Source organism: Tachysurus fulvidraco, chromosome 17 (genome assembly GCF_022655615.1).
Source record: "Tachysurus fulvidraco isolate hzauxx_2018 chromosome 17, HZAU_PFXX_2.0, whole genome shotgun sequence".
Taxonomy (NCBI): Eukaryota; Metazoa; Chordata; class Actinopteri; order Siluriformes; family Bagridae; genus Tachysurus; species Tachysurus fulvidraco.
In genome coordinates, this window is record NC_062534.1 from 15,754,251 (window position 1) to 15,826,339 (window position 72,089).

The 72,089-nt window shown below is 37.6% G+C and overlaps 5 protein-coding genes across 5 annotated transcripts in view; 3 read left to right on the forward strand and 2 right to left on the reverse strand.

The window, feature by feature from the left end:
• Positions 1 to 5,235: 5,235 nt before the first annotated feature.
• On the reverse strand, positions 5,236 to 8,749 carry kazald2 (Kazal-type serine peptidase inhibitor domain 2). Its single transcript, XM_027136047.2, has 4 exons — positions 7,895 to 8,749; positions 6,976 to 7,136; positions 6,647 to 6,794; positions 5,236 to 5,478 (listed from the first exon to the last, which is right to left on the reverse strand). Exons 1-4 carry the CDS (start codon positions 8,379 to 8,381, stop codon positions 5,354 to 5,356), a joined length of 921 nt encoding a protein of 306 aa, XP_026991848.2. The 5' UTR covers positions 8,382 to 8,749; the 3' UTR covers positions 5,236 to 5,353.
• A 7,094-nt stretch (positions 8,750 to 15,843) lies between these two features.
• On the forward strand, positions 15,844 to 26,147 carry aup1 (AUP1 lipid droplet regulating VLDL assembly factor). The gene is made up of 12 exons (XM_027135245.2): positions 15,844 to 16,161; positions 17,253 to 17,390; positions 18,914 to 19,064; positions 19,928 to 20,118; positions 20,635 to 20,707; positions 22,182 to 22,255; positions 22,577 to 22,643; positions 23,493 to 23,598; positions 23,761 to 23,904; positions 24,050 to 24,201; positions 24,455 to 24,543; positions 25,663 to 26,147. The coding sequence occupies exons 1-12, from the start codon at positions 16,121 to 16,123 to the stop codon at positions 25,706 to 25,708; spliced, it is 1,272 nt and encodes a 423-aa protein (XP_026991046.1). The 5' UTR covers positions 15,844 to 16,120; the 3' UTR covers positions 25,709 to 26,147.
• A 4,894-nt stretch (positions 26,148 to 31,041) lies between these two features.
• On the forward strand, positions 31,042 to 33,923 carry tubb4b (tubulin, beta 4B class IVb). The gene is made up of 4 exons (XM_027135244.2): positions 31,042 to 31,213; positions 32,244 to 32,352; positions 32,462 to 32,572; positions 32,752 to 33,923. Exons 1-4 carry the CDS (start codon positions 31,157 to 31,159, stop codon positions 33,810 to 33,812), a joined length of 1,338 nt encoding a protein of 445 aa, XP_026991045.1. The 5' UTR covers positions 31,042 to 31,156; the 3' UTR covers positions 33,813 to 33,923.
• A 661-nt stretch (positions 33,924 to 34,584) lies between these two features.
• loxl3a (lysyl oxidase-like 3a) lies at positions 34,585 to 50,737 on the reverse strand. Its single transcript, XM_027135243.2, has 15 exons — positions 50,614 to 50,737; positions 50,048 to 50,228; positions 48,103 to 48,385; positions 47,462 to 47,622; positions 44,357 to 44,562; positions 40,902 to 41,091; positions 40,532 to 40,712; positions 40,149 to 40,303; positions 39,501 to 39,671; positions 36,989 to 37,148; positions 36,619 to 36,862; positions 36,010 to 36,125; positions 35,714 to 35,850; positions 35,211 to 35,322; positions 34,585 to 35,107 (listed from the first exon to the last, which is right to left on the reverse strand). Exons 3-15 carry the CDS (start codon positions 48,380 to 48,382, stop codon positions 35,034 to 35,036), a joined length of 2,187 nt encoding a protein of 728 aa, XP_026991044.1. The 5' UTR covers positions 48,383 to 48,385; positions 50,048 to 50,228; positions 50,614 to 50,737; the 3' UTR covers positions 34,585 to 35,033.
• A 4,456-nt stretch (positions 50,738 to 55,193) lies between these two features.
• Positions 55,194 to 72,089, forward strand: part of kctd8 (potassium channel tetramerization domain containing 8) — an 18,982-nt gene continuing 2,086 nt past the window's right edge. The window contains exon 1 of the mRNA XM_027135095.2: positions 55,194 to 56,387. Coding sequence (XP_026990896.1) covers positions 55,583 to 56,387 — 805 coding nt within the window. The 5' untranslated portion in view covers positions 55,194 to 55,582. The remainder of the gene's footprint in view (positions 56,388 to 72,089) is intronic.

Here is a 72,089-nt window from a genome sequence, read left to right on the forward strand (position 1 = left end):
GGATGAAAACAATGATTACTGTTTGAATTATGCAACTTAATTTCCCTTGCTGCATGACGAACAATCAGTAGTGCTTAACAACAGGGTCAGAGTTTTAACTGAAAGTATTATTTCACTCAAAGATAACACTTAAACACCCCATTTATCACTTTACCCTGCACAGAGTGCAGTGTCTTGAAGCCAGAGGCAGCGCAGCATGTGTATCTAAAACCTCAGCCTTATCACCTATAGTCGTTTCCAGATTCAATTCATCTTGTCAGCATGCCGTTGTCACTCCTGAGCTGAAATCAATCCAAGCATACACTAAGTGATGGTGTTCTCTGAAGAAGCATATGAAAGTGTGCTGGTGCCATCAGGCACAATCATCTCTTGAAAGTGGAAATGATGCAAGGAGAGAAAAGTGTAAAGCTGAAGGGTGAGCATGCATAGCTACTTTAATACCAAACATATGTGGAGAATAGCATAATATAAATTAAATAAATGCTAATAAAACAGTAAAACGATGAAACAAATAATGAAAAGTAAAGCCAATTTTAAAAAAATCCTTACAAAGGAAAGGAGAATAATCAAATGGTGAAACTAACAGGCCAAATGCCCGAAGGATTTCTGTCAGACTGGTCCACTGCTTCATTATGTCAGTGACAGCAGCTGCAGGTGTGATTGTCATGTCTCCTCCTCCTCCTCCTCCTCCTCCTCCTCCTCCTTTGTATCTTTCACCAGTGACAGGGATATATCAAAGGATTCAGCATCCCATTCTTATCACCATGGTCACCGTAACTCTACTACCTCTAGCATAGCTCAAGGGTCTGGCAGCACTGGCAGCATCTGCTGGCTTGGATCAGACAAACACAATAAACAACAAAACGCACGCACATTTCATCATCGCTGTGTCTCTCTCAGGAGCTCGATGTACCTGTCAGTCACCATGCTCCTTTAGCACAGAAAAGCAAAAGATTTCATAATGGTCAGTAGAATAAATGCAAAGGTGCTACATGTAAGCACAAGTAAAAAAAAAAATTTTTTTTAATATCTTATTAATTAATCTCTCTCTTACCTATTAATACTGCAAAAAAATGGGAGCAGTAATAATTTAGTTTAGTCAATGTCTAAAGCTTTTAGATTAGATGCAGGGAAGTGTTTAAGGAATCCTTCTGTATTTAGTGTTCATGCCTGGTATTAACAAAGAAGTGATTACTAGAAAATTCTGTGTTGCAGAGATGCTTGTGCTGGTATTTGAGTGAGTAGGAGACAGATTGGTGTAAATGATGTCTGAACTGCCACGAGCACTGTGCGTATGAAGCACATAAACAGGACTCAGAAATACCTGCATCAGCTTGCTAATCAAATCCTGCCCTTCACAAGAAAGGCTAAGTGAAAGACTGGCTCTCCAGGGAGAAGACTACAGTTCAGTTGAGTTCTGATTCTTAAACGATACAATACTGCAAATGAAAGTCTGATGGCCTATTTGTACACAAGACAAGAGAAAGAAAGAAAGAAAGAAAGAAAGAAAGAAAGAAAGAAAGAAAGAAAGAAAGAAAGAAAGAAAGAAAGAAAGAAAGAAGGCCAATTATGTAATCTTGTTTTTAAAAAATAAAAGGTCTAGGGTGCAGGGTTTAATTTTAATTTTTTTAAAAATTATTTGTTTGCTAATAAAAATTCCATTATTATTATTATTATTATTATTATTATTATTAGTAGTAGTAGTAGTAGTAGTAGTAGTAGTAGTAGTGGTAGTATTGTTCTTTTAGTACTATTAGTATATATTAGTATTAATACTCATTCAATCATTGTTTTTGGTAACCGCTTTATTGTGGTCAGTCTCGATGGATCTGGAGCCTATAGGTGCAAGGCGGGCATATACTTAATAAATAATAATAATAATAATAATAATAATAATAATAATAATAATAATAATAATAATAATAATGATAATAATAAAATTTATTATTATCATTATTATTATTATTATTATTATTATTATTATTATTATTATTATTATTATTGTTATTATTCAGAATTGTCCCATCCACTTGCCAAACCCATATCACCCTCATAAGAGGCGTGATTTTAAAGTGCTATGTTAATAAGTTTTAATACAATAATTAGCCTACACTGTGCGTAAATGTGAGAAATTCGCCCATGGCTACACTTTAATGTGCGACTGTCTTCCTTTTTAAAAGTTTAATTGAGCAACGAGTTGAGCTATTAAGGCGAATGTAAACAAAACACTACATCATCGTCCTCAGCGGCCTGAAATCATTTGCACCTCAGATAAGCGGACAGTAATAACCTTCCGTTCTCTCGTTTGTCAATTAGTACCGGCGGAAAAAACCGTCCAGCTGAGAGCGCGCAATAACGCGCAGCTGTGCTGAACAAGTCGGTGCCTTTATTACTCGGCGACACAGCGAGACAGAGACATATTTCAGTCACTGGCAGCTTAATGAGGGCGCCCCGAATCCACAATCTAAATGCCAGGCAATCCCGAAGGAGCGCGCGCTCACGTAGCTTGCGCGAGATCACGAAAGCAGCACGCGCCACCTGACGGCCAACGTACGCACTTCCGGCCTCTTATTAAAGATTTATCACTTTTCTTGTCTGTGACACTTTTAGACTCTAGCGTTCTTATCCAACGTGGATATAATGGTTTACGCTTTTAGTGCTTGAGAATGATCTGAGATCTGTTCTTTATTCCAATGAAAACAATACTTGCACCTTGATAAGTTCCTCCTGCTGCATTACTAGCCGGTTAGTTAACTAGCTACTAGTTAAGACACGAATTGAGTCTAACTATCTATTAGTCGATTTTTATTGACACGTCACTTAACTGCAACAAACCCTGTCAAAATATAGCCAATAAAACTACTTTGCTAACATCAGTAGCATCACTAGCATGGCCATCATCATCATCAAGCTCAGCACATGTGGAAAGTTTTATATAAAGTATTCATTAAAAATGACACTAATCTGAATAGATGTTTTTCAAGACTTTTTAAACGAGAGCGAATTTTGAACACTACAATAGAACTACAATGTTAGTGGTCTCACTGAGACTTATGTGACTTATCATCAAGTATCGATCATTTTTCACCTGTTAGCATAATAATGAACTTTTTGAAATGGTTCATGCAGTGAATAGAACCATTTTGAAATTATTTGATTATTAGTATAAAAAAATCCTAGGAAACCGAAATAGATAGACTTAAAACACCACACACACACACACACACACACACACACACACACACACACACACACACGCACGCATGCACGCACGCACACACACATTTTAAGTGAATCCATCCAGACAGATTTTGATCTCTATTTGATCTCTATAGATTTTGCTATTGTGTTATACTACTCCTGATCCTGATCTACGCAGCTTATTTGACGGTAGATAATACTAGACATGTTGTATGAGTAAAGCTAACTCAGACTGTACAAACTAAAATAATTGTTTTCCCCAATAGTTTCCTAGCTAGAGGGGTCAAGCTGGGTATTGGGTAACTTAACCCTGCACTTTACTGAGCTGTCCATTATTAGCAGCTTTCTGCCCATGACCTTTGACCCTGACTAACCGCTACACATGGTGCTACTGACCAAGGGAACTGAGTTCTGCTAGCCTTCCACCTCCCATCCCAACATCAGCTCACACTCTCATCGGAGAGGGAATCATTAAGCCAGCCTTGAGAAAGAGGGCCAGGGGAGAGCTTTACTGAGCCAAACACTATCATGAGAAAGAGTGTCCATTCTAATATTCACAGATACTGTTACACGAAAGTGAGAATGAATCATCTTTTAATTGCATTCTCTCTTTTCCCTCTCTGTTTTTTCTCCATCCACTATCCCCTTCTGCCTCTCCCTCGCTCTCTCTCTCTCTCTCTCTCTCTCTCTTTCTCTCTTTCTCTCTCTCTTACACACAAACACACACACACACATATATTTATCAGCATACAGACACACTCCTTTCTCATCTCTCTCACTCTCTCTTTCTCTCTCTCCTCTCTCCATTCATTAAACGCACGTCCATTGGAGAATAAGAGCGCTCTATTTTAGACTGGGATTCATTTTCAATTAACCTCTTCAGAAGATGAATCTGAGAACCACTTATTTTAAATTATCCATTTATTTTAAAAGTTCAAGACGGATCATTTACCTGGGCACTCTGTCAGCCAGCCATAAAAAATCCCTCACCTGCCACGTGCATCTAAAAATAAAAGCCACACTGAAACTTTAGATAAGCATTTAAGAAGGGCAGTGTTGCTTTCTCACCCTGGATGTCTCACCCTCTCAGCCAGCCGCATCAGCCAAGGAGCCAGCAGTGCTGAAAACTAACACCAGACCGCTTTGCTGGCTCCCCTTTGCTGTTGTCACCTAGCTGAACTGTAGTGAGCTATCACCTGCACAGTCAGGATCCCGACTGAAACAGATTGAATTCTGATTGATTTCTGCCCGGGAAAGAGGGGAAGAATTTAAAGGTCTTCCTTTTTAATTGGGTATTTGGTGTGTGCTGATGAGAGGACTGTGTCCATCCCTAGGGATCCTTTATGGGGCAATAATGGCGCTCAGCTACAGCTTCGTCTGCTCTCTCTCTGGAAGGCCATAACCCCACATTTGTTCTGAGTGCTTTTCTATTATGCATTGATAGTTGAGTATCAATCAATATGGTAGAAGGAAACAGAAAACCTAGCGAAACCAACTTCTTAAGTGTAAAACGGCTCTTAATACCCGAGCTTTCAAACAACTTAACCTCAGTGCTTTTTTTGTGTCTTGCTCGGCTGGTGGCTCTCTTGGAGAAGACAAATATGGAGACAGTGATAGTTTACTTAGTAAAAAATGAGGGAGTTCAGAGTAAGTACACAGCAAGATAGTGTTTTTCAGCTTTTATAGAGATGTTGATGTATAGACACATACATTTTCACACGCAAGTAAACACACACAAAATCACAAGTGACTTTTTACAGCTTGTGAACTTAATAATCCAAGCGGAAATAAATCATTGATGATGATGCAAAGGATAAGATGAAAGCTGTGTGTAAAAAAAAATGCTAGCATACAGTAAGCATTATTTTGACAAAATAAAATCATTAGCTAGGATAGAAATTTGTCTGTTTTTTATGTTTTTTCTTTTTTAAACAAAATAATAACTATGAATTCAAAACAAAACGCATTTATAAGCTAATTCCATCTGTTTTGTTTAGCTTAAATTGAATCATATAGAAACGTATAAGTGTTTATTTACAGTGCTCAGATAACAGGTACATACTCAAACAAGACATCAACTATTTTACAGAAGTAATGACGCTATGCAGACCAGGAACGCAGTTAGAAATTTGACAAATGGAATCAATATATCTTACAAATACATATATCCACTTGGTTGTCCCTCAAAATCTTCATCATCTTCACTCTCAGCTTCATTGATAGATGTGCTGTGAGCTTCATTTTTTCTTTCAGGTAGCTCTCTGCCTTTCTGAGACCCTGAAAGATTAAAGTAAGTAAGAATTACAGGTGTTGTCATAAAAGACGATAAAATTGAGCACACATTTTTCTGACAGACTAACAATCAGGTTCGAAAAAGCACTCTATGCTCAAGAGACAGCACTTTCAGGAGAAGTGAATGATATTTGAGTGGATCTCCTGTTTGACCCTTTCATTTGGACTCTAGAAACATTTTTCATAATTTCACCATTTCACAACTCTACACCTCTAGTTTGTAATAGTAAAAAAAAACAATAAATCTCTCAGGACATTATAAAGCTCAGCCAGTAGAAGGTCTGCCTTGTGTCACCTTTCTCCACTGCCAAGAGTTCCCAGAGTTCATTGCGGTGGCGACATTCCGGGAAATGGCAAATGGGGGGGCGGGTCGGTTGCATGTGGCATAGATAAGAGGCGGATAGTAGAGATGCAGACCCCCCAGAGAAAGAGATAGTAACCAGACAGTCACACCAAAAGCCTGCCACATAATACACACATCCCTCCACCCCCCCATCATCCAAATCTCACTCATCTCCGTCCTCTCCCGACCTCCTGTCATCACTAATACTGTGTTCTTTCAAGAGAGAGTCTGTGACTGGTGTAAAACTATCTGCCGTTCCGTGGGATTTCTCGGAAAACCAAGTTCACCTTTACTCAGACAGAGATGATGAGCGCAGATAGTTAAAGCTCAAAATCGATTTGGCTTCCATTGTTGATTTTCATGCACGTCTTTCTCTGCCACAGTCCAGACCGCAAAAAGTGGAAATGGCATGTCACTAACATTTGTGGAAAAGGACAAAGTGTATTGCATCTTGCATTAATATAAGCTTTCGAACTATCAGGACAGCAGCCCAACATTGTCTTTTATTAGCAGTAGAAAAAAAAGAATGTGTTTGTGGCTTTAATTTAGAGTCCAGTTTAAACTGTGGTCAAAATGCAAATTCAATATATTTTAAGAGCAGAAAGAGACAGAGTGAGAGAGAGAGAGAGAGAGAGAGAGAGAGAGAGAGAGAGAGAGAGAGAGAGAGAGAGAGAGAGAGAGAGAGAGAGAGAGAGAGAGATTTTTCTGTGTATGATTTCCAAAGACCAGACGTTAATTGTCTGTTCTCTCAGTCAGATGACCTTTTACATTGTTTGTTAATGGCTTTATGTGTTTGTGTATCAGACAAACCTCCGTGTATAACCCGTAATCTTACGGAGGCAGACGTTTCACCGAAGGTGTTCCTGGCAGCACATGTGTACACCCCGGCAGTATCAGGGCCAACCTTGTAGAGCTGAAGCCAGCCAGTAAGTTCAAAATGCCTCGGGCCTCCACTCGCCTGTAAATACACACAAATGACTCCACCATCTGTATCTTTGAAGCTGTGTGAGTAAATATTCTTCATAAAATAACTCTAATAGAAGAGTGCTGATAATATGCATATAACACATATATGTGATATATCAACACATTGTCCTACTGTAATTATAGTGTAATATAAATAAAATGTGTTTTCATACCTGTATGGCTCTGTTTGAATTCTCTGAAACAAGGAAAGTACTGTCTCCTTCTTTCTTCCACAGAATGGAGGCCACTGGATATGATGACACCTCACAGGAAAGAAGGATGTTGCTTCCTTCCAGAGCAATGATGTCACCCGGAGCATAGGTTATGACTGGCTCTGCAGCGTTATTACAGGACAAAAATTGGTCTTTAATGTTGGTTTTAAAATGAACACAGGCATGCATTAAAAATGGGCTCTGGTCCGTTTTGTGCTAAGCGAGCACTCTATCAATTCACAAAAATCAATGACACAATAGAGGAAGAATTACATACAGCATGAGAAATATGAGGGACTGAACAGCATCTTATGCAGGCTATATATAGTTTCATAGATTTAAGACAAATGAGCTTTTAGTATTTAGGATCAGCAGTCTCAGAAGTTTTCGATTGTTTAGGGTAACTGTATGGTATGTGTGTCTCCATTAATATAGACAGCACGCACACTGCAGCTTTGCTATTATTTATAAGACTGCAGTTGAGAGCGTGGAGAAAGAACAAGAAGGATGCAGGATAAAATAAAAATAGAAATTAATGTATTGGTTTTCATTGCCATGACAGTTTATGGTTAATTTAAACTATTGTTAAAGTAGTAGAAATTCAAAACTTACTTAGCGTCTATAAGACATAGGGAGGTACAACAAAGCAAGAAAACCATTTAGGTCGTGTATAGCTTTTATTGCAATCACAAATTACATTTTGTTTTTGCTATATTTTACAGAATCCTTGCAAATTAAACACAAGAATTTCGAAAGCTGCCAAGATCAAAAGTGTCAATGTCTCGATATAATGCTCCGCATATTACCCAATGCATCTGAACCAACAATAAACTCTTACTTTTAATATTTTGTGAAAGGGCTACAAAGGAGGTTTACTCACTTGCTCTGCAGGGTCCATGATGTGCCACTGTTACCTTTTTCTGCTCACCCAGCCTGTGCTGCACTGCTCGTAGCTCGCAAATATTCTCATATGTCTTCCCATCAGTACCGCACAGAATCTCCTGCTTGGTGCACACACATACAGGCTTAGGTTCTGCCTTCATTGCAGGGTCCCTGCGTGTGGCTTTACAACGGAGTCCCTTGGCACACTGACCAAAATACGTGGACCCAGTCCAGGGTTCAGGGTCACAAAGCTGGCCCTCTCCATTCCCACATTCCCAACAACACCCACACAGGTCCCGGACCTGACCCCACTGGCAGCTCTGGAGCAGCCTGGGATCCGGGCACTGCTCGCGTTGGCACTTTGCTGGACATCGCTGACCTGGCCGAATGTCCCTCTGCAAGTCTAAATGCCTGAGATGTTCTAGGGAAAGAGGCTCAGAGAGGGAAGCTAGCAGTAGTGCTATCAGCACCGTTAAATATGGCATTATCTGTTCCCTAGGTTGCGTTTGTTGACAAACAACTGAAAAGCAAGTCAGTGTTTTGGAGATCTTTGTTGTGTCTCAAACAGTCGCAAATCCTTTCATCTCGCTGCTGGCAGACAAGCTCTTAACAGAGATGAGTGATCCTTTGCAGGCTGCAGGCCTCCAAATCCCAGACTGCTGGTGTCAATAGTTGGCTGCAGATTTTCCTAAAGTAAAGCCGCTTATCTGCTTTCACTCTTCCAGCCTAAACTCTTCCTATAAACAGAGAACGGAGATGTCTGTCTTCACCCGCAGCCTGGACAAGCACACAGCTGAGAAAGTGTGTATGCACAAGGGGGGTAAGAAAGGGAAAGGAGAAACCTCAGAGGGGAGTATAGTGACCCTTCTTAAAATGCAGGGTGCTACCTCAACATGCAAGAAAGGTGTGATTAGAGACCTGCAACAGCCAATCACAATGCTCTGTGTGGGGGGAAGGGGCTACATGGGCACTGATCCAACACGAAATGTAACCATCAGCAGGAAAAGTCATAAATTCAAAAGCAACACACCTGGTCCTTACAAATACCCTTGGGGCTATACAGCTCTAAATGTTCCAGTAAAATATGATTATTTTGTACTCGTGTCATAACCTGAACCTCATTTTCTTAGATGAGAAAGTCAAATTGACTATTTAATTTGTGACGCTATGGTTAAAAACAGACACGCTAAATCATAACCTTTAGCAATAGCAAATTATGAAACGCTCTAACATTCTTTTCCACGTTTTTCCACTTTGAGCTATTCACACAAATATGTTCATTGAATTGTATTGAATGCAGATCGTAGCATACATTCCAGCCTGAGTAATTGAGAAGACATTATCCCTCCTCTCACTATTCTCTCCATTCTACCTGCAATTCTCACCTCTCCATGTTAGAGAAAAACAAACAATTAGGGGGCCATTAAGGGCCCATTGTTAATTGTAAATAATCCATCATTAATATTGATTAGCTGCAGTGAGCAGCGCTCATTCAGCTCATGCCTCCTAATGAGTTGGTCTTAGTGGGGCTAATTGCTTCAGGCCATCTCAATGGAGTGCTGGAATGAATGGACTGCTTCAATGCATTGTGTGTGAAGCTGCAGGTAGCTTTCCACTAAGCTGTGGCCTTGTTTTATAAGTAAGGATTTGAAACGATCAGAATGTATTTATTATTTATAAGACAGAGAAAGTGGTTCTTAATGCACAAATGCATTTTCACGTTCATTCCTCTACAGCAAAGTCAACACAGAAATAATGTTTATTGTTAATCATTTTAAAAAGCTAAGGTGCTTTCAGAAGTATTAGATACTGTTTAATGTTACATATTTATTTTTGTCATTCGCTTGGTTTTGCTCATCCGTGTCAACTTTTCAGTAGCGTGTCATGTTGGTTAAAAAATTCTAGGCTTGTTCTACTTACTAGCATGTTCCTACACTATAGTATGAATACAGAATGTTCAAGGAAAAGTTTCCTTAGTTGTCAGGCACTGAAATTCTGCTGTTACTAAATTTGACTCACCTTTACGTTTAATACATCACTTTCTATTCTGTAATGTTTGCACTGTTAGGCCATATAAGATAATTGCACATCCTGCTGCTACATGTAACATCTATTACCTTTTCTAATTTCTTATTATTACTATTTCGATTCTTTTTTTAACATCATTAGTGTTGAGAAAAATAAAAGCAATAGTTTTCTACTGTATGACTGATCGTGGCATTTATTTGTCATTATATCTTCAGTAGTTTCTTAAAGAAGTTACAAAAATGTATTTTGTTTTTGCCTGAAATGATGCGCAAAATGTAGGTAATGATATCTCTGGGTTTATTTGCAAAGAGATCAGACTTTTTATCCTCAATTCAATTTCAAATGCTTTCTGTTTGCCCTTGCTGCAGTATTGTTTCAGATTATTGAGCATAACTGAGAATGAAACATGATCCGAAATATAAATCCATAAACACTATCCATAATCCGATAGTGATGCATGTCATGACTAATTGTTACTATGATATGTTATGGGTTTGCTCTAGATAGCAATGTTTAAAAGGGAACGTTTAAAATGTGTGCAGGTTTTAAAGCTAGATTTCAGTTACTGTACTTCAAAACAACAAACTACAAAAAAACAGCCAGCATACACATTATTTAGGCTGAAACATTGCATTTTATTATTATTGTTGTTGTTGTTGTTTACATATATTAAAGAGTTTCAGTAATATACTTGGTTGTAAATGTCCTCTCTAATGGGTTCTTGCATCTTGTGATTCATTTTCAAATGGACAGCTGCTGCTAGAGCTATGAAGATCTATGGCATCATTCCATCTCCTCTCTCTCTCTCTCTCTCTCTCTGTCTCTCTCTGTCTCTCTCTCTCTCTCTCTCTCTCTCTCTCTCTCTCTCTCTCTCTTTCTATCTATCTATCACTCTCTCTATCTCCCCCTCTTGTCTCTTATAAAAGCAATATACAAGGAGGCAAATAGGAGGAGCAGCCTCACAGTCATCACGGAGCCGGTGCAAATTCAATTCTTTTATAAGAATGTCACAGAAGGGAGGTCACAGCTGGAACAAATGCTTGTCGAACTATAATTCTGGATGTTGTATAGCACATGAATTGCAACTGTATTGTGTTTAGCACAAACAGGGGAAGAATATGCCTAATATGAGGGACTTTTCATACTGCTTCATGATGATATAAAGGGCCATAACACACTGCACTGGAGAAAGGACTTCATCTCTATAGGGCTCTTTTCTGCCTGTAAACTGTTTCGTATAAATCAGGGGATTTACGTATTTTAATGTGATGTATATCTGATTTTATGTGGGAATGGCAGCCTTATTTCACATATAATAATGAAATTAAATAAAATTAAGCAAAGTAAAAGAAAAAAACATGAAATACAATCAAATTTCATGAATTCAATTTTAGTTGCAGAAAACAGATATATTTGGGATGGAAGTATTGAAGTTTTGATGTTTTGTAACTTGTCATACAAACCAAAACAAAACACATACACACACACACACAAAAAAAAAAAAAATTCATAATAATTTCTTCACAGATAATGAGGAAGAACATTCTTTTCCCTCTCTCTTCCTAAATATCATCTCTTTATTTGTTTGAAATAGTCTTTTGGAAACCGTCAACTATATTAGCCACTAGCCATCGCTAAACCTTCTACACACTGTTATATTCCTTTAAAATTAATTTAAACTGCAGCTTTTTCTTTTATTGTCTTCAGGCTCAAATGATCAGCCAGGGTGCAGGGATTTCACACAAGTGAGCAGTGCATCTGCATGGGGCCTTTTGCAAACTGCACAGCATGATATCGCTGCTAATTTGCAAGAAGCTGTTGACATCCGATGTTTTAAGTGCATATCTCACTGTTACATTAATCGCATCACTGTAACAGGTAGACCTGGCAGCACGCGTGGTATTTCCCAACAGTCACACCCAATGCCTAGCTAGAACTGAATAATTAAAGTGATTGTGTATACAGTAATTCATTTGAAGTGCTCTCTCATTATTTTTCCTCCCGGGAAGGTCCGAGCGGGAAAAGCAGTACTGTGAAATGCTCTTAAATAAATAAAATAAGCACTCCGCTTCATCCTAATGAGGCTCAGGAAAGATATACAGCTCTCCATAGCCATTATGCAATTTATACACAGCATTTAGCCTTCTAGATAAGCGTGAGTGTGTGTTTGTGTTTGTGTGTGTGTGTGTTTTTGTGTGTGTGTGTGTGTGTGTGTGTGTGTGTGTGTGTGTGTGTGTGTGTGTGTGTGTGTGTGTGTTCTTCTAATTCTTTTCATTAGTTTTGTTGGCAACTTTTCCTAGTAAAGGATTTTTGACAAAACAAAAGGAAACATTTACATAAGAATAATAGAATGGAAAATACCAAACTGGTAGACCAGGCCAGAAATGAATGAGCTATCCAAATTATTGATTACATGTGGTTAATATGAAGTATCAGTGACCATAAAAAAATAATAATGCCTATGTATATGATGATAAATTAATACATTTTACATGTTCCATAAAAAACTAATTTTCTTTGTCAATCTTAGAACTACAGAGCTTATATGAGGAAGAAACTTGAAGATATTAAATTAAAGAGACTAATTCATAAAACAAACCAGATGTTAGCCGCTATTACACCCTGTTGGGGTTTTGAATATCCTTAGCAGGTTTATCCATTAATACATGGTGAAGAATCTGAGAGACATTTGAATACAGTCATCAGTGTAGAGCGATATCAAATGAAATTGCTTTTTGCCGTCATATTTTTCTTTCACTCTCTAACATTAGCACAATAGTGCAAATGCAGCAACGGTCATTACTTATGTTATTTTTTTTCATCATTGTTATGGACTTGTTACTCAACCACACCCACCAGATTAATACAGGAGTGATTCCTGCATGTTGAGGAATGTGTGCATAACAAGTTCCTATTGTTACTTATGCTTTAAGAGCTAAAACGGCCGTTTCCTATAGTTCTTTTCTCTAATGAAACAACAAAAAAATATCCACAGATTGTTATGTTATCAAGAAACATCTAGCAATGTTGAGCATCCTCAACAGTGTGTTAGGATGAGCCTTAGGTCCTGCAGGAGGACCTGTCCGAGCTTCTGCTTTATTTAGCAACAAGTAACCAATCAAAATCGAGACCTCAGAGTTACTATATGAATTCCTATATTCCTGAAAAGGAAACCACACACAGTATTGCTTGTCTTCTAGAGATCAAATGAGGTGAAATTCTATCACTTGAAGTCTGCTTTCTAGATTTTACTCTACTCAATGCGTTTCACATTTTTAGTTTAAAATGACAGCTTATTGCAAATTCCACACCATATCCACGTACATAACATCTTGTTTTGCAGATGTTTACTTTCAGAATCCATCCATCAACCTTTCAGATTTTGCTATTAGGAAACATTTACTCATGCTGCTATACCCTAATTCAAAATGCTGCATTATGCAAGATGATGTAACATCTCAAAGACAGACAACACAAAAACAAACAGCGAGTGTACATGAAACCGCCTCCCAGGCATGCTGTTGTACACCAAGTTCTTAAGTTACACAAACTTTGCTTTTGCCAGCTCTAAATCAGACCCCTTTATGTGCGCCTGCCATCTGTTCTGCAAGAATCTGTTTCACTCTCCAAGCCAAGCCCAGCCTTTATTGGTCTTAATGGCGCTATCAGCTGAGCCGCCAAACCCAATTACTGCTTAAAAAGGGAGGCCACCCCAGCTAATCATGGCCGTCTAACCTGATTTGGCTGTGATGAAGAGACGGGATAAAGAGCAGTTAATGGAGGGAGAATGATCTCACAAATACAAAAAACTCAATTCATTTCTCTGGGAGGGCAATCTGTCCGATTCAGCTCTAATGGAGTGGAGTTTCATTAGACTCGAGGCCTAAGCAGGCATCCGATCTCCTCTTATCAACCCAATGACAAATACTATCAAATATGTGTGAGTCCTCATTTGGGTAGTGGCTTATAAAGAACATGTATAGAGTTTGTGCTACTGAGTAATGATTTACCAGGAGTAAAACATAACAAGGTATTTGAACGAATTCAAAGGTTTAATTCTCTGCCTTACACCCTTTGGAAATAGCAATGGAATTTTGTTGCTACAAAAGACTAAGCTGAGAATGACTAACTAAAATACCTACGAAAAAGAGATGTTTATATCCTATCAGATTTTTTTTAGATACACCAAGCCTTTGGTCCTGTTCATCTCTAGTCATTCATAGCCTGTATAAATAACTGTTAGAAAATAGCATTTACAGAGTCATTTTCAGCTGTATATTGTGAAAATAACTGCATGTTCAGCCGTAGGCATATACTCAGCGGGTTTGCTTCTCTGTCCCGCAGGCGTGCAGTGAGAAACAGAAGGCCTGAGGAGCAGTGTTGGACTGAGCAGAGCCGGGCCAGGCCTTACAGACGGACATTAGGCCAAGCTGGAGTTAAAATCCTATTAGTTTGAGTTGAGAATCGGATTATCGTCGTCGAGAATCACTCGTCTGGCAACTAGGGTCTAATTTGCGCCAATCAACAGCAATTATTGAGGGGAAGGGGAGCATCTATTAGGAAGGCTCATCCACTTAGGCTAATGAATGGGGCAGATTTAATCTCTTGCTGCAGAGACATATTGGGGCGATGCAGCTGGAGGCAAATGCACTGAGTTGAAGAAGCAAACTGTTATTTATCAGTGTGAGAGGAAATGAGATGAACTTTAGCCGGGGTTGTTATTATTCAAAAGTCAAAAGTTAATAAAGGCTTCTCTTACTTTTACATCTTTAAAAAAAAAAGGTCTACAATGGAATTTAAAAAGTATAATAAACATCTTTATCAACTACATGAAAGTTTCATGTGAATCCGTTTTTGTATTTTTCTGTTTTCTCATTGTGTCATTCTAATGGAACACTGACAATTGTGCATATTTGTCGATTTTGATTTAAAGAGACCAGAATACTTTCTGGATGAAGAATTTATAATGAACTTATAACAAAAAAATTATAATAATAATTAAAAAAAAACACTGCCATGATTTTCATTGCATACTTACCAGAAAGATAACTCTGCCCTCTGCTGTGTGAAAATTGTTAGTGTACTCCCTTTGATTATTTTAAGTACCCAAAAAGAATAAATAAATAAATAAATAAATAAATAAATAAATAAATAAATAAATGAAAAAATAAAATATTGGGCCTTTTCAATTCAATATAATTTATTTGTATACAATTGTTTTAACAATTTACAAGTATGGAAACAGGATAAAAATTTCAAAGCTTAAAGTTTATAATCTAGATACTTACATTTTGTTGCTGGTAAATGGTAGAAAAATATACTTTTGTTGTAGGAAACCCTTAGAGACAAGTGTGTGTATTGTAGAATTATGAATAGTTTACTGGTTTTACTTGATTTAAACAAATAAAATGATAGTGATCTCCAGTGAAAATTGTCCGTAGTGTGTGATTGCTTGAGTGAATGAGAGTGTGTGTGTGTGCCCTGCGATGGGTTGGCACTCCGTCCACCTGAGATAGGAACAGGCTCCCCGTGACCCGAGGTAGTTCGGATAAGCGGTAGAAAATGAATGAATGAATGAATGAATGAATGAATGAATGAATGAATGATCTCCAGTGTTTCTGGCATACCTAGAAAGTGTTCCAGGAGTACTGTGGCAGCAGCATGTGTATATTAAAACAAAGATACAAATAAATAAAATTGATCAAATTGATCAAATTATTAAAATTAATAAATTAATGAATTAATGAATTAATAAATTAAATAAAATAAAATTAAACTACATTAAAATGCTGGAAAGATAGAAGGTCGTGTCCTGTTGCAAACTCCAAACCGCTAGATGTCAGTGTTTGAAAATAAAGACGTGTGTGACAAAGCCTGAGCTGTCCTTCCGAAGACAAACGCTGTAGCAGAAATAGACGTTATAGCTGTTCTGGAATCAGATCAAGGTTTCTCCTGTATGATTGAAAATAAGAGCGGGTTACGAATAACCGATCCTGTGTCAGTGTAAAGGAGAATCTTATATCGTGAGGTTTTTTTTTCCCCCTCAAATATCAAGACTTCAATATGGCGACGGGGGGATTTCAGATAAATAATACAAGCTAGTGATCTAATGTAATAACTTTGTAACTCGTTTGAAGACTAGTATGCAGGAATCTAGCCGGTTGGTACTGACAGAAACGTACATAAATCTTTAATAATGGAAACGCGGGGTATAGAGCAGATGTTTGACTTTCAGCGGTAAGATTCACATTTAACATTAATGCTAGGTTTAGTTATTAGCTAGTTAGCTACGAAGCTAGTTAGCAAAGGTTACCGAATATACCGAAATATAGGCTAAGGTCAGCTGAGCTTTCTGTAGATGTGATATTGATCATTTAATAATTGGTTTAAAGGGTTACAAGGTAAACAAATGGCTCGTCGAGCTTGGTGTTGTTTACTTGTATATCAGATATATTTTAATGTTTAACATACCCTTGTTTGGCAATAACTAGACTGAACTGCTAGCTTTAACTTGGCTACTAATTAGCTGACCGGCATTCTAGAATGTAACTTGCCTAAATAAGAAGCCAAGCTGATACCTATCAAAGTATCTAAGCCTTATCCAGTCTAGATGTCTAATATATTTCTAAATAAGCATTATAATCTGTTTATTCAATCTATGTTATAAGAAAGATGATGCTAACTCTTAGTTATTGGTTTAAGTTAGCTGAATAGCAGAGTGTAGTCTTGAGTGTCTTAGTCTGTTAGCTGTTTCAGTTTTCCTATTGAACTGACAAAGTTATTATTAGGAAAGTTTATTAATTGTTAATGCGGCATGTACTTTTAATAACTATAGTTTCATGTTGGATAACCTGGGTTTCTTAGCTAACTGGCAGATTAGAGGCTGTTTTTTTTAAAGGAATCAAGCAGCAGAATCGATTCATTTGCTGTGAATACATTTTTGAAATTGATTCAGTGAAATGAAAATTGTGCAATGATGAAGACTGCAGCAGTGATATAAGTAGAGATGTTCCATTCCAGTACTGAATAATTTCTCACCTGTTTTTATTTAAATATTTTATTTATTTGCATACAATTTCTATTTACACACATACAATTTCCTTTAAATATTAACATTAGTTCCTACTGAAATACAGTATGACTTGCTGTACATTTGTAATCTGCCTAACAAAATTAACGCCAAAGTTGATATACAGTATACGTTTATATCCAAGTTTTAAATGGGAACTGATTATGAGCACTATCCCCTTTAATGTTTTTCATCACCTAAAGTCAATTGTGGCATTTTTTTCTTGAAATATTTTTTCTGACCAAAACTTTATTTGTAGGTTGCCAAGTGATGGACTGATCCTGCTGCTGCTGCTGCTGTACTCCCCCGTTGGTCTTTGCTTAACGATACTACGTATATTTATAGGTGTTCATATATTCTTAGTGAGTTGTGCACTTCCTGACAGTTTTGTAAGACGGTAAGTAGAAAAGCACATAACCATTTACCTTGTATCTCAATTGAAAGCTCTAGGTTATCCCATATTGATTTGTCCCTGATTGTGATAAATGACAGTACATTTTATATACAATCATTATATACAAATCATTTGTTTATGTCTGCATGCTCTGAAAGTGAAAGCAAAAAAACACAGAATACTTAATCACTTTTTTTAATTAGCAGAATCAGAAATATTCAGCCATATTACAAACAGTTCACCCATATTAATTGGCAGAAGAACACAAAACATTTAGCATATTTAGACTAAATAAACTATATACTGCAGAGCTCCTATGGACAATTGGCAGGTCTGATAATACAGTGTAATTAGATTAATCATTCATCACTGGATTTTGTGTTGGTATAATATCTTTTTGCGGTAATAAATTCTGAATACAGAATGTGGCCGATAAAAAGTCAGATGAAATGCAGGGCAATCTGGAAGCTGCCCTCCAAGATTTGCTGCCAGTTCCCAGGAACTGTACTTATTTATAAAGCAGATATTTTGAGCTCTGCTGTAATGAAGGCATTGCAGTCTGTGTTACTAAGTAATGTTTACAGCTGTAACAAATGTTTCATCACAGAAATCAAACACATTTAACTACATTTAATATATTATGTTACAAATGATCTATTATATGTTCAACTGATTGAGCATGATATGGGTTATAATAATGGTGTTAATTAATAATTATAATGTTTTCTCATCAGTCAGCCATAAAATTAAAAACACCTGACTAATATCATGTAGGTCCTCATTTTGATTCCAAAACAGCTCAGACATTAGCATTCTGGTGCCATCTCTTCCCCGACTAGGTGACACACATTCATTTAGACGTAACCATGAACATGATTCATCAAACCAGGCCAATTTTTCTTCGTACAGTTTTGACGCACACACGCCTTTTGTAGGCACTCTTGGCAGTGAACAGGGATCAGCAAGGGCATGCAGTCATGTCTGCAGCTGTGCACTCTGTTATGACACTTTTCTAGCATAGTCAGCAGTAATGTTTTGGTCATTTGTGCTATAATAGGTTGTTTGTGGGACCAGACTTAATGGTATAGCTTTCGTTCCCCTCACACCTTAGTGAACCTTGGGTGCCTTTGACCCCGTCACCAGTTCACCAGTTGTCCTTCCTTGAACCATTTTTGTTAGGTACTAACCACAGTCATCTAACTAACACAATTGGCTCTTGTAAAAGTCCATTAGTCCAGCTTCCAACACATCAACCCTTAGAACTGACTGTTTGTCTGCCTAATATATCTCACCCCCTAGCAGGTACCATTGTAATGAGATAACGTTATTAACTTCACCTCTCTGTGGTTTTGATGTTACGGAGGATTTTAATTAGTGTTTTTTTTTTCTTCTGCAGTTGTGATGGTGTTTCATTAGCATACGTATCTGTATAATGTTTATTATAGCTAAATAAATGGCTACAGATGGATTCTGAGCTTTTCTCAATGTACTTTTTTATATCTTTTTTTTTTCTGTGTGTGTTCCAGATTTATAGTCCGAGTCATGTGCTCTGTGTTGGGCCTGCATGTAAAACAGAACAACCTGCGCTTAAGGGACAAAAATGTCAAGTTGTATGTCAGCAATCACGTTACTCACTTTGACCACAACATTATTAACCTCCTTACCTCCTGCCACACTGTGAGTGTCCTTCAGTTATCTTAAGTATCTTCAGTTATGTCTGAAGTGGTGACATAATGCAGTCTAGTTTGCTGTTGTGCTCTTTTGCATTGTTTTACACCCATCATTTGATTTTCCACATTACTGTACTCTGTCAGATATTTTATTAGCTCATTTAACTTAATGTTAGCTTTGTGTTAAATTGGGTATTTCATGTTTTTTTTTTTTTTTTCTTTCATGAATTTCTTCAGTGAAGTTTTTCAGTTGACTTCCGATCAATTTAAAACATTATTTTGGCAGTTAAACTGGCACTTGTAAAAGTAAAACCTTAAGGTTTTGTAATACAGTTGTAATACATGGTGGCAAATGACAGATATGGGACCTTAACATAAACCAGTGCTATAAAACCCAGCCCCAGCATGACAATATGAAGAATAGTGACTTTAACTTTCCTACTGAATCTCTAATCGAAATCCTAGTTTAGTTTATTTACAAAATTACTTTCATGGCAGGTATTTGAGTCTGATATTCATTTACTTTCATTCTTATCTCTATACTTTTTATTCATCTTTATTACATTATTAGTGCTATTAGCATAAGCCATGTAGGATTGCACTTTTAAGAGAAAAGCCACTTTTAAGAGCGGGAGAGAAAAAAAAAAGGAGAGATTTGAAGGACAAACCAATTTTGATTTTCATTTCACGTCTACTTTGTTTATTCAGGCAGGTATACATTAGACAAATAAAAGGTACAGAATTTCATATAAGGATTCATTACCAGTCACTGATTGTCTTCAAATTCTCAGATAATACTCTAGATATAACTAAATGACAAGTAATAGCTCAGTCTGACTTCTTTTAAATTTCCTGATTATACCATTCCAGCCACTGTTAGAGGGCTCTTCAGGGTTTGTGTGCTGGGCACGAGGCTTCATGGAGCTGGGCACTGTGATTGGCAGCAGGGCTGAGCTGGCACAGACACTGCGTGGATATTGCTCTGTTCCTGAAGCTCTGCCCTTACTACTCTTCCCAGAAGAAGACACGACCAACGGACGTGCCGGCCTGCTCAAGTTCAGGTGAAGAACACTATCAGTTCTGTTTCATTTATTTACTATGCATAAACTCAGTATCATGAGGAGTATAGATGAGTTCCAGCCAGTGTGAGATTGTTTGTCACCTCAGACATAAGTGAAAACCCAGTGTGAATAATGTGAGAATAGGGCAGAAGGCTTTCTGTAAGGTGCTTGGTGTATACACTTAAGTAATTAGAAGCAGATATGTCCTGGTATGTTTGCCAGCTGCTAAATAAGCTTCCTTGAAGCTGCCTGTCTGGGAGACGATTAATCACCCAATGTGAAGCTATGATAGGGCAGTAATGTGTGTTTGCTCATTACAAACTCTGAAAGGATGTCAAATATATTTGTGTTTCCCATTCAGTATCAGATTGAATAATTCCTTCAACTTGAATAGATTAATTAGTCCCTATAGTTATTATTAGAAGTAGTAGTAATTTGTAGTTTGAGTATGTCAAATAAAAAAAAAAAATAATTGTGTTTCTCTCCTTCCTTTCTCTCTCTCCTTCCTCATCTTAGCTCCTGGCCTTTCTCTGTGGCGGATGCTGTACAGCCCGTGGCCCTGAGGGTGAAGAGGCCCTTCATTGCTGTGGTAAACATTAGCAAAATTATCATCAGTGTCATTGTCACCTTGTGTTTTTTGTTTTGTTTTGTTTTGTTTTGTTTTTTACTATTATCCAACACAATTGATTGTAAAATGTTGTGTGGGATACATTTATGGGCCTTTTTACACCTGGTCACTTCATGTGTTTTCTCTGATCCGATAGCTATCTGATTTGTTAAAACTGTTCCATTTACATTAGGCCACATAAATGCATCTTTGCGAATCGGATATCAATCTGATCTTTCTACTCCTGCCCAAAATGCAAATATATCTTGCCTAATTTCCGGGGTAATTGAAATGGAACACGCTTTGGTGTGTGCGGTTGCTACAAAAAACAGCATTTACTGTTTGCTGCATTCTTGCTGGCAGCAGCAGTGCATTTTAAGACCCAACGAGACACCTGGGTGAAAGATCGGAGCCAGCGCTGGTGGGAAAACATATTTGTTTCTGGCGCGATGCACAACTCGCGAGTCACCTACAAGTGACGTACTTCCATTTGGGAGGAGTATAGCGCTGACTTATGTGGCTTGAACAACCACATTCATTTACACCTGTCCAGTTTCATCTGAAATCTGTCCCAGACCACCTCCTGAAGTGGTTTGAGCGATCGGATTTAGACGTGGTCTTTTTACCATCGGATAGCTACCGGATCACAGAAAACGCATGAAGTGACCAGGTGTAAAAACCCCCTATGTGAATGCCCTTGCTTCTCCATGCCTAATGTATCCATCACAAAAACACTCCCAATAAGTGGTTCTTGACTGTTCTTGATCATTGCCACATTTTAACAACGTTAGCAAGTTTAAAAACAGGATGAAAGAGGAAGAGTTTTCATCTTATTCACCAAAGGCTAAATATGAGAAAAACAGGAAGTTGTAATGAGCTCATTTGCATGTTATTCTTAATACAGTTGGTTTATGGAAAGTTTATCTCTTTAATGCAGAGTCTCCATTTATAGACAGTGAGTTGAAGGTTCTTTGTTATATTTTAGGAAAATCTAAAAATGTAAATCACTTCAGCATTAGTTTGTTTCTATTATCATTCTTAAGCTCTCTAAATTTTAATTGTTCTCAGCCTTTACTATTTTTCTACATAAAAAGAAAGGACGAAAGAACTGTAAAGGAAAAACGTTTTGTGACCGACTCCACTGACTACTTTAAAAGCCTGCATCGTTTTAAGTATTTTTATAGTAGCTTGCAGGCATGATGATAATAAGTGCCAGAGTGGAATGCTGCGAGAGTTGATGGTCACTGCATCAGTTGGTATAAACCTGCCTGCCTTGTTGTTGTGTTTTCCACAACAGAAAAATGGAGGAAAAAAACAGGAATTCTATTGGGCAACATCCCCAGAGCAAGTTGAATTTAAGCTCTTTGATCACTTACACAGGAATGGTTGATGCCTCCAGCTATCAATAATTTTATAAAACCACATCTGTTGGCCCTTTTTATTTTTCTCCTTTTAGAACGTAACCGAATCTTCGTGGCTGACTGAATTGCTGTGGACGTTTTTTGTCCCGTTCACAGTGTATCAAGTAAGGTACTAAATATTACTGTCTTTCTTCTACAATTTTACTGTTGACTTTTTTTTCCACCACAATTCCCTGCATGTAGATTAGAATTCATTGCTAACCGATTCATGCATTATTCATATAATGTCTTTATTGCATTTTAATGAGCATCTTTATTAAAACTATAAAAAAATAAATTATTTAATAATCTATTAGTAAGTAATTAAATTAAGTAAATTAAATAAATATGCTTGAGTCATCTATTCTGTGGAGTCATTCTTAATATTTGTTAACAGGAATGACTATTTTAATCCCACTCGCTTATCTGTCCCTTTATAAAACACTATCAGGTGGCTTCCTTCAGTGCAAAGACAAGATGAAGAATCACATCAAGAATTTGCCAACAGAGTCCAAGAGGTACCTTCTTAACGTTGCCTTTATATTTATAAAAGTAATAAATAGATGTGTGTAAAAGCAGCAGCGTTTACAGGGTTGCAGTAAGTGAAAAATACTATAATCCAAGCACAGTGTGTAGACATTAACAAAATAAATAAGTAAATAAGATAAATAAGTTAGCAAAATCCCAGTGTGAAATTAATTTCATCTAAGGATTACTAAAGCCATTTATGTTAATTCTGTAATTAAGCTGTGGTTATAGAATGCGGTGAATGCTCTGCAGAGTCACGTCCCACAAGGTGAGTGCTGTGGGTAATCACATGTGTGCAGATATTCAGAATAAAGAGCACAATGGTGCCTTTATACAGCAGTTCTATAAACGAGAATATCGAGTAAGTGACATTTTGGATACGATACAGACAAAGGTTCTGTTTATTTTAGTTCCTTTAGCAGAAATAGATCTCGAAAGTAACCACATTCAATTTATAGTGCATTGGCTCGCAAGCTCACATTGATGTGTACATTTCTGTGAAAGGTGCTTCAGGTGAATTTAACGTGCCATCTTCTTTTTCATCTTAAGTTAAATTCCTGAAGCTAACACTTACTTGTGTTACTTACTTATGTTAACGTTACTGGGTGTGGCGTCTTTTGAATTAGGAAGCCGATATATACATGGTGAAAACAGGCAGGTGGAGTGATACACAGTAAAACCTATCAGTGTGGAAATATAGACTCTTTTGTAATGCTACCCAACCAATCAGGTTCTTTGTTTTTTTTTGCTGCAGTTATTGTATTATATTAAACTGTATACTATGTGTTGTCTTAAACACTGGTACATCACATGAGATCATCTATTGTTCCTGTCTTCAGATTCTGGCCAATGAGATTGGCGTTGTCTCCACACAGATCACCAAAGCAGACAAAGCTGAGCACATCAAAAGGAAAAGGCACACAGTTTCCCACACCACACACCTAGGTATTTACAGGTTCATCAGCAGAAATGTATAACCTGACTTATTATATGCTGAATAAAGATTTCATGTTCTCTTTACTGCTAACCTTGAAGAGTCTGGAAGACTCTTTGCACTTTGTGTCAGAAAGCTTTTATTAGTATAAAGCACACTATTTTACCTTATAGATCTGGGAGCCAGGCCCCGAACTGTGGCACAAGGTTTTCTGGGTACGAGCACTGGGGCAGAGGATCCTAGAGTGATAAGGATGGCGCACCAGGTGAAGGAAGTTCTACCAGATGTCCCTCTAAATGTCATTACCAGAGATTTGCGTAAGACGCCTTTATTAATCTCAATCAAAAGGCATAATTCATTCTGTTTCTCTTAACTTACAGTTTATACTGTGCATCATATTTCATTGTGCATTTTATTAAGTTATGTCTACTTTTGCATTGAATGTTTTGTATGTCCTTATAGTGCAAACAAACTGTGTGGATACAACTATTACCAACCTGCTGGAGAGCACTGAGCAGTATCATACGACACCAACAGAAGCTGCACCATCAGGCCCATCAAAAACTTTAAGCTCCACCTCTCCTTCTGTTCCTGCTCCACCCCCTACTGTAAAGGTGAGAAGGATTCAGTGATTTTACACAGCCACATCACTGTGTAAATATCTTGAATATAGTTGAAAACCACTCTAAATGCGTTTATCTTACCATTTCCCATAACATGATATAGCAAAGTCTTTTATGTGTTGTCCATGTGCAAGAAGAACCTGCTTTTCATATTGTCTCACAATGCTGTTGTGCAACTTCATCCATGTTTGTTCAGGCAATTTTATTATTTTATCCTGAAAACTGTTTTGTGTTTAATCTACAGCCAGCTGTCAAATCTTTTGGGAAATCACCAGCAGACAGACACATGTCTTTACAGGACAGAAAATCAGCCTTGTATGATTATGCACGAAGGTAAATATATATGTGTGTGTGTGTGTGTGTGTGTGTGTGTGTGTGTGTGTGTGTGTGTGTGTCCACAGCATTTAGTAGAAATGGTTTCTCACTTGCATCTCAGTCAAGTCACATTCCTCATATGTAATGGACTAAGAAGAAATTTATTTATAAGAGCAGACCTGCCAACCTTTACGCATTTTGTGTAGCAGATACGCATTTAGACATCAAAGTACGCTGCTACAATTTGTCACTTCAAAATACGCATTGTAAAAAACCATTGATGCCTTTGAGTTCAACTGTCTGTGCATTTGCGCACCAGGCAATGCGCCTGTGGGTGTAACCGCATTGGGCAGCAACCTGGGAAAATAATAATTCGACCAATCATAGCGCCAGTGTAAAACTCAACGCTATAAACGGAGAGCCGTCAAAACGAATGTGGTTTTCATCGGTCTCTGTCCATCTTCAATTCTTCTTACAGTGACTGTTTTTTACAAGTGAGGACTTAACGTTTCAAAGGTAAATGGCCAGAATTGTGAATTTCATCCATTTTACTAAGCCTGCCGAACCACAGGCGTCGTTAGACACTTTTACTGGGGCATGTGCCAAGTGTCCGGTGTTGTGCCTCAAGTTTAAGTTTTACGCACAGTTCAAGTTTTACATTATTTGCCAGTATTTATATAGGAAACGTAAGTCATGCCTGTAAACGCATTGCCGTCTTACTTTAACGGAAAAGACAAACTGGCACGAGCACGCAGAAATCTATATCCGTGAGCGTTAGTGTATCCCTTTTATAGCACGCAGTCATGCTATAACGACAAAACTAATGTAATTTTTTAAATATCAATCGTTTTCTGACTCGATTGTTACTGGCTCCTGTAGATCCATCAGATTTTTTTTTTTTGTGAAAAGCAGGGAAATAGAAGCAGAAAGTAGAAATGATGAGGGAGGTATTATTATATGATCAGCCAGCCAAAACCACTGACCAGCAAATGTGCCTAACCTCGTGCCGTGTCGCTGCAGTAAGTTGCTACTCAAAATTTTTTTCCAAGGTTGGCAGGTCTGTAAGAGAAATGAAGCAGTTGGTAATTTAAATTAAATCTTTAAGGTGTTTTTCTTTTTTTTCTATCTCTTTTGTAGACGTTACATTGAGAAATATGGCCTGGACCCAGAGGAAGACTCATGAGTGTGGACACTTTTCAACACACTGCTCAAGTTAATTGACGGACAGTTTATTGGAGTTCAAACAATGTTCCTAAAAAATGAAGAAGAAAGCATTACACTGACTTTACCTGCAGCATTTGTGTTCAATAAACATATGAAAAGAAGGATTGGCAATAAGAGGTTTGGAATAAGTTGACTTCAATGGATTTTTATTAATCCTCTTGCATGGCAATCATGCATGTCTTTTTAATGATTTCTCTGCTACAGAAAAAAAATTATTTTGGTAAACAGTTTGTACTACACCCCAGTACCAGTGGAACATCTCATATTATTTTTATAAAGTTCAGAATTAGAAAGCAGGAGTTTGGCATTTTGTGGTACTGAACAAAACCCAGCTGAGGTTATGTTGTAAGGATATGTGTTGAACCCGTATCAGACATTAAAGATCATTTATACATGAACAATCTTTTTGTTTTCTTCTCTATATGTCTCAGAAGTGTAGTTAATGTCTTTTTGTAATTGTTTTGAATAGTGTTGAGACTGACAAATTACAGTTTAATTTAATATATTTGTCTATACTTAACTCATTTGTTTTAGAAGACTATGTGCATCATCTGCCATACTTTTTCAAGGTATTTAAAATTCTGGTGTTTGTTAAAAACTAGCAATGCAACAAGGGCCTGTTCAGTTTACATGACTTACTTTTCAAGGCAGATCAATAATATTTGCAACCAATTTGGAATCCTAAAAATCATTAAAGATTTTTTTTTCAGACATTTTTTTCATTAATATTTTATAATACACATGCAAACCTATTAATAATACCATGCTCAAAGACATGTTGAAAGAAACTGGTAATTGCATACATAGATGAAATACTCACCAGCCTTAAATACCCATGTAAACCATGTCAACCAAGTGCTGTTCATGTCTCTAGAGAAATCATCTTTGCATCAAAGGAGAGAAGTGTGGATTCCTTGTCTCCAGAGGGTTGTTTCTTGTTTCTCTTTCCGACGACTTTAGATCATGGTGAGTGTTTGGGATGTAGTGCTTGTGTCAGACTCTCCTCAAGTTAGCAAACATAAGCTCCACCTTGCTGCTTAGTCACACAAACAGAACGAGGGCCATGGGAGACCTCCATAACAGAGAACAGTGAACAATCTTTGACAATAACCTCACTCTATGTAATGGCCATGTTGATATGTTGATGGACATAGACCTGAATGTTACTGCTCTTAAGTGGGATAAACATTACATTCAAACACAGATTTTTTTTTTGTTTGTTTTCTTTACTCACTGTTTTTTCATTCTCATTTACTCTCGCTGCCCCCCTCTTTCTTTGTTCAATGCTTCATTCCCATATTTCCTGAGACAACTTTGCAGGTTGGGATTAAAAAGTGTAAAGTAGCACAGGGAGAATGTTATCTGCTAGTACAAGCTGTGATGTGCAAGAAGCGATGCTTTCCTGTTTTGCTTTGTCCTGGCCGTCCTACTTCCCTGAACTTGAATTCCTGCAGCATGAGGCTCAGCACTTCCTGCTGAATGAACTATTGTGAGGTTGCTGTGGCTAGTGCGTGTTGCCAAGCAGATCTCGCTCTACAATAAGGGCTGCCACAGTTACATCGAGCTGCACAACAAGCAGCCTGAATGCACCCCAAGCCTGAATAAGAGGTCAGGTTCATCATTTATAGGTACCAGGCAAAGTGGTGATAATTTTTATTGTAGCAACTATCATATTTATAAAAACAGCTGTATAATGTGTTCATTTGCATAGAATTGCTAAATACAGTAATTGGAACTCATTTTACTTTACTAACTACATTAGTTTTTTGTGTGACAGAAAGAAAAAGAGTCAGAAACAATTCCTCACAGCACTCACACAGAGGACGGTGACTACCTCATTAGAAAGATATTTATAGCAGTTTGTAGAAATGGTGATAAGTGACCGAATGGAAAGAAGTCAGAGTTGATGAAGGATAAGTTGGTATACACTTGCCTACCCTGTTGTATTAAAAACAATCATGGAACATTCTTCTGTTTTGGAAAAAAAACACAACAACATGCTAGTTATCTATGACTAACTCTGTTTAAAAAGTCATTATTAAAGCAGAGACAGCTGGTAGGTAGAGATATATGGTAGGTAGAGATATATGGGGTAACATCCCTAGAGCAAGTTGAAATTAAGCACCTTAATCAGTTACCCAGCACCAACTACTAGAAAAGCTTAGGTGATGCCTCCAGCTATCCTGAATTTATTTCCTGGTAACGGAATGAATTGCTGTGGATCTGTTTTGCCCCATTCACTGTGTATCAGGTAAGGCACTAAATATTTCTATCTTTCTGTACTATAACTGCGTGTAGATTAGAATTCACTAAAACCTCATATATGCATTTTTATTGTAATTGCATTTACTATTTCACAAATAAATCATTCTTGTTACATATTTTTGGATTCAGGACATGACACATACAATACATGATACACATATAAATGACACACATATATTATTAGAGCCATTTTATTGTTCTTAATTTATAAATAAAATATAAAAATAGAATATAGAATGCTTCATCTCACTAAAATATCGACACTGATTTCTTTTTTAATCTCCAAACAGGTTTACCATGGGTTTGTTTCAGTTATTGAACTATACACTGTGTGTTGTATTTACACTGAATGAGATGATCTTTTAGGTTTGATCTTGTTTTATGTATTGTTCCTGTCTTTAGCTTGTGGCCACTGAGCTCTGTGTTGTCCCAAAACAAATGACCAAAGCAGACAAAGCTGAGCACATCAAACAGACAAGGCACGGAGTTTCCCACACCACACACCTGGGTATGAACTGATTCTGGGAGAAACTGGATTGTATATTGAAACTGTACAGAAAAAAGCATGATCCACTCCATAGCAATCCGACGTATGGTTTATACTGTTGGACTTTAGTTTATGTAAAAAAATTATTTTCTTTTGCATCATGGTTCTGTATGTATGTTTAGTGCTAACAAAACTGTGTGGATATAACTATTACCCACCTGCTGGAGAGCAATAAGCAGTATCATACAACACCTACACCTACTTTTTCATTGAACATAATTGAAAACACTATACATTTAATTTAAAAAAAAAAAAGATGAGGAGCATTACAGGGAACAAAAATGACAACTGAAAATTAATAAACCTTTTCATTAAGCATAAAGAATAAAATAACTCTAAACTGTTCCAGAGGGAAAACATTATTAATGCATATTTTTTTTAACCCGTTAATACATTTATCTTTTCTTTCCAGTGTAATTTGAAGAAAGTATAGCTTAAACCATAAAGTATTAAACCACTTACCATAATGTTAGATATCTCTATAGCAGGGTTCTCAAAGATGATAAGATATGATGACAGGAAAATCTGTGTTGAAAACATTTTTCCAATCAACAATCCCACTTTAAAGAAGAAGTAACCAAAATAAACACACAGACTATTATACATAAAGAACATTTTTAACCATTTATTTTGTTCTAACTGGTTTCTAATTAAAAGGTGGACATAACCAACATGAAAAATAGGAAGTTTCTTTGTATACTCATTGTATCAGGACTCTGGAAAAGTTACCATTCATTTTGTTCACAGACATGCTCAGTTCATAAAACATAAACTGATCAGCCATAGCACTAAATTCACTGGCAGGTGACATGAATAACGTTGATTATTTTTTTTAGATTGCAGCTCTCCTGTGGTGGGATATACATTTATTATGCAGCAAGTGAACAGTGACTTCTTAAAGTTAATGAGATGGAATTCAGTTTGTATAGTTAATAAAATAATAAAAAAAAATTACACATTGCGATATTACATTAATTAGATATTGTTATTGGTAAGGTTTAAAACTCTTAAGATTGCCATTTGTGTTGTACGATCACATATTGTGTAAAAAAAAACACATCAGAAAAGAAAAAAGTTGTGTATGCTGTTCAAGATTGAAAGCATTATTCTGAGATTCCTAACACATCAGCACATACTGTACTCAGCAATGTAGACTGGCAAGTTCCCAGTGTCAAGAGCTCATGGGAAAGAAAGATAGAATTATTTGTCACATTCCACACAAGTCACATTCATAGTTCTATGCATTCAAACATAATTGTCAAAAATCTAATGTACTTTTAAGAGGAAATAAAGTATTATCATTTAGCCATGAAATTGTGTGAGGTGTTTTATTTTCTCTCCCCATTTCTTAGATGTTACACAGAGAAACATGATATGAATCTAGACTCATGAGTGTTTGTAAACCGCTCAGTTTCACACAATGTTCCTAGCACACGGAAAAGAAAACATTATACTGAATTTACCTTCAATATAGCATTTGTGTTTAATAAATATACAAAAAGACGTTTTGGAAAGAAGAGGTTTGGTATAAGTTGACTACAGTGGATTTTTATTAATCCACTTGCATGTCATTCATGTCTTTTTAATGCTGAAAAAATATATTATTTTGGTAGAGTTTGTACTACAACTGAGTATCAGTGGAACATCTAATCACTTTTGTATAAAGTTTAGAATTTGAAAGCAGGAGCTTCGCATTGCCTCGTACATGACCTAATTTATCAGTCAGATTAGTGAGTAATATTTGCCATCATGTTTGTCAAGGACCTTATATTGACCAAAACAAACGTAAAGTTTTCATGTAGCTAATTTACAAATCTCAATATGTTATAATACACATGCTAACCAGAGGGACACTGAGTAATTGCTAAGCAGACATTAAAAGTAGTCCATTCCGACTGGTCTTGTACTTTTTTGTTCAACTTTTTGTACCCCTATAACTGTAGAAATGATTTCAATGGACCCCTTCAGTACAGATTTATTTCATGAACGTTATTTAATTGTGTACATAATATTGTGTCTGTTTGTTGGTTTGTTGTTTGTTTTGTATGTTTGCTGGATTCTTCAGTTTTATAAAGACTCATACACATTAGGTCTAATCTTACATTATTTATAGCTTACTTATTTTAGAGCTTTGGATTAATTCCATTACACCCAATATAATTGACCGGTCAAATAGGATACCTAGAACAACTCAATAATAAATAAAACTAATTTTATAAGAATTCGTTGTAATGTGAACGACAGTTAATGAATTAAAAAAAAAATCAGGAGTAACCGTTAGAACGTCACAGCTGAGGTAAAATGTGAAACATTTTTGAAAAAAATTGTTGTAAGAATATCTGCCAATCACAAGTGAGCGTACGCAGTTTCAGCGAATAGTCGTACATTTGTTAGTCGACTCGGAACACTCATTAGCCAATGAAATCATCGAGGAGGCGGGCGTATTACCTAAATCAACCAATGGAGGCTTGGGATAGTTCAACAGACTGAATAACTAGATGTAGTTCTCGAATTACCGTTTCATTGTTGCAGTGCAGAGTTAGAAGCACGTTGGCGTTTCTTTTTTGCTGATCCATTTATTCTACTGCGTACAGAATGAGGGAGATTGTTCATTTACAAGCAGGACAGTGCGGCAACCAAATTGGTGCCAAGGTATGAATTAAAATACTATCTTTTCTACATGATTTTGTTTTCCCGATACTGTGTGAAGGCCTCGGTCTGTTTTAGCGATGGTCAAATAGTGCTGTTTGTTGTCTAAGTTCGTTTTTAAAACTGATTTGATGACACATGAATGTATTTTTTGTGTCACAGGGTCAGAAATCAAAACTTTTTATATGCTAGCACTTTTTATTTATTTATTTATCTATTTATTTATTGTTTATTTAAAATATGTAGCAACTATCGGGCTGCGTAATAAATCCGCCATTTGTTCAGCGGACGATATTCAATTCAAACGTCTACGAACTGTTAATTTGGTCTCCGTTGGTTTTCTGTGAATGAACTAATGGCGAAACAATGCAGCTGCTGAAGGGTGTTGGCCAGTGCGCGCGCGCGTCCTGCCGTTAACATGACCGGTTGAATCTGGATCATGGAAAGAGCTCTGATCGGCCTGAAAATAGGAGTTGTAAACGTTCGCTGTACGAAAACTATCATTTTAAACGTTATTAGTAGTAGTGTTCGTATTCAGTGTAAAGACTTTGACCAACCAGCCTACGTCAGCGATTGAAGTGGTTTTCGAGACTAGTGAATCGCTTTGCTTGTTCGGTGTGTCAGATGAGTCTAGCGAATCAGAAGTTATAACGAATCAGAACATTTATTGCCAAGGAATTCGTTTGCGTCATACGATTCCATTACACAAAGGAAATATAAATAAGACGAGAAAAAAAATACACATAAATACAAATAGACAAATATTGGAAAATGGGTTGAAAAATAAACTGTAGAATAGAATGAGATGTACTAGGATGGAGGTGGCAACATGTATATAAAGATTAGTGCATATTGTTTAATGGGGGAAACATTTAACTGTTTGAGGTTCAAATGGTGACTTAAAGCTTCTCCTGTGCTCATGTCGGTCTAGTTCATTTTACGCTTAAGCAAAATTAGTGTTGGGGTTTTTTTTTTTTTTCTTTTTTTTTCTCTCCCCCCTTTTTCTAACAAAACCCCACATTTGTGTTCTCAGTTCTGGGAAGTGATAAGTGATGAACATGGAATTGACCCTACAGGAAGTTACCATGGGGACAGTGATCTTCAGCTGGACAGGATTAATGTATACTACAATGAAGCTACAGGTGAGCTTTATCTGCATCACAAACTTGCAGCATTTAAACTTTTATTTTTTTAAGATATTTAATAATCTGAACTTTTTTTTTTCTTCTTTTTTTTTTTTGATGCTGTCAGGTGGCAAGTATGTCCCCCGTGCAGTACTGGTCGATTTGGAGCCCGGTACCATGGACTCTGTGAGGTCCGGTCCTTTTGGGCAAATTTTCAGGCCTGACAACTTTGTTTTTGGTAACTATTTCACAGCACACTCTTGGATTTCTTCAGCAAACACATAGGCAAAGCAGTGATTCTGATGCCATCATATCTCTTGCAGACAAATTTGGGTTAATTTTGTCTCTGCCTAAATTTGATTTGTGACTTGCTGTTTCCTGCTTGCTGAGCTCTAAGTCATTTCTTCCTCTCCACAGGCCAGAGTGGTGCTGGTAATAATTGGGCCAAGGGCCACTACACAGAAGGTGCTGAGCTTGTGGACTCCGTCTTGGATGTGGTGCGTAAGGAGGCTGAGAGCTGTGATTGCCTGCAAGGTTTCCAACTTACTCACTCGCTGGGTGGTGGAACAGGGTCGGGTATGGGCACCCTGCTCATCAGCAAAATTCGTGAGGAGTACCCTGACCGCATTATGAACACTTTCAGCGTTGTCCCCTCACCCAAAGTCTCTGATACAGTGGTGGAGCCTTACAATGCTACACTGTCTGTCCACCAGCTTGTGGAGAACACAGACGAGACATACTGCATTGACAATGAAGCCCTGTATGACATCTGTTTCCGCACCCTTAAGCTCACAACACCAACATACGGTGACCTCAACCACTTGGTCTCTGCCACCATGAGTGGAGTCACAACATGCCTGAGATTCCCTGGGCAGCTCAATGCTGACCTGCGCAAACTGGCTGTCAACATGGTGCCCTTCCCTCGTCTGCACTTCTTTATGCCTGGTTTTGCACCACTGACCAGCAGGGGTAGTCAGCAATACCGTGCTCTCTCTGTACCTGAATTAACACAGCAGATGTTTGATGCCAAGAACATGATGGCTGCTTGCGACCCACGCCATGGCCGCTACCTTACGGTGGCTGCTGTTTTCCGTGGCCGAATGTCCATGAAGGAGGTGGATGAGCAGATGCTCAATGTGCAGAACAAGAACAGCAGCTACTTTGTTGAATGGATCCCCAACAACGTGAAGACCGCGGTGTGTGACATCCCACCCCGTGGTCTGAAGATGGCTGCAACCTTCATTGGGAACAGCACCGCTATCCAGGAGCTGTTCAAACGCATCTCTGAGCAGTTCACAGCCATGTTCAGGCGCAAAGCTTTCCTGCACTGGTACACCGGTGAGGGCATGGATGAGATGGAGTTCACAGAGGCTGAAAGCAACATGAATGACCTGGTGTCAGAGTACCAGCAGTATCAAGATGCAACTGCTGAAGATGAAGGAGAGTTTGAGGAGGAGGGAGAAGAGGAGCTGGCTTAAATATATATATGTATATTTTGTCAGTCATTGTTTCCATGTTTTTGATTGTTTTCCCCACTTTTTGTCCCTTAATTCTGTCTGTTTACTACCAATAAAATGTGCAATTAATAATTACTGTATCGGGTTTTTTGTTCCGTTGATAAATCCATGGCGTCTTAATACAGTTCTTGTTTAACACCAGTAGGGCTTTGGTGTGTTCTGGAATAGGGTTAGTTTATTAAAGTAGTTCAAGTTCTTTAACTCTTGTACATTTCAACCACCACATGTTAGGCATTCAATGTGACCAACTCCAGTAGTCACACACAATTTTGAATAAATTGGAAACTGGTCATTATAGAACTGTTTATCCACATGTATGAAGTGTTTTTAAAGGGCTTTCAGTTCTCTCAAAGAACTGAGGTCTGTTGTGTGCTCGTGTTTGCCTTTTTCCAGATGATGTAAAAGATTCTTATAAAAACTGGCAGCACATTCAGTGCTGGAAGGCTACCAAGAACAAGCCAGAAATGGCAGGTTTTAAGAAAACTGCCTGTGCTTGTGTATTATGGGTTGTTTGAGACTTGTCTGCTTTGTGAAATAAGGTTTGAAGATCACTTTCTCAGAAGGTCTGTTGCTTAAATACACATGGAGTTTGAGAGTTTATCCACATGCCACGTCTACCCTTAAAAGACATGACTTGTGTGGAGAAATCCCCCATTGCAATTCAATTGACACTTTCTTAAAGCTTATTCAAACTGCTTAATCACCAGGGACAAGTAAACATAGGAGAAACATCTTGTTGAAAAATATGCTCAACTTTTTATAAATGCATCCATTATGAACATTCTCTTCACAAATGTATCAGATTTTCTTAAAGCTTATTACTCTAACATAGGGACTAAAAGTTTGACCTGGACTGGTTCATAAAACAAAGGAAGCGCTAAATTAAGCTGTTCCAAACAGTAATTTCCTATTCTTTCTTTTTAGACAAAGGGGCTCTTGTTCAACAGGTCCTGGGCTGGAAAGGCTGGAAGCAACAATACTTGCTCCCACATGTCACTTTATTTGGAGAGATTTCCTTGGTATTGCACAGAGCTTCTCTGATCTTGGTAAAGAGATATCTCTGCTTAGGTTTTGGTGGACAATATAGTAAAACAATATTCTGTAAGAATAAATAGTTGAGTATATTATGAAGCTATTCTCATAGTGGCTTCAAGCAGTTCCAGGTGCTGCTGATGATTGGTGTTAAAAAATCTGATTATTCAGCTGACCAGGATAAAGTTCAAACTCCTTCTCTGCTTCTTCACTGTATGAATCACCTACAACACAGATAATGATGATAAATAATGAGCTAATCAGTGGTACAACATCAAGTGAAAATTCTGAACATCTTAGATCCATCGGAACAGGGTTAGTAATTACCTAAATGGCATTTATGCAGCCAGATTCGATGGCCGTCGTACTTGCAGTTGCAGCGCATAGCATTATTGGTGAAGTCACTTTCTGCTACCTCAAAATTGGGGTTTAGTATAACCTGTGAGACACAAAACCCCCCAAAAATTATTTACATGTTTTTGGAGGAAGAACGTGTTGAATGAATGCATGACTGACAGCTTAGGTTAATATTAAGTAATAAATCCTACAGGTTCTGCTGTACTTCCTTCTATTAGTACAGCATTGTGTGCTATATCAGTTCAAAAACAGATTACACCCCTCACCTTCCTGAAATAAAAATCACATGTATTGTTGATTTGCTGTGTTGTTGCAGTATCATATGTCTGCCACACGAGTGCGGTCTCTGAACACCATATTTAACGTTTATCAAACCTTTCTTTGCCTGTGGTTCTCCATACCAAAAAACATATTCATGTGGATTGTGTTTGGATACAAGGATATTTTAAATGGAAACAGTTCTTGGTAAATACCTGTAATATGTAGTTTCCAGGATTAAGATCAGTGATATCAATCCACTGGCAGTCTATATCATGTCTGTACGTGTCCCAGCAGCCAACCGTTATGCCCTGCTCACCAAAGTTGGCACACTCGTATTGTTTTGAAACACCTGCAGCAACAAATTTAACAAATCTCGTTTCTTATTTTCTGGAGACACGTGACCTAATAACCATCTAACCATCATGCCTGTAAAATGCAAAATCAGACCCAGATGTGCAGCCCAGGGCTCTGCATAACAATAGTGCTATAATCATAACTCCTGTCTTACCTTCATTGCAGTCAGTGTCCTCGAGGCAGAAGCTGGCTTTGTGACCATCTGCCACTTTTGTGCCATTGAGATCCAGCAGGTCGTAGTTGGTAAAGATATCCATGCTGTGATAGTGCCTGGTAGGGGTAACAAACACACAGTGAGAGCTGCAGGCAAAATTACGGCAAGATTTATTACTGCTCTCGCCACCATTTCCAGATATAAATCTAGACTAATTCACTTTAATGCCTACGCAAAACACATAAAATACCTCAAATATAACTGGTCATTATGTAGTATAAGGCTTCTATGTGTTTTCCAGAAGTGAATTTAAATATTATCAAACTCTGTAGGTGAGGACTGGACACAAGGTATAAAGACTAGTGCATTTTCCATGTTTTCAACTTGTTGACCTGCTTTTTATCAACACTTTAGTTGTGCAAGTGGATTTTAGACCTTGCTTTATATCTAACTGAATAGACTGATGCAGCAGCATTCGGATCGGGTTCCAAAGCTTAAACATTTATGCTCATACCAGCATTGACATCATTGTCCTTATAATCTTGTCATCACAAATGTGTTATTTGGTATCTCTGCTACTTTTTTCATTGTATCTGTCCACACATTTACCTGTGGCATTCGTGCCACACCCAGGAATGACGGCTCAAACGGGGACGGAAGTCGGCCTGGCCCACGTTATGGATCTCTGAGGAGAAGCGAAGTAGACGCCTCTGTCCGTATGGCCAGTTGGCATTGGCTGCTGATTTAGAGAGACAATTTTCCTCTGCTGCACAGTAGAGCAAATGCAGTGGTCGGTCTTCTATGTAGACACTGTACTCCACCAGAGGGGCATTCAAGACCAGGTCTGGTGCCGCTGAGATTTGGAGGAGATGAGTTTTTGCTTACTGTTAATTATCTAAAAGCTCTTGAAGCACAGCCATGTCATTTTTCTGCAACAATAATAAACAGATTCTTAAATGTAAATGTATATATGACTTACAGTCTGTGCAGATAACTCCAGCAGCAAATGCAGCTCCTGCCCTCTTACAGATGACAACATCATGATACTGACACTCAGTTAAAGTCATCTCATCTCCACGACACTTCACCCCACTCATCACCATCTCAGTCACGTTACTGCTGTCCCAGTACCAGGTTTCCTTAGTAACAGAAATGATGTTGCTAAGGGTGCATTACAATGAGTTCTTACGAGATCTTGTCCATTGTTATAATAAGGGTACATGAGCAGTCTGATTATAATGGCAGATTAAACCTGACAAATAGTGCTTAGGCATTTCTGTCATGTATTTCTTAAGTACAGATTCTATATAGATATATATGCACGATAAACAAACTGGGGGTGCAAAATGGCAGCAGGTGCTCTGGACTGATGAGTCAAATTTTGAAATATTTGGCTGTAGCAGAAGGCAGGATGTTTGTTGAAGGGCTGGAGATTAGTATGATAATGAGTGACTGCTGACAACAGTGAAGCATACTGGAGGTTCCTTGCATGTTTGGGGCTGCATTTCTGCAAATAGAGTTGGAGGTTTGGTCAGGATTAATGGTGTCCTCAATGCTGAGAAACACAGGCAGATACTGGAATCCTATCGGTGAGGCGTCTGATTTGCCCCAATTCTGAGGTAGCGTACATCCACAGAAGATCTGTGGTTAGTGCAACTAAGATGTCTGGGACAACCTACTGTACCTGCCGAGTTCGTTCAAAAACTGTGTGCAAGTGAACCTAGAAGCATTGATGCTGTTTTGCAGGCAAAGAGTGGGCAAACCTGCCTAAAACACTTGCACAGTGGCTGGATGTATGGATGGATAGATAGATAGTTGGTGGATAGATAGACAGACAGACTGACTGAATATATACATACTGTTTTTACAAAACAATAAAAATCTAAATTGAGGAATGAAAAGGGTTATTTATACAGCAGTCCTCTGTTACTGTGTTTGCATGCAGGTCACAGCCAAGGCCTTAGATGCAGGCAGGCCTCCATGGCCTCCCTAGTGCTCCATCTGGAGCCAACCTGTACCTCCGCTCTGCCCTAATGACCCGTCCTGCCCCTAACCATACGGTCCTGCACATGGTACACAATGTACTGAATCTAAATTAAAAAGCAATTCTATCTGAAATCATATTTTTCTCCTAATTAACTGTGTTTTTTATGTGTTTAATTGAATAAACAGCATGCGCTAAACATGTGCATGCATTCAATAAGCATTTATTTCCATTAATTTGCTATCTGTGTCACTGCTTCCTTTAGTAATTTGAGAAAGATTCCTGCCCGTTAATCTTGATTACTCTTCACCTCACTATAAACACCCCTGAATACATTAGCATAAGAAGAAGCACTTTAGTTAGATTGTCTCACTCACGCTGCCTGCAAACAGGTGAAAGTCAAATATACAGTCATCATTCAGCATGAGAAGTTTCCCTAGAATTGATTTTAATGCATTATTGTATAGAATACAGTGCAGAATACAAATCATATACAATGATCAAGCACTCTGGTCTGTCTTCATCTACAAACATTCTCAACATGCACCTAGATAAGTTAAGACTCATGGCCAGCTTAGGTTCTTACCATATTGTGCAATACAACATTGTAGCCTATATTAAGGGAATAAACCATTTTATGCCAGCATCCCCTATCTGATATTCTGTTGTTCTGTCTGTCTACTAGAGTGTCTGACAATATTTAACATATTTGCCAAATGCCTGTCATGGGTATTATAGTCTGGTTCTGCATTTTCAAAAATAATTGTAATGGTTATGAAAAGGCCATTCGATCTATTCTTCATTTGACAACCATTCACAACGTTCAACGAAAGGACCCACTCATACAGCTCACTTATTCATGAAAAAGACCACTAATTTGACTGTTTCTAGTATGATATTATACTACAGCAAGTGCTTAAGGTTTACAGTTATAGACATGGCAGCCTTATTATACAGTACTTGCTCTATTTGGAACCTGTCAGTCCACAGCTTGTATATATAAATGAAGCCTGTTTTCTATCGCACTTTAGTCTGTATGTGCTTTCTGTCTTTTCCTTGAGATAACTCATGCTACAGTCTCAGCATGTTGTCATAGACATCCACTCCTGTTTCGTACTCTGTTTATATAATGCATTGGAGCTGATCCATGTTCCTCAACGCACTTCAAATTTAACCCTACTAATTCTGCATACCAAGCTTTTGAAGTACATCAAGACTGTATGTCTCTGACAATTATTGACATATGACATACAATTAATAACATATTGCCTGTGTCATATATCTGACAATTCTATGGGTTTTAAAATACTGAGCTATAAAGTTTTTTATCATTCAATAAGGTTTGTGTAAAACTTCTCACGTTTGCCAAAAAGGTCTGAATAATAAAAGGTCTGGTAACTGAGCTGGGGACTGAATAATAAAAGCCTCTGGTCTGAATAATAAAAGCCTCTGGTAACTGAGCTGGGGACATCTGATATAACACACATGATTTTGAAATTCTTCTTACTCTCAGGCCGCTGCTGGCATGTCCCAGTCCTAGCTGCCTGCATGCCACCATAGCCTCTCGAGAAGTCCAGTCATCCCCACAGATCAGGCCCCATTCCCCTAAAACACCAGCGTTAGTAGCCAGAATCTCCACTCGGCCCTCCAACTGCGTACGGCCTCCAGTCAGACGGATCTGGGATGGGTTAAAAAAAATTTGTGCAACTATGAAAAATCATGGGGTGATGCTACAATTAAAGGTACGCTAAACATTAGTCCATAAAGTGGAAATTACATTGTGCTTTTTTTAAATAAAAGTTTCAATATTTCCACTGAATTCGAAGCATCATTAAGAACTACATTTTAGATAGGAATAAGAACATTTCACTGACTACTTTGTCAACTAAGTTAGGGATAAAATGTATACTTTTAAAAAATTCAAATTAAACTAGACTGATTTTCAATTGAAAATGTATATCATTTGGGAAGCAAAACAAAACAAGTGTAAACTCTGAGCTGACAAACGTACTGTAAGTGAGAAAAGATGTGCAGAACTTAATTTGAATGAAATCTAATTTAAATCTGTCAACCAGGAAAAACATCTCCTATGGATTTAACACAAGTAAGTTTTAAGCAAAACTAATCCCATGCCTCTAAAATGAGAGATTCTGACCCTTTTTTCAAAGCCCATGTAAGGGACGTTGCACTTCACTGCGGTGTCCTCCATGTGTTTGCATTTTGAGGTGGTAATGTTGTTATGAGGGCAATCCCACAAGCTCTTCTCATCCCCACGGCAGCGTACCTCATTCATGTAGATGCGTCCTGTGCCTATGGAAAGGTTAGCGTTACACATTTTCTGGTTATGCCACCAATAAAGCCAAAAATTGATTTAGAATAGAATAGTCGCATGCAATCATGGTCTACACAGAAAGCTTACTGTACAAGGACATTCACAGTATTGCATTATTTTTAGCCTATAATGACATTTTATTAACACTTCATAAACATTTTCTGTCCAAGCTAAAAGTTAGGTGCTCAGTGCTCAGGGTAATCCACCTTGGCCCATGCGTGCATCGGTCAGAGCTTCTTTAGCAGTACCGAAGCCCAATTCTCTGCATACCACGTTAGCCGACTGCAAGCTCCAGTGGTCATCACACACAGTACCCCACACAGAGCCCTTCAGCACCTCCACCCGGCCTTCCCCTGTCCTCGCACCACCCTTTAGACGCACCTTAATCTGGGTCAGAGACAAAGAATTACTCTGATTACTGTTATAAACTTAACTCGTTTAATGTGTGATGTAGTGCTTGTATGGAGTTTTGTTTTTAAAATCACCAATAAATATATTCAATAAATAATACACTATATTGACCTTTCAGCACATATTGTCTACTGTTCTGTAAAGAGGTAAAAAGTTTGATCTTACAGGACGATTTTGCTTGCCCTTGTGACTGTGACCTTGAGAGAACTGGGGTCCAGGCCAACATCTGACTGCAACAGGGCTTCCAGCAGGACAGGGAGTGCTAGTGTTCTTACTGAACACCATAGTACAGGCAGACAGATGAGCTTCATTCCCACTGCAGGCCACTGAGTGAATCCTATACACGCTATTGTGACTGGGAACAATTATTACATAAAAGGATTAATAAACAAATCATCAACCAACAGGAAAGAATAAAACTGATGTATCACTATCTTTAAAAAAGTCTAGTAAGAAAATAAATAGGATAGATATACAACAGATGTTAGATTTAAAATAGTCTAATTGGCTGATATTTTTTTTCAAGGTCATTGTGAGCAACCTGGATTAACCCATTTGTCAAAACTGACCCATTTCTAACAATTTAGCCTCTTACTAACAAGAATACAGTGTAACTTTTGTAAGGACCTGATGTTAAAGGGTCTAGGAATAATATAGCCTTTCATTTTAAGCATTAAAGCATTCAGCCTCCCTGGCACATGACACATATTTGCTTTAGTCATGCTCAGGAATTTTCCCAGGCTTATTTGATTAAGATTAAATCTCAGCTTCTAGAAGGAGAGATTACATAGCCATGGAAAATCTGTGATGACATTAAATGTGAAGGGTCATTTTGTCATTTTCATAAACAACTTTGCATCAGCTACAGAGCAGAAAAAATTCGCAAGGCAATAAAACCTAGAATGAAAACCCTTGCATCATGGCAACGTGGGTACTGTAGCTATGCTACCTCGCAAGTATAGGGTCCCTGATTCAATCCAGAGCAAAAGTTACTGTCTGTGTGGAGTTTCATGTGTTCACTTTATCTGTCATGTTTCCATTGGCTTCACCATATTCCATATTTCAACCATATTTTCTTCAGTCAACAGAAAAACAGTTGGTGGACTTCCTACACTAAATTGCCCTTAGGTGTAAAGATTGTGTGATACAGTGTGATAATGTGTGTATGCACGGTGCACTGCAATATACAGCCATCCAACCCATGGTGTATCCCACCTCACATACACCACAACCGTGACCAGGATAAACCGTTTAGTGAAGATGAATAAATTAATATTTTTCAAAAAAATGTAAATATCTTTTACGAACCATAACACTACTATTTACTACCTCTTCTTAACTAATCAGGTAAGAGCTTCACATTAAAGGGAGACCTCTGGATTGGACACAGCTCTAAGTCACCGTTAAAGAAATGACCAACAGTGGTGAGCAGAAGGAGGGCACAGTGTGGCATGAGGACATAAACATGTGTACATGTGTACATGTAAGACTCCTGTGCAAATGTCTGTGTAAAATGTAAGTCTGTAGTATCACAGCTCTGAAGACTAATATTCTTAGTTTCAGCTACATGTCCCTGATAGTTCAGTACAGTCATACAGATTATTTATGTACCTTAAATAATCTTTAAAGATGCACTATATTCTTGTTTCCAGATAAAACAAGTACTATAATTAAGAGTATATATGGCCCTCAAATAGGCATAATGAAGAAACATTTTTAAAATGTATTTTTCCTTTTTTTAATATATACTCATAGTACCTTGCTCAGTAAGCTTATCGTTTGATAGACTCAATCAGCTTCTTTTTGGCCTAGCTCTGTTTTTTTCCATTCCCTTTTTCATTTACAATCTTTTTTCCCCAGTTCATTCCCGTGCACTCACACACATCTATCACTCACGAACATGGCTTGTCTAGCACAGCACTCTTTGCTTACTCTTCACCATCTGGTGCGAATCTGCGAAAGCGCCTCTGACGTGGACCGTAGTTTGAGAACAGAAATAGAGAGTGAAAGAGACAGAAAGACTGCGGGAGTGGGGCTAGGCAAATACTTCAGAAATTTATCAGAATTACACCTGAACAAGCCTCAGAAAAGCAGCAAATTCCCCTAAGCAAAATTTTAGCATGTGGTCCACACAGACGAACGTTATTAAATGTCAAGGACCATGCAGATACTAATAATATCAGAACAATACCAGGTTCATCCATGTTAGAAACTAGACTAGAATTGAACTAGGAGAGAACTACATGTTTCTGTCTGTTACGTTCCATATCTCACCAAGCTTCATTACAAGACAGTGACACCAAAGTCTACACACACATTTTTTACTACAAAGTAAACGCATACATATCTCAAGATGAATGTCAAATAATTACATAAGATGTGTTCTTTGAGCATCTACTCCTCGATGCACTAAATTAAGATAAACACTCACCACTCAATGACTACGATTAAAATATATATAAGACTCAAAAACAGCCAGCAGCTGAACGCTCTTGGTTGGTTCCTGTTTCCCTCAGGCTCCAGCTATGAATTCAACACTTCTCATAATTATTCCTAACACTTATAACTTGTTTGTCCCTTTATCATATGTTTAGAAATGTCATGTTATGCTTTCTATGCAGTATCAATGAAAAGTTTGGACAAATCTGGACCTGACAAAATCAAGTCATGAAAAACTATGACATTAAGACATACAAATTTTTAATGAATCATCTTCAGTAATCATTTTATCCTGCTAAAGGTTGCAGTGGATCTGGAGCCTTTCCCAGGAATTCTGGACATCAGGCAGGAATACACCCGTGATGAGAAACCAGTTCATCACAAGCACCGCTTTAATCCACCTTCCAGCATGTGCTTGGCAAATGGAAGTAAACCCGCATGGTGAACAAGAGAAACTCCACACATATGTTTTAGCACTGGAATATTAATTGTAAGGGATGTGCACCATTTCAAATAATATTTATAATATATAGTATGCCTGGGAATCCACTATAGCCTTTGGTTCCTGTTTTGACTAATAGAAACGAATCCTGGTATGGTCTTTGGAGTCCATTCATATCCAGCTTAAATATGTTGAACTTTCGAAGTGGTTATTTGAATATCTCAGAAAATCAAATATCCAAAAATCCTAGAAAATCAACAGTTCATGAAATGCCTCACTCAAAGTCAGAAAGATAACATTTTTAACATTTAGATGTTTAATGAGAACATTTCATAGATAATCTTGACCTTTACCAGCATGATATTATACATAGTGCTACTGCCACATTGACACCTGCTTCTCTTTCAACATCAGTGCCTGTCTTTGCAAATGCTCTTTTGTCTAAATTCCCACAGACACATTATAAAATCCTACAAAGCCTTCTCAGAGAATATGGACCATCTCCATATTAAATACGCATGGTTTTGGAAAGGGATGTCCAACACACTCATATATGTGTGACGGTCAGGCGTCCACATTCTTATACATAGACATATTGGATTTCTCATTCAAAGCTGACTAACATTTAATTCAGTTAACAAATCATTTAATTTCCTAGGTTATTCATTCCCTCATGTTGAATACCATCATGGGAAAATGATTTGCCTCCATTACCTACATGTAAGGTCTGATTTTATACCTTTGTTTCCTCTTAGCCAAGGTCTTGCCTGAGGGAAATCCCATCATACCACAGACCACACGAGTGTTTTTGGTGGTCCAGCCAATGTTGCAGATGTGAACCCAGCCTTCTTTATCCTTCACCTCTACCACACCCTCTGTAGTAGGCAACTGGGCACTGACAGGATGCAAGCGGATCTCTTTCAACATGTTTTCACCCACCTGCAACTGAAACACAGCTGTGTTAGTATGACCAGTAAAAAACAGCACAAGCTGCCTCTTTAAAAATCTATCTAAAAATCAGTGGTTTGAACAACTGACATGTAGATTACTTTGCTATGATAACACTGAGAATTCAGTCACTTGCGGATTATATTACATTAAGTCTAGCCATTAATAAACCTCTTTTGCAGATGTAGCCCCTTAAATTCCCAGGATGCAATGATGGGTCAAGACTCACATTCTTCACTTGTGTAACTACATACCTTTCCTATTAGTTTTACTTTGGTTACTGAATAATTCATAGTAGCTTCTGACTAATCTGCTTTAAGATGAATATATGAATAAAAAACAGGGACTTAAAGTGGGTTAAGGAACCAATCTATCTAAGTTTAATAAACATAACTTTGCTTTTCAAACCACAGGCTAATATTGCATATCAAATCCCTTCATAAAAGCAAGAAATCGCAATAGCAAAAATGCTAGGCAAGAGGAACAATATATTACTAATTTATTATTGTGGAAAAAATAAAAGTTTGATAATCAAATCTGTCATATATGAGAAGCTTTCCCAATACATATATGCATATTTAGACAACTCAACATATTCTTACAGCGCTGGGATGTTGTACTGTTAGCATGTAGCAGGAACGAAATGGAAACGTAACTGTGCAGGAATTCAGCATGTGCCTTCAGTCTAATTTTTATATTTGAACCTGTATAAGAGTTAATGACCCTGTATTTTGTTAACCACGAGGAAAGGGGGAAAACATCTCTACTGTGGTGCAATCAAGAATAATTTTCCACTGTAAATTAAACTTTCCCCCTGTTGGTGGCAGTGAACAAGTCATGTGATTGACAGATGTAATACATTCACTCATTCATTCATTCATTCATGCCAATCAACCTACCATGCATGTCTTTGGTGCAGTTAGGATCTGAGAACATTCTGGAAATGTTTGTTTTTGGTTCTTGAAATCTTTAAGTTCTCAGGAAAGATTTTGTTTTACAGAAAATTCCCATTTAATTACATACACATGGTTCAGAGAATTCCTTAACCTATAAATTACTAAATTTAACCTTTTACTTTAGTGATACAAACCTGGTTACATTTGTATATAATAGAATAGCACAGACACGCTAACACTAATATTTCACAACGCATAATACGTCAGCATAAAAAAAAAAATCCTAAGCTGAATATAAAATTCTGATAGTTTCAACATCTTCATGCAGTATGTGTTTGTTCACTTTACCCATCATGAGATAAAACCATATAAAACTGCCTGAAGCAGATACATGAATGCCTGTGCAGATCACTAGTAGGAATATCAAATAATATTACTGAAAACTGATTCCATCTTTGACAATATACAATATATTCTGTGAAAATGAAAACACCATACAAGTTCTTCTAACTGCAGTAGTTAATGGGCAAAGATATCTTTTGTAGATACAGTTTATACAAAACCTCTACAATACACTATGTGCAAATTGCAAATATAATTATTATTATACTGATATTGCTAGTGTTGTGGTACATGGCTGGATGTACAATAACTAAATTTAGCTTTAAAACATGCGTACAAATGTGTATGAAAAAAATCCAGATGTTTGCTGAGAACATTTGCAATGACACACACACACACACACACACACACACACACACACACACACACACACACACACACACACACACACACACACACACACACACACACACACACACACACACACTGTGGAATCTGTGCCATGGTATACTGGTCCTTGCAGAAGGGAACATAATAAAAACCTCATCCTTTCCCTGTGCATCTGTTTTTGTGTTTCTTTGTAAGTGTGCATTTGTGTGTGTTGCTGACTTTGGGTCTTTGTTTGTAAGTGGCTTTGTGGTGAGTTTCCAGTCCTGTTGTTTTCTCTTTTGACGGTAAACCATCTTCCCATTTTCTGGGATCATGTCTATTTAGTGAGACTTCATATCATACGACCCATACTTATTCACTGTAAAATACATGCTAAAAAATATCTCCCTCAAATCTCTATTATGCAATATTCTATCTATGTATGTGTGAAGAAAGAACCAAGGCAGCTGTTTTTCGCCCACTCCTTCTCTCTTACTACTACACTCTCCTTTTTATGTGAGGATGTGAGGTCAGTACACAGGCAGCCAGACCATGAGAGGCTAATTTCTTGCAGAGGCTGCAGAAGCATGCACAGCTTGCACTAGCAAACAGAATTCTCCACGTTCTACTCTACACTCTTAAAGCCCATCCTGTAGAAGTCAACTGAAGAAAGAGGGATAAAGAAGCATGAAGAGAGAGGATGATAGACAATAAAACACTGTTAGGTCACATCACAGACAGCAAAATCAAATGATCATTACAATTCCCTAGTTTTGCAATTTAAAAAATGAATTGGAGTTTTAAGTATGTAAAAAATAAATACATGAATTATATTCAGTGTAACAAAACTAAATCACAACAATGAAAAAAAAACATCTTTTGCGTAAGAAAAAAAAAGTCACAGTATTCAAATAATGGCATTGCTTTGATAGACCTCGTCCTATTGTATTCTTTTTTGCACATTCTGAGTCATTGCTTTAATTAATGCAAATTGCTCGGTTTGAAGCACGATAATTGGCTCCAGCATGAGGGCATGAAAAGAAAACATAAAAAGACAAAAACCATTTGAAGCACAATGTACTTGTCTTTCAATGTTCGATTTGACATGAGCAGCACATATATTAACGTACGCTAAATATTTTGCAGAATTAGAAAAGAAATAAATGTCTTTGAATGAGATTTTTATCTCAATGTCTCACATTTTTTAGAAGACTTTGGGGGTCTGGAAAGTTTATGCAAAAAGCATATCACAGCCACATCCTGTCTTCCTCTTGACATATTTAGCTTACCTCAATGGTGTTGTCCAAAAACCCAGGGAGCCTCTCATCTTTACAGACGACCCCTGCATCCTCGTCATGAGTGCAGTCACTGTTGCCCCACCCTCGAGACACACAATTCTCAATGCTGCTTTCAGAGCTTGTGCATATTAGGTTATCCAGCCAAATCTTACCTGTGGAGATGAAGCACGGTTAATGAGCCTGCTAATACTGCAAGCCAAGTGGAAACAAAGACAGAACAAAACAGATCCGAGAACTTAATAGTGTTTATATAAAATAAAAGTCAAATTCCATTTTTATTGGTCACATACACAATCAAACACAATACCACATGCAGTGGAGTGCTTTCTACAACTGTATGTTTTATTAAAAAAAAAATCATATGGAATAGGGACGAAAAGAAGAATTTTATCAAACTAATATATAATTTAATAAAATTACACAGAATAAGATCAAAATAAAAATTAGTAGAGAAAAAAGTAGAGGCAAAGGAAATAATGTGGCTGTTGTATAAATCGATTTAAAACTATGGTCTTTTTTCAATTTTTTTACCACACTGGGTATATGTCTTTACGCCTGAACTAAATTTTGCAACAGACATGCTGTGTTCTCATTTCAGAATCACTAAGGGAAACATCAGCTGTTACACCAACCTGTGCCTGCTCCATACTTGGCACTATGTGACCAACTGATAGCATTAACAAATCCTAGATGGTGACACAGCACATGGGCATTAGTCAGAGTGAAGTCATCATCACAGATCGTGCCCCACTCGCTGTTATAGAAGATCTCCACCCGGCCCTCGTTGTGTTTGCGCGGGTAGCCAGCAAGACGGAACTTCAGTTTGCCAGCTTGAGGAGAGACAGTCTGACACAAGCAGGAGTGGAGCCACATACAGCCCAGTGTCAGTACTATATCCCAAACACTCACCATGATCTAAAGTCAGAAAGAGAAACAAGGACAGAGAATAGTTTAGTAATGATCAGTGATTAGTGGTAGACATTTATGGTTAAGTGCAGTACCTTCTGTTCATTCTTTGGTACCAATAATATATATTAATAAAAAAAAACATTCAACATGACATTTACATACAGTCAACTCAAAACTAGTCACTTTCGCCCTTAAACAAAAAACACTACACAACTCAACACAGCAGAATCAGAGAGATCCCCACTGAAGCACATACAATCCAGCTTTACCAAAACTTTACTATTAACCATGCTAGTTGCTAGAAGCTTGTCACTGTGCTGGAGGTAGGGGTTTAAGTTAGATCCTTAAATTTAATCTGCAACAGGTAATTTGGTGAAACAAAATTCATATAAGGTTTCTTTTGTAATTTCTCTGACAGGTTCATTCAGCCATTCAATGACCAGTTCCTCTGTTCCTCAGGTATAAGTGTGATGTTGCAAACAACATAAACAGCCACAAAAAATAACTGACTGTCGATATATACAAAATAACATACCTTCAAGTATAATATTATTATTATCATTCATTCATTCATTCATTTTCTACCGCTTGTCCGAACTTCTCGGGTCACGGGGAGCCTGTGCCTATCTCAGGCGTCATTGGGCATCAAGGCAGGATACACCCTGGACGGAGTGCCAACCCATCGCAGGGCACACACACACTCTCATTCACTCACACACTCACACACTACGGACAATTTTCCAGAGATGCCAATCAACCTACCATGCATGTCTTTGGACCGGGGAGGAAACCAGAGTACCCGGCGGAAACCCCCGAGGCACATGGAGAACATGCAAACTCCACACACACAAAGCGGAAGCAGGAATCGAACCCCCAACCCTGGAGATGTGAGGCAAACGTGCTAACCACTAAGCCACCGTGCCCTCCTTTTATTATTATTATTATTATTATTATTATTATTATTTTTTTTTTATTTTTTTTTTTTTTTTATTACTATTATTATATTAATAGTGATAATAATGAATGTGTAGCAGTGGAGGAGTGGCCCAAGATCTCTCTAACAGTGTGCAACTTCAAAATATCACCATGTGCATGTTTTGTTGCGTTGCCAGTAATTCAACAGTTAACAGATTTTTTTTGCATATGATATAATAATACAGAATTATATATGATGTGTAAATTGCACAATTGTGCAATTGTACATTGTTGGCAAAATTAAGATTTGAAATTAGTTAACAGAATCAAGCAAAATTCTTAAACAGAAAGAACAAGTCTTAACTTATCTCACCTGGATCATATCAGATATAAAGATAAATCACATACTTTCATAAACTATTATTTACTTAACTGTCTTATTTTCCATTGTTTAAACTGCAGTTTGTCTTTTACATTTCTTTTTCTTTTCTTTTTTTTGTGTGTTGCTGTTTTTGTATTTTTCTTTCACAGCTCATCTAAACTCCTCTTCCAGTGCAGAGAAACTACAATATGTTCATGTCCTAATTCAATGGATTCCTTTCTAAAGCTCCATCTGTATCTATTATATTCTGAGCTGCCACTGAAATGTTATGCAATGCAAAGTTTATACAAAACTTTATTTCAGCAAATATTTGACCTCTTTCTCTACACTAATTGGAAATGTTGAACAGAAAAACACCTAGTTCTTCCTACCTGTATTTATAGGTGCTGCTTCACATCTGCTCAGTTTTCCTTAATGGTACAAAAGGAGTTTTCTGTAGACTTGGTTCAGTGGCGAGAGAGAGAGCTGATTGGAGACAGAGGCTGCTCCGGGACTGTGTTAAGAAGTTCACATAGTCCTCACAAACAGGGCGGTACAGTCTGTTCCATGTGTCTGTAGTAGTGATGGAAATGATGGATCTTTTCAGTGAGTCAGACCACTCTGTTCAACTCGGCAATAACAACCGACTCTTTCGACGCCCAAATGACACCTAAATATAGTTGATTTGTAAAGTGCTGATTCAAATCAACTATATTTAGGTGTCATTTGGGCGTCGAAAGAGTCGGTTGTTATTGCCGAGTTGAACAGAGTGATAAATTATCACATACAATCACAAATAAGGTTGTACCACAACGGGTTTGGATGAATACGCTGCTGTATATTTACAGACATATTTACAGTTTTATTGTATTTTGATGTGTCTAATAAACTTCTGATGATCAATAAATTTAAATGAGTGTAAAAAAAATATATCTCAGTATACTACATGTGCCTTCACCTTATGTGTCATGAGTACCGAATATTGATAGACTTCATATTGATGCTTCCGAAAATATCACGAAATCCACCCTATTTCTCTCGTTCATATGTAAAAAAAATCCTCTTCAGAACTGCGAGTCGACTCCCAAAATTCATCCTAAAGATTCGGTTCAACAAACCGACTCGTTGTATAGAGTGTGTTTCAACAGAAAAAAGAAAAAACATATCTGTTCGCGTACAAGTTTCGCTTCATACAAAGAGGAAATTGTTAATTTAATAGTAATGCAAGGGATATTTCTGAAAGTTCGGGTATTAAATCATTTATTTTTTACTCCATATAATATATATTTTTTTAATTCCATATAATATCGGAGCGTTTAGGACACGTGATGTATGTGAAACATCATCAAATCTTTAGATTTAGATACTACCTTAATACCTCACTCACATTTTGAGGATTTCCCTCATGGGAGACCTTTGTTGTTGTTTTTTTTTTTTGTTTTTTTTTTTAAGAAAATAGTTTTGTTTTTTGTTTTTTTCTTTTGCAGTTTTCTTACATGTACATTTACATGTGTCCATTTGGCAACTGATTGAATGGCAGGTAAAACCAAGGCATAGAAACTAGTAAAAATATCTTTCCTAGAGGTAGAATATCTATCTGAGGAATTGTGCAAGAATGTTGCAGGAGCTAAGAAAAAAAACTGCAGTGCATGCCAAGAGCTACAAGTTACATGAGGTTTAGAGAGTACAATTCAAGGATATGAAATACAAGAGGAGAGGGGAAGGGAAGAGGAGGATAGAGAGATGTTATGTAACCGAAACTATCACTGTTATGCAGCAAGCCTTGAAGCAGAGAAAAATGAGTTACAGGCGATCAAATATTCAGTTAGAGCTTTGAGAGATGCTCTTGAAGTTGTAAGACATTTCAGCAGATTAATGAAAATTGGTTGAGGTCAAACTTGAAACCATGTAATGAAGAACATCAAACATTGTTTATCAGCAGACTTGAGTGGATGTTTTTTTCATAAATGTTTTAAATTCACTTACAGTAAAATGGAAGTTCAGAAGTATATAACAGACAGAAATAGTATATTAGCAAAACTTGCATGAACAACATGATGCCAACTTGCATGAACATGAACATGCACTTAACCTTGTAGCTCATTCTTACATCTCTGCAGCTTTTAAGTACTGGAGACATTTAGCAAAAATTTTGGTCATTCATTCTCTATGGAAGATCAGTTCAGATGGATTCAGTGGTGTTCAGGAGTAATTATGAGGTACACTGACCACTTGACCTCTGAAAGGGTATTACCATCTTTGAGGGGTCGAATTGGGAAATCTATTTAACAATACCTTGTATCACAAAAATACATGTTTTACATAAATGCTTCCGGATTACCTCAACAACTGCCTTGATATTTCAAGTAAACCATTTTTGGCTAAATTACAAGCTACTGGAGCCTTTGTTTATTGAGTGACATGTGTAGACATGAGATGAAGAGGGCTTGCAACAGGAGCTACACTGCACCCACAGACAGATGAGTTCTGATATTCCTTGATATTATTTCAAGAGGGAATTTGCACAGTTTATAGATCTGCAAAGTGGGCTCTGATGATTAGCTGGCCAACAAACATTATGACAGTCCTTGAGGACTTTAAAAGTGATATTGATATGATTTTAATAAGAATGTCATGGATTGCAGCACATAAAAAGCTTGGATTACAAAAGCCTTGTTTTTATGGTGTTGTTCTGAGGTTCATGGTGTACAAACCTGAGAAATCAGTTCTGTATTACTGTCCAAATATGTGTAAAAGAGATTGCTTGATTAGAGATGCCAATCAATTTTGTTCCCAGTAATCTACAGTATTCAGAGTTTAACTTAATGATGATGAATTTTGCTTTTTTCATTTATTCATTCATAAGAGGAGCATATAATTCCTTAATTTTATTAATATGCCTTGTTGGCAGTAATGTTAAATATATACCCAAGATGTAGCGTAGTTTACAGTATGTGTGTCATGTATTTTGGTGTTATGAATGTGTTCAGCTGTGTTCTTGCTTGTAACATCAATATTTGAAAAGACGCTTTGACAAACTTTGCACAAAATCTTTTATTTTCCGCTCACATATAACGGTGTGTGTTTGATTTGTATTAGCAATAAAAATAGCCAGAGGCAAAGCGGTCCCCTGCTAAATATTAACCTCCATTTTAACCTTGGTGAATGCCAGCTTAACCAGCCATGCTCATGTCTTTTTTTTCTCCCCATCATCGCTCCCAGTGTGAGAATGACATGGGCCTTGCTTCTTTGCAGGCCTTCATGCCTCATGAACAGGGAATGTCTCATCTCAACTTGTCATTCTTTTCTCCCTGCTGAGGGCAAAGCAGATTTGCAGCGTAGAGGAGGAGTTGTTTAGGACCATCAGGCCAGATTTTTCATTTCCTTTCCACTCTCCCACTCTGTATCTGCAAAAGAGAATATTGCAGCATTATATCATATATAAATATTTAATGTGATTAAATGTATTTGCTGCTTTGAAACTTTCTTAATATGGTTTGTGCTTATTGTTGTTGCTGACTTTTTTATTTTGTTCAATTATACTGGTAACACTGGATTATTTATATCACATCAGGATGAAAATGACACCTTTTCCAGTCTCCTATGTGGCGCAGCATGCTTCAGAGTGCGCTTGATACATTGTGACATTTACCATGTCATTGGCCACACTCTATTACCCTGCTGAGCAGGAAGTTTGCTTCATGAGCACTGCATCCAGCAGGCAGGTTAATGTCACTGATTTGCTTCCAGACTCATAAAAGCAATAATGCATACTTCCTTCCTGTGAGAGGGTCAGCCCCTTGCTTTAACTAGAAATGTAATCAGTGGCGAGAGTGTGGCATGCACAATGGAGTGTAAGAGAGCTGATTGACTGGAGATTGGATGTGTGAAAGAAGGATATAATATAAACATATAAACCTGCGAGCTGTAGATACGTGTTTACACCTCATCTATCTCCATCCACCTGATTAAATTCACAAAGGACATGGTAATTAGTGCATCAGTTGAGGTGTATAAGAGTGAGGCAACGATTAACAGTGCAGGTGGAAGAGGGCTGATTTAAAATCACTGCAGTATCAAGAGTTCCCTTCCGTGTTTGTAATATTGATACCAAGGACAAACTGGCTATTAAGGAGATGTCAGACCATGAGACAGTAATTAATACCAAGGCACTTGGTGTACATGTGCATATTCACTGTCAAAGCTTCAGGTCGGATGTCATGTAAGCTGTCCTTGCCTATGGACTGAGTTGACACACTGGTTATATTCAAGCAGGAGCCTTGGGGGAATCATTAAGCCTGATCAGTCAACATATTCTCAGTTCCAAAGCAGTTACTGACCAGTATGTTTCACCGTTAATAACCACACCGACAGCGTATCGACTTGGCATAATTACCACTCTGTGAATTAAAACAGCCAGAGGAAAGGAGGTAGTGATTAGCAGTAAAATAAATAAATAAATAAATAAATAAATAAATAAATAAATAAATAAACCAGGATGGTTATTATTTCCCCTGCAGAGTATTGTCAGACACGGTATAATTTTCAAAGTAACTCTGATAAATGACACAGAGGTTATTAGTTTTTCATATGGAAAGGTTTTGAATGTTCTGATCCAATACTGAGTATTGAGGCATCATGCCTGACATGGATCTGAAACACCTAACTGGTATCAGATCTGATTTATGTTATTTTCTCATCTAATCCACTGACATATATAATCCAATGAATACAAATTATGTTTTATGCCTACTAGGTCAGCGGCAAGAAATTTTGAATAATGAGTGTGTTGAGCTCTCTGGGAGTCATTAGTGAGATGTGATGTTTACTATGTTACCCGGTTACAAGGCTCAGGTAGGAGACAGCTTCATATCATTATTGTTACCACAAATAGTATATATAGTAATATAGTAATAGTATATATAATAATCATAGTCAGTAGTAAAAGACGTGAGCCACTTTTAATGATATTGAAGCTCAGATATTGATTTAATTGCATCTGAATGTCAGTTTTATTTCACTTTTTATATTCAGGTCCAAACCTAGTTCAATACAATACATTTGTTGTTATGAATGTCCAGTAGATGGAGCTGTGGTATACTAGGAGTGTGTGTGTGTGTGTGTGTGTGTGTGTGTGTGTGTGTGTGTGTGTGTGTGTGTGTGTGTGTGTGTGTGTGTGTGTGTGTGTGTGTGTGTGTGTGTGTGTGTGTGTTTTGTAATGGATTGGCAGAGACAATGTGAGAAGCAGAGCTAATCTATCTTTATTCTCCAGAGAATATCAAATTACATGCCTGTTTTTATCACTCCTGTGCCAGAACATGAAAAGGAATTCAGCCTGACAACATGCCAGCTTTGTGGCAGAGACTGTAATTGTACCACACTCCTCCAAACAGACCTTAATGTACTGAAGTTTACTATTTTAATCAGGAACTGATTTATATTAGAGCTTTTTTCAGAAGATTTACTAATGTACTGATGCTCTACTGCTCCTTTAAAAGGCAGAGCTATTTGGCTGCTCCTCCCTCTGAACTGTGAATGATGTCATTGTGGCTTCCCCAGACCATGGACAAATGATGTGAAGCTTCTCAGTGAGATTTTACACTCTCCCTCTCCCTCTCCCTGTGCCTCTCCCTGTGCTTCTCTCTTCCTCTCTCTTCCTCACTCCTTTGCTTTCTATCTTAAGTTGCTGGAGCTGAAGCAACTAGGCTACTCTCTCTCTATCTTTCTTGTTTCTGTCTCTCTCAGTAGAGATGTAGCCTACTTTCATACCTCAAACTTTCATACCTATTTGCTGAAGTGCTGAAGCCGTTTCAGAGCTCCATCTTCTTCAGTCCTCTGCTACTCCATGGATCTCCTCAGTCCTGCTCTCTGACCTCCTGTGTTCTTTCAGCTGTAGCTTTTCTCCTCCTGCTTCTCCAATCTGGACCATGGCCATGAAGGAGACGGTGCTGCCCATCAGCGAGGTGTGCAGCCCCTTTCCAGAGGTGATCGAGCTGAATGTTGGTGGGCAAGTGTATGTGACAAAGCGCACCACTCTGCTCAGCTTTCCTGACACCACTCTTCATGCCATGTTTGCACGGAGGGCACCTGGTGAGCTGCCCCGTGATAGCCGTGGCCGCTTCTTCATTGACCGTGATGGTTTCCTGTTCCGCTACGTCCTGGACTTTCTGCGTGACCGGCACGTAGTTCTGCCCGAGCACTTCCCGGAGCGTGAACGCCTACAGCGTGAAGCTGAGCACTTCCAGTTAAATGAACTGTTGAGGCTGCTGGGTCCACCACGTATTGCGAAGCAGGGCTCACTCAATGATGAAGGCTGCCACAGTGACATTGAGGAGAGCTCTCAGAGCAGCGAGCTGCCTGGACGCACTCCAAGCCTGGATAAGAGGTCAGGGTTCATCACCCTTGGCTACCGTGGCTCCTATACCACAGTGAGAGACAACCAAGCAGATGCCAAGTTCCGGCGTGTGGCAAGGATCATGGTGTGTGGGCGCATCGCTCTGGCCAAAGAGGTGTTCGGTGAGAGTCTGAACGAGAGCCGTGACCCAGACCGGCCACCTGAGAAGTACACGTCCCGCTTTTACCTGAAGTTCACCTATCTAGAGCAGGCTTTCGACAGACTGAGTGAGGCCGGCTTTCATATGGTGGCTTGCAATTCCACAGGGACATCTGCCTTTGTTAACCACTACAGAGACGATAAGATTTGGAGTAGCTACACTGAATACATCTTCTTTAGTAAGTAATGAACAAATCCTTTGCAGAACATTACAAGCTCTCCTCACTCTTTTATTTAGTTCTTCATCCATGCTTCATCTTTCTCATATTGATACACCTCTCTTTTTTAATTTTGATGCATTTCTGTTGAAATCCTGTAACTATTCTGCCCATTTTTTATTTATTATATATTTCCTGTTTAACACACACACAGTGTGTGATAATTAGAGCCCTTTTTGCCACAGGCATGAATAAGTGAAAGTGTATAAAAGCCCATAAATTGCATTAGTAGTGTTACCTTGCACTCTAACCAGTAACAAATATCATCCCTTTCTTTGCTGGTCTTGTGCATTAGTCTGCTCATTACATCGTTTTCCCTCAGGTATCAAATCAATCAGTAGTGTATGGTAGTGGTGTTGGTGTTGTTGGCTTCAGGGTGGATTTTAATTGTGGATGATGATTTTTGCATGAGACCTATTATATGTTAATATATCCAACTTGAACTTACTACTTAGCTACCATATCACACAGCTATTAAAAGGACAGGAGAAGCTTTATATGCTCCATGAGGTTCTTCTCCCTTCTTTTTATTCTGTGTTAGATTAGAGCTAACTCTAGCTCTCTCTCTCTCTCTCTCTCTCTCTCTCTCTCTCTCTCTCTCTCTCTCTCTCTCTCTCTCTCTCTCTTGCCCCCCTGTTTGCTCAGGTCTAACCCAAACTTGATAAAACACACACAAAAAAAACAACAACCCACTGCTAGCACTTTTGTGTGCAGTACATGGTTTGTAACCACAGCAGATTCAAGCCTGAATTCATGGCTGACTTGATGTTTGACAGAGACTGAATTGCAGTTCTGTGGTTAAATCTGTGCTGTCAAGCTCTGCAGGATTCAAAGTGTTTCAACAGAGCTATGTGTCCATATAAAGATATGTGTGTTTGGGGAATTACAAGATTGAGTGTGCGTTGGTCTGCGAGAGTGTGTACAGAGATAAGGCTCGGTGTATGAATAGGCAGCATGGAGGAAACGCACAGATAAAAGTGCAAGAGACTGACTAGAAGGAGGCATGGCTGTGGTTTTAAGAAAGTTAATAAAACTTTAGTGCTAATCCCACCACTGCACAGCACAGATAACCAGACGGTGTGTGTCTTTAGTGTTACATCATGAAGTTACTACATGAGTAAAAATCACAAGCATTTTTCTTCCTCATAAACACACTCTGCCTCTGTCTTTCTCAGTCACTCTTTTCTGAGCCTCTGAAGAGAGACCCATTGAAGGCTCTCACACCCATAACTCTTTCTTTGCCTCTGACACTCTCCATTGTGAAGGTTCAGTACACTTTATGCAGTCTCGGAGACAGTCAGAGGCGGCATGTGGAGTGGAAAAAAGAGTTTTAGAGAGTAGAGGTAGGAATGTATACAGTCAAGGAGCCAAAACTCTAATCGAAAAATGGAGGAAAGTGCAATAAAGTGGGATGGCATGGGAGATGGAAAAGGAAGAGAAGGCACAAAATGAACATTGCATGAAGAGAAGTGGATTAAAGACAGATAAAGGACTGCAGGACACCAGCATAGATAGAAAAAAGGAGGAGGAAGAGAAGAGAGAGAGAGAGAGAGAGAGAGAGAGAGAGAGAGAGAGAGAGAGAGAGAGTATTTTGAGAAGAGCGGTCACTGGAGGACTTGTCATCTGAGTTTTAAATGATGGGTGTGCCTCATGGGGAGCCCTTTCCCTGCTCCCTCACTCCCTCCTCATACATACTCGATTAGCATAATGATGGCTGTCCAGGGAGCTCTGAGGAAGGGCACTGACTTGTTTTGGCATGTCAGAGATGGATGCAGCACAGGGACAATTGGTAAATATTCAAAATTGCTGCCTAATGGGGGTCACAAATACAGTTGAATGGCCAGTTTAAAGACACATTCATATTAGGGATGGATAAGTCGATCGCTTTTCTACATTCAAACACTAAATTATAATACTTTGAGAAGACAGGTATTAGTACAGACCCATTTCATTTTGGTAAGTAGACTGAAAAACTGAACAACAAAATGTTATTTTCATTGTTATTGCCATTTTATTTAATTAGACAATAAATAAACATTACAGCTAAACATCATGATGGATGAAACATCACTGAATAGTATTGTCATATAATATTTTTTCCATATTGCCCATGCTCATACAAAATGAATTATTAAGCAAACTCTTTTAAGACTTCCATATTTATGGACATCCTTTCGTACAGGTTTTTTATATCTTAAAGCAGTGTATTGCATATTCTGCTTAATCTCCTGGCATTACTCAATACACACTTGTTTTAAGATTTGGAAATTTTTGTATGTCTGGATAATAAGCTGAATAAATCTATCAGTGCCTAATCATTCTCCTGTGGAAAATACATTGTCTAATTATAAAGCTCATTTTATCTACTAAATTGATATTTAATAATTAACGTTTATATCTGATAAATTGATTTTTAATAGTTAACAATTACCCCATATATACAATTTGTAATCAAGGCCTTACACCTTTGTACAATCTCATATACATACAGTGTAGTCTGTTTATTTATTCTTTCTTCTTTTTTTATCTAATAATTGAAATTTCTTTTAGTGTGTTATGTTTAAATGTCCTCCATGCTGTCTGAGAGGTGCAACACAAAATTTTGTTGTATTCTATACAACGACAATTACTCACCTTTACCTTACAAACCTTACTTTGAGTTACCTACATTTAATTTACTGTAAGTTCAAATGTTAATTGCGAAAGACTAACGATCAGTACATTGTAATATATATATATATATATATATATATATATATATATATATATATATATATATATATATATATATATATATATAAACATTTTTGTATCAAATGCCTTCAACTGCACCACTCTGAATCTGACTGAATAGGTACAGTGACATTAATGTTCATGCAGCTTTAACTGTGCATTAAGGTTTCAATTATTGGTAGCTTTCAGCAGGAATGAGAGATCTGCCAATCATCACAGAGAGAAGCTGATCTTCGTAGTGGAATAAAATCCATCTACTTTGTATGCAAAAGTACTCTTGATCGGCTTATTGCAGCAGTTTGCCGGAGCCTGATTTTTTACATGAGTAATGTGGTCCCGCTGTTAAACATTTCCTTGTGGCATTTTTTGAATACAATATCTGGGGCAGCTGTGCAATTGCCGTTATACTGCACATATCCGAAAGGTCATCTTTAGATGCAAAGACAGGTGCCAAGCGTCTGTTAGCTTCAGCGCTGCATATTTGTTGGTATGTTCTTGTGTGTCTGTGAGTGAGTGTAACAGGGTGGTCCTTACCCCAGTGGCATATCGTCATGTCTCATTATTATTCCACTGAATGAGTGACTGATATGCATGGGTGAGCGCTTTGTCTCTGTGGGTGAACGTAAACTCTGATTGCATCTCTCTCAGCATGGAGATGGCACAGACACATACACAGGAGGCTGACAAATAAATCCTTGTCATCTGTCAGACATGCTCATCCTCCAGGTACCTTCACACACCCTTATGATTAAGATGGCAGTTGTTCTTCTAATTTCATACTGGGTGGTGGGAGCTGGTCCTAATCAGTCGTAACTGTCTGCATAAGTAAAAGGCTCTGCCTGTTTTCATCACACTCTCTGCTGGAGTGCTTTTGTCAAGATCTCCTACCTGACAAAGCAAATTGAAATGTATGATGAATGTTGACAATGAATATTTCCATTCGCCACCAAATAAAGAAATGGCAAGAAATGGTGACTGTTTAGAACTTCAGTCTTAACCATCTGAATGACATAGCAGCCAAAATGAGAGCAGAAATTCGAACAAACAGCTCAATTTTTTTGTCACTGTGAGCTCGAGGACCAGATGAGTGTGGCGGTCAAGGCTCAGTGTATATAAAAAAAGAATCAATCATTTTTGATAAAAAGCATTAATGGACGGTGTGAAGACTTGATATAGAGACTAAAATATTTATAGACATAAGTAGTATAGCTGAATATCGACCTATTCATTAAACAGAGTCTGGACATCATTCCCTTCACAGCATATCAGTGCTTTAGTGAGTAACTTGGTAATGAGGCCAGGACTATGTGCAAAGAACAATTTTTTATCCAATTTTATATTGGTTATAGAATTCTAAAATTATACGCATTTCTTTTCCCCAAGCTGAAGTGTTGGATGTGCTGTAGTCCAGACAGTAGGCTCCATAAAAAAAAGGCTTGATTGCTTGTTTCACAAAATATGGACCCTTTCATCAGGAATGATTTTTTTTTTTTTAAATAAAAAACAAGGTCATATTCGTGACTTTGCCTATGGAACTATGAATATTTTGCTGGCAGATATTTCTAGCTACATGTGCATAATAAAAAGTTTCAGGGATATAAATTCCACAGAATAGTATATTGTTTAACAAAACAGCTGAAACACTGAACAGGAGAGTTAAGGCTGTTGCTGTGGGACAAATACGTCAAAAATAATGTTTGTCCTTTTCGGTTGTTCACTCGTACAAGAAACCAGGTAAATATTTATTTACCTAAAGCTTTATTTATTTAATTATTTATTCTCGTGAGGCATGCAGGAGTTGTAGGTTCTCACATGACAATTCAGTTATAATGAAACAGTGTTTGACCTTTTTTTATTCACGTTTCTAGATTCTGAACATGTCCATCTTTTCATGAGAGGTTATTCCATACAACATCTAATTTACGTGCATCAATATCTTACATTTTAAAGTAATAAAATACTATTATGCAATTAACAAAAAAAAACTGTAACTGTGCCATCAAGTATTTTATCTATTCATTCTTTATTTATTTATGTTTCAGATTCTTCTCCGAAGGCATTGCATAACGATAGTACAAATTTAATATATTACAGTAAAGCAGGCTTATTTATGTGTATATCCTTTCAGTAAAATTAGCACAGTGGTACCGATGACTGTGTTTAAATGATCTTCATTTATTTCATTCAGTTTTATTATAAGATAAGATAAGATAAGATATACCTTTGTTCGCCCCATTGGGAAATGTCTCAATATTATTACAGTGTCTAATAGACTTAGACAATAAAGCTTTACAAAAATGCAGATGTTGCATTAGATCTTGTAAGAAATACATACACAACCATTCAGTGCTATAAAAGTCATTAGTAGTATTTACAGTGCACATGCGTTTTTGTAGAATTTTATTCAGCCCACATGAATTAAAAAAAAATAATTAAAAATACTACAAACGTTACTGCTTAACATTTTTACACTGTCTAGAATTTTCAGCAGGTTCAAAGCACATCATTTGCCAAGTAGTTACTACAAACCACATGCACTCTGTGGTACATCTTGCACTGTGGCTGGTTTGACCACAGTCTGAAACAAGAGTTATAAATCAATGCCTGTGTGTAGTATTTGATGTAAGTCACACTTGTGTGTCCAAACAATTCAGGAGTATGTTGTGTGTCGTGCTGACAATGGTGTAACCAGAAATTAATTCAGAGGTTGGATGATGAAATATACAAAATAAAATCACTATTTCTTTTTTGGTAAGTGTAATGCAATCATGTACTAAGAGCAATGATGACAGTAATTTGTTATTTATTCACTTTAATTATTTAAGGCACATATTATTTCCATATGAATATTTTTATTTCGTCATTATAACGTGTATTACACAATAACGTCATTAAACACCTTTGTCATTTCCACTCTGAAAGGATTAAATAAAATCTTAACAATAGAGAAAATTAAACTTTATATTATAAATATTGCTCTGCTTTGGTTTTGCAGTAAACTTTCCCCAGCACTCATCTCTCATCTCTGTGCTAGTGTAGTTATCTGTCTATTAGCTTTCAAACAGAGAAAAAAACATAATTTCAATTAGCTGATTCTGTTTCTCATTACAGCAGCTGGTATTAAATAAATAATAAATAAGGAATGCATTGTCTTCATTAAAAATACATTATAATTAAATGTTATTTCCTACTTGTGCATAGACATTTACAGCTTCTGTCAGGAATGGTGTTAAAATGTGTGTGTGTGTGTGTGTGTGTGTGTGTGTGTGTGTGTGTGTGTGTGTGTGTGTGTGTGTGTGTGTGTGTGTGTGTGTGTGTGTGTGTGTGTGTGTGTATGTGTGTGTGTGTGTTTCTGTCAATTATTTAAAATTTTAATTGTACTTATAAAGACATCGTTCAATTTGGTAAATGTATAATCCCACTCTCTAATACATTTATACATTTAAAATATATATTCCAAATTTAGATATTTTGGTAAAGTAAATATTCTGTTATTCTGTATTATGTTTAATACAGGTTAAATGTGCTATACAAATAAAATTGAAATAAAATTATTCCTAATTATTTTTGTACTGAAAAATAATCTGAGATTATTTTCATTGTCCATCATTGTTCATCCTTTATAACAGATAAGAAGAAGAATAGGAGCCTTTCTACACTTTTTAATCCTACAAGTTTATCTTGACACCATTTATATTCAAACCTGGTTTGTTTTTGTGATGTTTCTTTTCCTGCTATTGATTTTCTTCCTGTTTTAAACTTGGGACTAGTTTGATTGTAAATACCACCTTGAAATACTTTATCATTTAGAGGCCCGGGCACCATCATGAAACAGCAATCATCCTTTGTTATTTAGTGTTAGAATAAAGTAGTGTTACTGAAGAAATAAGGAGGCATATTTTCAGTTATGTAATGGTTGAAGATGCACAGCTAAAAAGAAGCTGAATTATTTTGAAAGATCTGGACTAAAGTTTCTTTAGATTCCTCATCATAAGAAGAAAGGAAGACTTTGTTATTGCCACATCCATTACAGCACAGTGGAATTCTTTTCTTTACATATCCACGATTTAAAGGTTGGGATCAGAGCACAGGGGCAGTTATGATGTACCACCCCCAAGGGGTTTAAGGGCCTTGTTGTGGAAGTGCTGAGGCTTGAACCCTTTTCTTTTAATCAACAACCCAGAGCTTTAACCACTTGAAAAACTACTGTCATAAAGAGTCAAGAGTTAAAATTCACTGAATCTCATGTAGAGATCAGGGCACATAATTAAATGGTAAACCTGTGCTTACTGTATTTAGGTACATTTCTATACATTGATAACTTCCAGTTAACATTAAAATCTTTGTGCTCACTATAGACTTATGGTTCTCATTGAGAACATAGGAACCGTCGGATGGGTAAAATTGTAGAAAGTGTGTAAAATATGTCCGTGTCAAAGTAGTGAGATGTGCCAGCATGATCCCATCACACTGGAAGCTATAAATAGTATATGATCTGGCATTCAGGTTCCACTTAGTATGGCTGCTTTTAATGACAATTTAAAATTTCTGAGAATTTCTGTGTACAGGGATCCAGCAAAGATGTGCTGCTGATACATTAATCATGCATACTGACCCCATAGAGAATTTGTTCACCCAGTACTCTGGGACCTGTCAGCATCTGACATCTGATTGCTCATCCATGGAATTTACTTGATACTTGTACGCCACCATGGCACTCATCAGCATTCAAAGAGAGATGGATGTGCTTTTCTAATCGTGGAATGAAATGACACACTGCCATCATGCAGATAACAAGCCTGCAAGTTGTGTGCTGTAGGTTTTATCAGTTAAATAAAGTTTGCAATAATTTCATTCATTTAGATAAGGATTGCTGTCAGAAGGACAGGAACTGGTAATGAAAGGGATGTGCAAAACAAATATTCTTAGCCTTGGATTGTCGGTTTTCCATTTTATTTTTATTTTTTTTATTCCACATAGCAGAAAAAAGATTAAAAAGGACAGTAGGCAATGAGGTAATGCTAACAATAGTTTGTACTATCTCTATTCTAAATTAAATCTCTATTCTAGTTTTATATGCTCTACATTTATGTATTATGATTGTAAAAGAGTTAAAAAGCTTTTAATGTCATTTCAGCCATATATAGCTGATACGTAGTAAAAACATCTCTCCAGGACCACAGTGCTACATAAAGACACAGAGCTACAGGAGACAACACAGAACTAAGTCAAATGAAACTTTTGACCTAAGTGCATGTGTACAAACAGTGTAAGATTGTTAGGGTAAGGTTCAGAGTTTAAGTTTAGAGTTATGGTTTAAAGTTAGGATTAGGGATTAGGGTTAGGGTTGGGATTAGGGGTCAGGGTTAGGGTTGGGATTAGGGGTTGGGGTTGGGATTAGGGGTCAGGGTTGGGGTTAAGGTTAGTGTTGGGATTAGGGTTTAGGGTTAGGATTAGGGTTTAGTGTTAGGGTTACAATTAAGTTTAGGGGTTAGGATTAGGCTTTAGCTTTAGAGTTAGTCTTAGACAGATACATAAAAAGTATACAGAATACCAGTATACAGTCTGTGTGTTTTTTAGTGCATATATTTTGTTTTGTAAACATAGTGTGTTAATGGTTTATTAAAAGACAGTTGAACTCCTACGTGGTTCTTATTCATTATTTTCTGAACCACCATGGCAGCTTACTTTCTTAACTAATGGATATTTACCGTGTGCTGATTTTTGTACCAAGTACCAAAAGCAAATTTATTAGCCTACGACTGTGGCTTCACACGGGTAGTCAGTGAGGTGACACACATCAATGGTGTTGATACTGTAATCCTAGTTTTTACTTTATTACTATACTAGCCACTTCTGACCATGTCATTAAAACATACACGTGGCCTATAATTTCAGCTTATATAATTTCTGCTCGGCAGCAACATTGAACGTGGTGTCAACTGGTATAAAGGCTGTCGATTCAAAATAAAGCTATAATCACCACAAATGATTCTAATACAGCTACTCGAGAGAAGGACTTGGCTATCCTACAATTAACCAGTTTCATTAAAGACCTCTTATGTGTATTTAACAGTGCATTGAAGCTGCATCCTGGTAAAAGATCAGTCGTAACTCCTGCAGTGACTGATTCAGAAGCCCAGAAGGTTGCGATCAATGCCTCTTGCAGAGCGACCAGTGGCATCATTAGTGGCTCCGTCTAATGAGGTTTTTTGCATCAATACATGCATACGTGCCAAATATAAAGAGCTGACATGCTGGTTTGCAAAGTTTATGATAACCTGTTAAGTATACATTAATGAGATAATGCCCAAAAAAGGATATGCAATGTATACAGAGATCATACAGGCAGTACGCTTAGCTGTGGGATCCATAGCAACAAGATGTAGTAAATTACAGGAAGTGCTGAGAGATTCTGGCATTATTTATGAAAAGACAAGGATGATTGTGAATGGGTTCTGTGTTGAAGCCTACTACAGAGAGTTTCTCACATTTACAGATGATATCATTACCTCTCTTTTGTATGTTTTTTGACAATTCTTTTATAGTGGGTTGAATTTTGTCCATATATCCAGGTGCGAGTGCATTTAGCGGTTCACTACAGGTGAGCTGAAAAAAGACAGCATAATTGAGTACTGCGCAGGGCTTTAAAAGAGAGAATGTAAGGCCTCAATTAGTATCTGCCTTAATATAAAAGGATCAGTAGATGGAAATGATACTCAGCAGCGCAGAAAAGAGAGTCGTTAAAGGACAACATTTCCTAGTTTAGACCAGGCGTGAATGTGACCACAGATGGAGATTTCTATGGGTTTGATTACTGTGAAAGCATGAGAGAACACATTATGTTTACACAGTTTTGCTGCACACTATTTATAGGACACAATTTTGGCCCTTAGAGAGAATTATTCTGTTAAGGACATCTGCTGCTCTTAAGCACAGGTGATCAGCCTACAGCACACTATTAGCCATGACAAAAGAGTAATACTTTTCACAATGGTATAATACATAAAACAATAGATCAATTAGGCAAACATTTGTATGTGTGCATTTGTAGGATGATAAAGGTTGTTTTTTCCCCACATGTATAGCTTGTTTTTGTCTTTTCAACTGCTTTTGAAAGGTCCAAGTGTAATAAATATCCCTCCAGTCGACCTGGAGACATTTCAGCATGGATTGTCCTAGATACACTTGAGTAAAAAAAAAAAAAATATATATATATATATATATATATATTTTTTTTTTTTTAAATTGCAAGTGCTTGGTCTAAAATTAGTGCCATCATTTCAGTATTTCAGCACGTTTATAGATTTACATTTCTTCATATTCTCATATTCGTGTGTCACCTAAAGAAATTACCGCTATTCTGAAATATATCTGATTTTCTTTCTCATTTTTTTCATTTTTCAATCCTCTTTTGTGTTGTTTTGTTTTTCCTCAAGGTTTCATTAGGAACGTTCTCTGCATTATAGGTATCTCATTTCACCTACCCCTAACCCCTGTATCTAGCAATTTAGGGCTTTTATGGCTCCAGACTAGCTGTGGTGGAAATGATGAGCAGTTTAGTATTCACATGGAATAGCATTCTGTGTTTTTATTTCTTCCTGTGATCTGATCCACGGCCGACGTGAGGAGAACTCCATGCAGAGTTAACCCACGGAAGGCTGCTTGACCAGACAACATTCCTGCTCAGGGAATGCTCAGAACAGCTAGTGGATGTCTTCAACAGCATTGTGGATGACACCACACACCCCTCACACACACTCTTCACCCTCCTGCCATCTGGAAAAAGGTACCGAAGCATTCGGGCCCTCACGACCAGACTATGTAACAGTTTCTTTCTACAAGCCATCAGACTACTCAATAACTGAACAGAACTGTACCGAGCACAATACACACACATACACACACACATGCACAATCAACTGTATGGACTGCAATGACCCACACCAAATACCCACTCTCTTCCAATTTACATCCATGTCTAAAGCACCATCATATCAAACTGTTTACATGCTGTTTTGCACACTGTTTTTGCTCTTTGTACATGCTGTCTCACATCACATTCAGTCGATTGCTGTTTTGCACAATACATTACAATACTTCACATAACTGCTGCTATAATACTAATGTGTTCATTCAAGTATTTCTGCACAGGTAATATTGACTGAACACACAGTATTTACATTAGTCGGCACTGTTTTTGTGTATTGCCTTTTGTGAATTGTCTTGTATTTTTTGTTTCACTGTCTTTTGTCCTGCACTGTCGTCTGTCTTGTTTTTCTTTTGTCCTGCACTGTTTGCACCAGGTCGCACAGATGCACTTTATGTATCTAGGATTAACTTACTAAGTCCTTGGCTCTGTCTTTGTTTTATGTACAGTAGCACCATGGTCCCGGAGAAACGTCGTCTCATTTCACTGTGTTCTGCAACAGCTATATATGGATAAAAAGACAATAAAAGCTTCTTGACTTGACTTGATATAGACAAACGGTGAATGCATTCTGGCCCTCACAACTGTGCTACATATTTCAGCACTTAGTCTCTGTTCAGATTCAGAACAGTGCATTGATTTAATTTAAGCTAGACAATGATATTGTTGGATTGATTCCATGTTTGTAGCATGACAGCATTAATATGCAAGGCCTCTATCGTCCTGCTGTCAGCATACTGATCTAGGCACAGCAGGACAAATAGCTAGCAGCTTTTCTCAGTTTTTTTGGGGGGAAAGTGTTCTAAATAGCACCTCTGTCGAGGCTAATTGGACTTCTCACAGCGATTAGATGGGCGCTAATTCTGTGCCTGCCCGCTAACACATTTCTGACAGCTGTGCTGATAATCATTTTCATTAGTCATTATCATTCTCTTAGTGGATTAGAGGGTTTGTTTTTCATATTCTACATTAACAACTAGGGCTGTAGAATTCAAATCTAGTCTCAGTATAGTCTGGTATTGGTTTTGACCAAGTTTTTAAAAGGAATGTTTATGTTGTCATCTGCAGTTAAGCCAGTTACATACATCCATTGTCAAAAGCAAGTTTGCTAAATTGTTCGTGCACATATGAAACTGATGTACAGGTTTGAACTCAAAAAGGATTTGATGGTTTTCAGTCTCTGTCTTGCTTCATTTGGAGTTGATCTTGTCTTGGCCTTGACCCCTTTAAGATTCATTTGGACTTGATAATAGAGGTTTTGACTTATATATTGACATATATTTCTGCTCGAGCTTGGGTTGTACCAAATTTGCACATTTTTCTTCAGAAGTAATGGATGACTTGTCTACAGATATAAATTCAGCATAGGATTTTACAAGCCCCAAATGTATAAGAACATTTCCTAACAGGTTCTGAATGATGCATCTATTCCCTAAGATTGCCAAGTAATCCGAACGAGGAGTCCTAATAAGCAGACCTGACCCTGCTGATTCCCCCTGTCTGGGGATGCATCACACACTCCACTGTTGAGAAGACTGAACCTGACCAATCACAGAGCCTGTGAGCTTATTTATACAGAATAGCTAACATTCTCCTCCAGATGTGTTCTGTGTAATGTTACATGAGCAACAATGTAGAAAGCTCATGTTTAGCCTCCACCCCGTCAACGCATCTAGAAGGTGGGAATTGGCAAGAAGGTGTTGGGAGAATATTAAGCCAACACAGCTAAAACTGGCTTAATAAAGGTGTCAGCCATAATCCATGGAGCATGTGGCAAAAGATATTCGTCATAGAACCGGATTGATTTTAAATTGAGCCCTGTAAATGTGATTATATGAATGACATGAATGTTTCACGTGTGGAACAATAAATTGCATTTGTGCTGCTTAACACAAAACACAACCAAAATACAAAGTACACTGTACTTGATATTATTTATTTAAATCATTTTCATAATATCAAGTACAGTGTACTTTGTATTTTGGTTGGGTTTTGTGTTAAGCAGCACAAATGCAATTTATTGTTCCACACGTGAAACATTCATGTCATTCACATGTGGAACAATAAATTGCATTTGTGCTGTAAATGAATATTACAATAATTCAATATTAAATGAATAATTCAATATTCATTTAATATTGAATTATTTTAATATTCGTTTACTTCATTTTCCATGTGGCCAATAAACTCTAGAAATTGTATTGATGTTTGGTCAACAATCCAAAGAGTGTGGTATGAATACTTGTGTGTTTGTATGTTCGGCTATCTCTACATTTCTGTAGGCTCATATGGAGTAGATCTTCAGGTCCCAGATCCCTCTGTCTCTTCGCGTGACTTTGTCCCTGTGGACAGTACAGCACTAAATGTAGTGTGTGTGTGTGTGTGTGTGTGTGTGTGTGTGTGTGTGTGTGTGTGTGTGTGTGTGTGTGTGTGTGTGTGTGTGTGTGTGTGCGTGAGTGTGAGACAGCTGCTCAACAGCTACTGAGGCATGGACATTTATACTATTGGGGAAAAAAACAGTAATGCTAAGAGGAGTTATATGTTATGGTACCTCTGAGCTTTACAGTTCAAACTCACCCTGTGTTTGCTAACAAGAACTTTAGTAAAGCTAAAGGCAAAATGTATACATTGAAAGCTGGGGGTCTTTCTACATAGCATATGATGATCAAAATTTTATAGTTTGTGTATTACAGATGTACTTGCAACATAAGGTACCTCTCTGCGTACCAGAACGTGTTTAAGTGTCCTATCTGTTGGTAAGAGTAAGGAAAACTCTTACTCTTTTTTGCCACCAATACCACATACTGTATTGGTAACAAAACGTCACATACGCTTACTTTAGACACTGCAGGTGGTGGCTGGGATGTGCACTTGGGGTAACAGAAGCTTTCTCCTGAATCATTTTTTGCCATGATATGAGGGATATGGTATATGAAGGGTCACTAGTGCCTAAATGTCATGTCATGAACTTATGGTTTCATTTATTATTTTCTATGACCTGTCCATCAAGTGCACTTTTCAGCCATGTTTTTACCTTGTTCTTTTACATGTTTCTCACAGAAAATAAACCACAGTTTTAGGTGGAAATGGAATTTGTAGAGGAGAGTTTTATGCCCTAATAGTACAATAACATCAGACTGGAAGCATAATAGCTCTTTGGTTATGAGGGTTGAAGCATGAGGCTGACTTTATAACTTCCTATCAAGGATACACATTTTAGATAGACAGCTTCTTTATTTAGTGTGAATACATGCTTTGTTTGCTTGTAAACACCTATGGGTTTGATTATTACAGCATATTTAATCTATTTATAATTTTTCTATAGAAGCTTCCAGTAAAACTAATTGCACTACTTTCATAACTTTTTTTTGAGCCAAGTTGTTCTAGTATGATGGTGTTGTTTCATTTGGTAAATAGTTTTTGGTTCCTTGATAGATTTCCATTTACCTTTTCTGAGGTGAACGGAAATCTAAAGACATATGTTTATCTTTTTCATTAGAATAAGTTTCATCACAGAACAGAATGGTTTTGAACCTGCTGCTTTTAGTCCCACAATCTAATGAGTCTTCACTTATCTGTATACAGTATATAATAATTACTGTACATATGAACATTCTACTGATTACTGCACTGGAAAGGCACAGTCAGATACTGAACACAGATACGTGTATTTTTTCAACATTAGCATTATACTTTATGCATGTTAACGTGTCATCATCAGGCCCACTACAATCAACAATACAAGTGTTTGGGTGGCATATTACATATACAAATCTTTCTTGAAAATTCCTTCAGCACAGTGCCACTGCGGCAGATAGTTAAACAGCACACAGCATGGGACAGGACTTGCAGTTATCAGGCAGTGTATGATACTCTGAAAAGACATCTGAGAGAGAGAGAGAGAGAGAGAGAGAGAGAGAGAGAGAGAGAGAGAGAGAGAGAGAGAGAGAGAGAGAGAGAGAGAGAGAGAGAGAGAGAGAGAGAGCAGCACAGAGCCTGAGTGTGTGAATTTACATAGTACATAGTATAATGCTTGGCAAAGTGATAGAAATGATTTCTCATAAACATTAATTGAACACTTCAGAATTTCATTCAATGGCAATACAAAAAACACAGATAGCACCGGGTAGTATAATAAATATATTAATAACCCCACTATAACACTATTTGAAGTCTCAAATCAGGACAATGTGGCGGTTGTTGTAGTTTATGGCCAATTTATCATTGATGCGTTCAGAATCCAGGGCCTAGCCCATCTCTGGTGCCGCCTATGGCCACATTGCTCGGTTGGTTCAGGGCTCTGTTTTTTCATATAAATAAATGCAGCACAGGGGTACAAAAACCCAATGGCTTTATGTTTATGTGATGTTTATGTGATGTCTGTGTGATTTAATGTTGTGAAAATATTCACTGTATAAATCATGAACAGACCCTTGTGCCATAAGGCAGTGCACCTCTTGGATCAGTATATACTAATACACGATTTAGGTATTGTTTTTTTTTTTTTTTAATGAAATGGCTGGAATGCTTGCTGGGACGGATATAATGACAGTCTTGTAAAACCAAGACAGGGTAGAACAGGCGATTTTGTGTGTGTGTGTGTGTGTGTGGTGAGTGAGTGAGTGAGAGAGAGAGAGAAAGAGAGAGAGAGAGAGAGAGAGAGAGAGAGAGAGAAAGAGAGAGAGAGAGAATGTCTGTTTACAGGCATGCCTCCAGGTATAATTAGCCTAGGGAGAGCGGATCTCTGCTTCCCTGGTGCCTCGGTATCGGCCTTTGATCACCAATTAGCACCTGCATATGGCATTCGGTGGCTCAGTAAGGTTAAAACGTTTTCTGCCAAAAACCTCTTTGGTTTCAGTGCCATATAATGGAGTAACAATTGGAAGAGATTATACAGAATTAAAACAATATTTTTGAGCCTGTAAAAAATAACACCATCTTCCTTATAAATGTAGGTTGCCTTATTTAAATTTTTTGATTTGTAGAATCCATTGTCACTC

What these genes read in the sequence shown, in the direction of transcription:
- aup1 (XM_027135245.2), top strand. Translation starts at nt 16,121, where the DNA reads ATGGAAACGCGGGGTATAGAGCAGATGTTTGACTTTCAGCG. An exon ending in CCTGACAGTTTTGTAAGACG is followed by an intron (nt 17,391 to 18,913) that starts GTAAGTAGAAAA and finishes TGTGTGTTCCAG; the next exon opens with ATTTATAGTCCGAGTCATGT. An exon ending in AGAGGCCCTTCATTGCTGTG is followed by an intron (nt 20,708 to 22,181) that starts GTAAACATTAGC and finishes TTCTCCTTTTAG; the next exon opens with AACGTAACCGAATCTTCGTG.
- loxl3a (XM_027135243.2), bottom strand. Translation starts at nt 48,382, where the DNA reads ATGGTGAGTGTTTGGGATATAGTACTGACACTGGGCTGTATGTGGCTC. An exon ending in AGGGCAAGCAAAATCGTCCT is followed by an intron (nt 40,713 to 40,901) that starts GTAAGATCAAAC and finishes TCTCTGACCCAG; the next exon opens with ATTAAGGTGCGTCTAAAGGG. An exon ending in GTGTGGCACGAATGCCACAG is followed by an intron (nt 36,126 to 36,618) that starts GTAAATGTGTGG and finishes TACCCCTACCAG; the next exon opens with GCACTATCACAGCATGGATA.
- kazald2 (XM_027136047.2), bottom strand. Translation starts at nt 8,381, where the DNA reads ATGCCATATTTAACGGTGCTGATAGCACTACTGCTAGCTTCCCTCTCT. An exon ending in ATTCAAACAGAGCCATACAG is followed by an intron (nt 6,795 to 6,975) that starts GTATGAAAACAC and finishes GTGTATTTACAG; the next exon opens with GCGAGTGGAGGCCCGAGGCA. An exon ending in ATTACGGGTTATACACGGAG is followed by an intron (nt 5,479 to 6,646) that starts GTTTGTCTGATA and finishes TTAATCTTTCAG; the next exon opens with GGTCTCAGAAAGGCAGAGAG.
- tubb4b (XM_027135244.2), top strand. Translation starts at nt 31,157, where the DNA reads ATGAGGGAGATTGTTCATTTACAAGCAGGACAGTGCGGCAACCAAATT. An exon ending in GCAACCAAATTGGTGCCAAG is followed by an intron (nt 31,214 to 32,243) that starts GTATGAATTAAA and finishes TTGTGTTCTCAG; the next exon opens with TTCTGGGAAGTGATAAGTGA. An exon ending in ATACTACAATGAAGCTACAG is followed by an intron (nt 32,353 to 32,461) that starts GTGAGCTTTATC and finishes TGATGCTGTCAG; the next exon opens with GTGGCAAGTATGTCCCCCGT.